The sequence below is a fragment of the Mastigoproctus giganteus genome, chromosome 3 (assembly GCF_048544385.1).
Source record: "Mastigoproctus giganteus isolate SK-2022 chromosome 3, ASM4854438v1, whole genome shotgun sequence".
Lineage (NCBI taxonomy): Eukaryota > Metazoa > Arthropoda > Arachnida > Uropygi > Thelyphonidae > Mastigoproctus > Mastigoproctus giganteus.
Genome location: NC_143577.1, coordinates 172751729 through 172823817, shown reverse-complemented (window position 1 = coordinate 172823817; position 72089 = coordinate 172751729). Strand labels below are relative to the sequence as shown.

The 72089-nt window shown below is 38.5% G+C and overlaps 1 protein-coding gene across 2 annotated transcripts; it reads right to left on the bottom strand.

The window, feature by feature from the left end:
- Positions 1 to 15656: 15656 nt before the first annotated feature.
- Positions 15657 to 66370, bottom strand: Ccs (Copper chaperone for superoxide dismutase). Of its 2 annotated transcripts, none has more exons than XM_090370763.1 (6): positions 66251 to 66370; positions 53957 to 54161; positions 40517 to 40700; positions 29780 to 29840; positions 17396 to 17577; positions 15657 to 15792 (listed from the first exon to the last, which is right to left on the bottom strand). In XM_090370763.1, exons 1-6 carry the CDS (start codon positions 66263 to 66265, stop codon positions 15657 to 15659), a joined length of 783 nt encoding a protein of 260 aa, XP_090226889.1. In that variant the 5' UTR covers positions 66266 to 66370. The 2 variants fall into 2 exon arrangements, with proteins under 2 accessions (XP_090226889.1, XP_090226890.1); XM_090370764.1 differs by having other exon boundaries at positions 66188 to 66274.
- Positions 66371 to 72089: the final 5719 nt, after the last annotated feature.

Below are 72089 nucleotides of genomic sequence, written 5' to 3'. Positions count from 1 at the left end.
GTAGATAGCGGGATAACGGCTAGACAGAACCACAATGCGCTCAGAGCATTTCCCTGAAAGTTTCCTCTCCTGATGGGGATTGGCATTATTATTATTATTATTATTATTATTATTATTGCTTTTATATTATTTCTCCCTGATTGGGGGATTCCCCTCCGTAACGGGTACTGCTATCAAGTACACAGGGTGGTTGTAATGTCTGCTGTTACTGTCGGTCGAGGAAATCTCTGGCTATCCTACAGGTGTTCCGGATTGCGACTTTCTGGAGTTCCTTGTAGGTGTTCTCTGGGGACCTATTTCTGCTAGGCTGCAATGTCTTTGGTACCATACCGGTTGTTGACACGATGATTGATACTTCTTGCATATGCCACGTCTCCTTGATCTCATGTCTCAAGTTCGTGTACTGTCTAATTATTATTGTTGTTGCTGCTCTTATATTATTTCTCCCTGATTGGGGGTTCCACCTCGTGACGGGAATTGCTACCAAATACACAGGGTGGTTGTTGTTGTTATGTCTGATGTTAATGTTGGTCGAAGACCTCTCTGACAATTCTACAGATGTTCAGGAGTGCGACTTTCTGGAGTTCCTTGTAGGTGTTCGTTGGGAGACCTATTGCTGCTAGAATGCTATGTAGAGTCTTTGGCACCATACCACTGGTTGACACAATGATCGGGATGGTATATACTTCTTGCATATGCCACATCTCCTTGACCTCATGTCGCAGGTTTGTGTACTTCCTAATTTTTTCCTCATGGGTTTTTTCTGGACATTGCTAGTAGGTAGTCAATCAGGCAGGTAGTCTTTTCTATCTTGTCCACAAGGGTTTTGTCCAGTTTGTTGTGTGGGATGGTCTTATACGTTATTATGGCGCGGTTCCAGTACAGTTTGTAGGTTCGGGTCTCTAGTACTGCGTGGGGTTCCTACTTGTAGTACGGTACACTTTCTTTGGTCAATTGGTATTTCCTCGCTAGATTCTGATGTTTTATCCTGACTGCGTGGTCGTAACTATGAGTGTACTCAGTCTGGGTGATGTGTTGGATCGTTTCTGAGGCCAGGTGGCATCGTCGACATGTGTCATCTGACATTCCGGGCTCCTTTCCGTTGTATTTTCTATAGATTCTGGTGTTAATTACCTGGTGTAGGATGGCCAGAATGAATCCTTCGTTCTCGGGAAGAGCGTCCCGCTTGTGAGCCATGCATTAGAGACAATATTATCGATGTGATCTTGATGGAGGGAATTGTAGTGTCTGCCATGGAGTGTCTTCTTTGCCCATCTTTCTAACTTCGTTTCTTGTGCCGTCTGGGCGGGAGGGGGTTCCTCGCTTAGGTTGAGTGGGATATACCACTTATCTATCTTCCTTATGGAAGGTAGTGGTGCTGTGTTGTTCTCGATGTAATCTTTCAGTTTAACTATCGCTGTTTTCTGTTGCTCTATCAGGTCTCCCAGGACGCTTCCTTCCTCTTTCCGAGCTATTATTTTAGTCTCTCCACTGCTGACTTCGGGTGGTGTTGGCGGCTCTTGGTCATCATTGTCCTTGTTTTTCGCATGATATCCTCTATCTCGGTCTTAGTCCAATCTATGGCGCCGAAAGTGTATGTTACTAATGGAACTGCATCGGTGTTTATGGGTTTAACTGTGTTCCCTCCATTCAGTTTTGCTTTCAGCAGGCTTCTGAGTGTCTGATAATATTTTTCGGTCAGGCACTTCTTGATTTCTTTGTGCTCTAACTGCTGAGCCTGCATCATCCCTAGGTATTTGTATGTCTCTCCTTCTCTCATAGCTTCGATCTCTTTACCAGTAAGCAGCTGGTAGTTTCGGCCAACTAAATTTCCCTGCTGCAGTGTGTGGGTCTTGCATTTGTATAGACCAAATTCCGGCCTGATATCCTTTGTGAACCAGGGTAGTTGCTGGAGTTACTTCTCGGTTGCCACGTAGAGCTTGATGTCATCCATGTACATCAGGTGGGTGAGGATGTACAGGTTCTTTCTTCCGTCTTAGAGGTTATATCCATACTTTCTGCCGTTAATCATGTTTGATAGCGGGTTGAGTGTTAGACAGAATCACAGTGGGCACAGAGCATCTCCCTGAAAGATTCCTCTTCTGATGGGGTTTGGCCTGGTTGTGATGTTCTCTACCTTAATGGTGATACTCCATTTCGCCATTGTTGCTCCTAGGAAGTTTGTCACTATCAGATTGACCTTGTAGATCGTCAGGGTCTCTATTACCCAGCTATGAGGTCCAAAGTCAAAGGCCTTGCGGTAATCGATGTAGGCCGTGTATAGATTGCGGCGCTTTTTGTAGGCTTGCTCCATAACTGTGGCATATATGGTTAATTGTTCCTTGCATCCTTTCTGCTGTTCGGCCATTCTTTCTGACTCTGTGACATCTTTCTGACTCTGTGAGTGTTCTCATATCTTTTTGGTTATGCAGCTGGTCAGGATTTTGAACATCGTTGGGAGTAGTAGCACTAGCATGTCATGCAAGATGTTTGTTGTTGTTTGGTTTTTTAGGAGCATTAGCAACTAAGGCCATACTGCTCCGGGATATGCGGTGGTCATTCCCTGACCTTTCCGCATCCTCCATATTTGGTGGTGACGGGCTCGAACCCCGGTCTAATCAAGAAGCGTGTGCTATGCACTGCTGCTCCTTCCCACCTGGCTACGGAGGCGCCGTCATGCAAGAAAGCAGTGTATGAGCTTATGTAGCATCAGCCAAAACAAAAAAAAAAAAAAAATTAACACAACCATTCCCTCTAAATGTTTGTCCAGTTCCTCAAATTTATTTATCCTCTCAACTTCCACAAGGACAGATGGAAGTTCGTTCCAGCAGTTAACCACCCGCTGGCTAAAGGCAAATTTCTGCACGTCTATTCTACATCTGTCTTTTCTTAATTTGAATTTATGCCCCATTAGTGTCGTAATCTGAACAAGTGGAAGAATCCCATCAGAATTCAGTGTGCTCGACCCATTCAAGGCCTAATATGTATACCTCAATCAGATCACCGCGCAGGTGCATAGTCTCCAGCCATTGCAATTTGCAGAACTTAAGGCTCTCTTGGTAAGAGGATCCCTACATTCCCCTCACCAATCTTGTTGCCCTTCTCTGTACACGCTCAAGCAAATCTACATTCTTTCTAAAATTAGGCCTCCAGACCTGTTCGGAGTACTCAAGGCGCGGCCTGACCATTGCCTTATACAGAGGGACAATCACCTCCTTTTCCCTGCTAGCAAAATTCCCATATATCAGTGACAAAAACCCATGACCTGCCCTGGCCGCCTGTCTGCACTGCTCAGAAAACTTCATATCTGACTGCACAATTACTCCCAAGTCTTTTTCATTTTCTACCACCTTAAATACATTTGGTACGTTTCTCTGGGGTTACTTCTACCCACATGCAGTACTTTGCATTTGTCAAGTTGAAACTTCAGTTGCCACTTCTCAGCCCATCTGCCCAAATCTTGTAGATTCTGTTGCAGTAGCGCACTGCCATTACTGTCATTAACAACCCTGCCAACCTTTGTATCATCTGCAAACTTCGACACTAAGACCGATATACGTTCATCAATATCATTGATAAATATACAAAACAACAGTGGACCCAACACCGAACCCTGTGGGAATCCACTAATAACATTAGTCCACGAAGAGCAGCACCCATTGATTACCACCCTCTCTCTTCTCGCACTCAACCATCATTTTATCCATTGTAGCAATTTACTGTTAATACCATTCTGCTCCAATTTGTACAATAGTCTTCATGCGCAACAGTGTCAAAATCTTTCCTGAAATCCAAGTATATGATATCAAAATTATTTTTTGCATCCAGTTCCTTTGTAACCATATCATAATATCCTATCATATTTGCCAGACAAGACTTTCCCTTAACAAACCCATCTGAATTATTTCCGCAGTCTTATCTCGATGATCCTGCAATGCATCTTTAACCAGTGACTCCATTATTTTACCCGGAACAGAAAAGTTAAGCTAACTGGTCTGTAATTACTCGTGTCAATCTTTGATCCCCCTTTATGAATTTCCTTTAATATAACTGAATAGATCCCACCCACCCCAGGTGCGCCTTTCTTAGGTTTAACTTTAATAATTTCTCCTCCACTTTTCTCCCAGTTATTACAGTCATTAAGCACCCTGATAACCTACAATTTGATAACCTTCTGGCATTTTCAAACCTTAATAACTCCTCGTGTGAATGTAGATGCAAAATACTCATTCAGTTTGTTTGCTATCTGAGGAGGATCATCAACATTCGAACCATCGATATTAAGTAGATCAACCAGATTCATCCTCTTCCAGGTGATGAAGGTGGTCCAGGGAGGCAAGTGATTAGCCTGTATTTCACTGGGTTTCTTGTATCTTCGTCTTTAGGCTTCAGATATGTGACTACATCCGTGAGAAACTTCGGGAATTTTCTCCGGGTGCCTTATCATTCCAGTGAACTGCTCTGCTAGGTGCTTGTGTGCAGGTGAGCTTTTGTACCGGTAGTTGTGGATTTTATCAATTCCTGGGGTTCGCCAGTTGTCGGTGTTCCTGATCGACTGTATTACTTCTCGAATCTCCCACCTCTTGTATTCCCTTGGGTTTCTTCCGTTATACTTCTATCCAGGGTGCTCTGCTTACTTTACTGCTCCAGATATTTCCCCAGAACTCCTTGATCGTCTTCTTCTTGGGTGGTCCGTTTCCTGCTTTCTCATCACCCAGTTTCCTGTAGAAGGCTCTTCGATCCTCATCGAAGATTTGGTTGTTTATTTTCTTCTGGGAGCTCTCTTTGTATCGGTGTAGTCTCTTGCTGAGTACGAGGAGTTTCTGCTTCAGTGTATCCAAGTATTCTCGTATTCTCCTATTCTCTGATTTCTGGTCTCGTGTTTGCTAGGGACGCTGTCTGTCTCTCTCTCTCTCTCTCTCTCGAGGATGCTCTTCTCCTTTCCAATCAATTTCTTACTTCTATTACCCTGTTAGTACTGGGTCAACTGATCTATCTTATCCCTTAATTCTTTTATCTTCTGCTGAAGTCTTCTTTCCCAAGCTGGCGGTTCCTTCTGTTTTCGGTTATTCTGCTGCTGGTCTCTCGTTTCTTTTCCATTAATCCAGCGCAGTATATGACTTCTTTAGTATTATTATTATAACTTGCCATATGGTGCTCCAGACAAAAAAAAACAGTTCTGAATTACACCGAGAGAGAGAGAGAGAGACGTAGAAGGGAATCACCAAGAAAGATGATATCCAGCTCAGGACCCTTGGTGTGCCAAGCCCATACTCACCAAATTTGAGCCCCTGGGGTTAGAATCCACAGTATAAGTTACTAACTTACTGTCTTCCCTAAAGATTAATCAAATAATCTTGCATGTGTTTATAAATTTCAACATCTATAGATGTATTATTATAACTAAGTTTTGTAAAGTAATTCAATTAAAGCAATTTTGCAGTGTATAAGATTTTTAATGTTTTGAGCAGGCTCAATGCTAACTGGATACTTCCGCTTGCTCAGATTAAGAACCAGAAGGGACATAAATTCAAATTGAGGAAAAACAGTTGTAGATCCCAGGGGCTCACATCTGGTCAGCATGGGCTTGGCACACCCAGGGTCCTGAGCTGGATATCATCATTCTTATCTTTCTTGGTGATTCCTTTCTACTTCTGACTCTCTCTCTCTCTCTCTCTCTCTCTCTCTATCTTTCTGTCTGAGGGTAACTCGGGAATATTTTTTTTTTTTTTTTTTGGCTGATACCTCACAAGCCTCAGGCTTCCTTGCACCATATGGCTAATAATAATAAATATGCAGAAGTTTGGCTTTAGCCAGCAGGTAGTTGATTGCTGGAAGACTTCCATCATTGTTGTGGAAGTTGATAGCTTAACTAAATTTAAAGCTGAACTAGACAAACATTTGTAGTTACCAGATGGGTGAAATTGGAAGGTTTTTTTTTTTTTTTTTTCGCTTCTCATTTTTGATTCTTCTGTTTTTGGGCCCAGACCTTTTCGCCTGGACACTGATTACCTATTGTACTCAACAGATAAACCTGCCCTCATGAAGGTTCTCTTACATTTAGTTACCACTCTATCGTACACAACCCATTACAAATTTCATTTTATTTTAGATATCCGATGTTTTTTTATATATACACATTTCTAACTTTACTGACATTTCTACGTACCAACGAATTGCAGGTTTGGGAAAAAAAAAAGTTTTATTACTCAACTAAAACCATAGGTCCTTGAGGTTGTCACAGACGTTCTTTCAGATATGCCAGACAAGCTGTAATTGATACCTGAGAGTCTAAAATGCTGATGGAACTGATATTCGGGTGACACTCAAGTCAAGTGGACCCAATTTCGGCGAAGTCCGGGCGGTCTGTGACAGCCAAATCCTCTGCTTGCACCTTCATGATGGTGGGACTGTTAGTAATCCTGGGTATAATCTCCATGCACAAGTACATGGTGGGTGACCACCCAGGTGTGAACCAGCGTAAGCAGGGGTCGAGGTGTGGCGCCCACACCACATGGAGAAATGCTACCCCTCTATGTTACCAGGCAGTACTAGGTGGTAGATGACTCTCATCAACCGGTGCAATACCACCACTTTGCTTATTGGAGGCTTGAAGTGGTGGAACCCATGTTTAGTCTCTAGAGCTAAGTTCCAGTCAACCCTTACCTATCTCCTCCATCATGCAGTATGATTGATGACTTTTGAGGTTATCATGAACATCGTGGCGAGATCCAATATTCCTTACATTTCGAGGGTACAGCTCTAAAACGGTGTTCGCAGGCCGGCCGCTAGTTAGTACACCGGACCGAACCTGTTGGTAACTCTCTAGGAGGCTTCCGGATCAGCTAGTGTATAATCTTGCTACCTCTACTCTGCCAGATAGTGACTGGAGGGAGTCCAAGTAGTGTGTATGCAGGGAGCATTGTCGAGGCCACGTTATGTCAAGGATCTGGATATATGCTTACCATATGTACCCCCTATCCAAAGATTTCATTACTTCATACAGCATGTCCCACTCACTTTTTCTTACTATTGAATACAACAGGAATTGTCAAACTAATAGAGCAAGCTTATCTGCGAAAAGATCTAAACCTCCCAAACACTTCCTAATTCATTTCACAAATATACGTGGTCTCAATTCTATTCTCAACGATGTCCACTTGCAGTCTGTCAAACCCCATGTACTTTTTCTGACAGAATCTCAGTTATCTGTTGATCTGACTACTGCTCATCTCAGATGCCCAAATTATTCGCTTTATGATTCCTTTTGCCTCGAACGTGGTACTTGTGCATATGTCCGTTCTGATATTCGCTGTCAGAGACTTGGAAATTTGGAATCTCCTCTCTTTGATCTTCTCTGGCTTAAAATCTCTCTAACTCGTGTCAAATTTATCTTTTGTCTCTACCGTTCTCCCAACTCATCACTTGGAGCTCTTTGAATTCCTCTCTTTGCAACTTGATTTTCTCCAGTCCAACTTTCCCAACAGTGAGGTAATTTTGCTTGGTGATTTTCATGTTCAGAACTCCAGCTGGCTTCTGTTTTCTAGTCATACTGACCCAGCTGGTCGAGATGCTGAGGCTTTTGCAATTACTAATGACCTTGCACAGATTGTTCATTTACCTACAATAATACCGGATAATCCTAATCATACAGCCAATACGCTTGATCTTTTTCTCACAAACAACCCTTCTTCTAAGTACAAGGTCGAAGTGAGAAGTCCTTTAGGCACTTCAGATCACAACTTGGAGACTGTCTCTTCTCCAATGGAACCTTTATCTCATGGCTATTCCCAACCTCGTGTTGTTTGGCATTACAAGAATGCAAAATGGGATGACCTGCAAGACTTCTTTTCTTCTTTTCCTTGGTCGGATTACTGTTTCAAAACTTCTGATGTCAATGTTTGCTCAGATCGTATCAATGAAATTATTCTTGCAGGAATGGAATCCTTTATCCCACACTCCACTTTAAAATCTCGTCCTTTGTCTAAACCTTGGTTTTCCAATAAATGTGCTAAGGCTGTTCAAGAGAAGAATGTTGCATATCGTAATTGGCTTGTTTCTAAGTGTCTAGTTTCATTTTCTGCCTACACCAAAGCTCGCAACAATTGTTAAGCAGTTATTAACCAGTCCAAACTAAAGTTTGAACATGCTAAGAGTAGGAAACTTGCTCTTTGCCCTCATGGTAGCCGAGCATTCTGGTCTCTTGCCAAAGCTATTGGCTACAACTTTTGCCCATCTTTGCTCCCATCTCTGTCCAAACCAGATGGTTCTGTTGTCACTTCAGCCAAGGATAAAGCTGACCTGCTAGCATCCCATTTTTCTTCCAACTCGTGTCTTAATGATGTTGGTAAAACACCTCCCACCATTCTCAACACGCTCCCTTCAATGCCTCCTGTGGTCTTTCGTCAAAAGGATTTTGAGGAATCTTGATGCTAAGAAAGCTCCAGGTTCCGATGATATTTCTCCACTTGTTCTGAAACCTGTGCTCCTGACCTTACTCCTATTCTTTGCCTCCGTTTTTCACTTTCTTATTCCAAAGGTGTTTTTCCTTCTGCTTGGAAAAATTTGCTCATATCCAGCCAGTTCCTAAAAAGGGTGACAAATCCCTCCCATCCAATTATCATCCCATTGCAATTACATCTACTCTTTCTAAAGTAATGGAGAAATCAATTAACCCCCAACTCTTAAACAACCTAGAAACCGTCCATCTGATCAACGATAGCCAGTATGGATTCCGTCAGTGTCGACCCACTGGTGATATTCTGCTTATGTTACCCATTTATAGACTAGTTCAATGGAAAGGTTCGGTGAAACACAAGTAGTTGCTCTTGACATCTCAAAGGCAGATATGAAGTTCTCTGAGCAGTGCAGACGGGCTGCAAGAGTAGCTCATGGAGTATTGTCAATGATATACAGGAATTTTTCCAGCAGGGATAAGGTGATTATTCCCTTGTATAAGTCAATGGTCAGGCCACACCTAGAGTACTGTATACAGGTCTGGAGGCCTCATTTCAAGAAGGATGTAGAGCTGCTGGAACGAGTACAGAGAAGGGCAACAAGATTAGTGAATGGAACAAAGGGGTGCTCTTACGAAGAAAGGCTTAAGTTTTGCAAATTACAGTGTCTGGAGACTAGGCACCAGCGAGGTGATCTGATAGAGGTGTATAAAGCCTTGAATGGTTTGAGCGTGCTCAATGCTGATGGGATTCTTCCTCTAGCTCAGAATAATCACCTGAGAGGGCATAAATTCAAATTGAGGAAAGACAGATGTAGGATAGACGTGCGGAAATTTGCCTTTAGCCAGCGGGTGGTTGGTTGGTGGAACAGACTTCCATCCCTTGTCGTGGAGGTTGATAGCCTAAACAAGTTTAAGGCTCAGTTGGACAGGTATTTTGAACGAACAGAGGGGTGAAGTGGAAGTGGGTTTTTTTTTTTTTTTTTTTGGCTGATGCTGCATAAGCTTGCTTTCTTGCATCAAATGCCTCTACTAATACTAATGCTTTTGATCGTGTTTGGCTTAAAGGTCTTCTAAACGAGCTTCCATCTTATGGTTTGCCAACTGTTTATAGTGATTGGTTATCCATGGGAACTGTTCTGAATTGGCTTCTATAATTCCCACTCTCTTTCAAAACAGTCTGAACACGTGCCGCCACCAGCCAACATCCATTGACCGTCCAACTTCAAACTCACAGAACCAACTTCTCATGTTCATCGTTTATTCATTCAACTGCCATTTTCTGGAACAACTTTCCTTCATACATATTTCCTGAAAATTAGTCTACAGAAGTTCAATTCCAATGTCAACCAATATCTTCTTTCGTCTTCTCAACCTCCAACCCAAGCATGGTACTAAGTACTATAGGTTCTAATACCTCTCGTGTTTGGGGTTTACATATAAAAAAAAAAAAAAAAAATAGCCTTTTGCCAAATATCCAAGAAACGTTTAACAGCTTTTGGCACAATTTTTAATGCACACTGATTGCTTTCTCCATACTATGGTTTATTCATTAAACCATTTTAATTGATCTCCCAAGTTTCTACAGAGTTCCTCTTCAATAGGTGATATCTGCTAGATGGCTAGAAGACATTGTTGATAACAGTATTTAACTCTAAGGTGCCTCTAATTTGTCTATCAAGTCTTTTCGTTAAATCGAATCTTCAGTGGAAAAGACATACATGATCGAAATCGAACACTGTGCGTTTTTTTTTTGGCTGATGCAGAAAAAGTCTGCTTCCTTGCATCATTTGATCTCATTAACACGAATTTTCTTCAATTTGAACCACCGAGAATATCCCCTACAATATTATACACCCAGTTGGCTTTGTATTAGAAACACTTCCTATGCCACCTAGAGCCAACTTTTTCACCTAATAGATCACACATGCAGGCCCTAGGGAATAAATCTTGATACAGAGTCCCTCCAATACTTTTATTATTGGTAAACCACTAAAAATCCTTTATTTTGAAATTTTACTTGTGAGGAACCAGGGAAAAACTTCCCCAATGAACCACTTTTGCACGGCCCTGTGCAAAAGTCTTAGTACCCCAGGGTTCTGAGCTGGATATCATCATTCTTCTCTTTCTTGGTGATTCTCTCTCTCAGGGTAACTCAGATTTTTTTTTTTTTTTTTTTGGCTGGTGCAGCATAAGCCTCAGGCTTCCTTGCACCGCTTACTTGCCCATTCCATTTGCATGTAGAGGCTTTTGTCATAATCTTCACAATCACCTGGTCTGTAGATTACTCCTACTCGCATTATACTTTTGTTTCCAACTATCTCACGCTGTACAGATTCTATACTAGCATGTGAAATGTCTGAATCCTGGAAAGCTATCGCACTCAGGCTGCTTCTGATAAGAAGCATTACCCCACCACCCCTTCTATCTACCCTATCCTTCCTAAATACATTATACAAGCCGTACTTAAACTCATCATCCCCAATTTCCGGGTGGCACCACGTCTCTGTAAGCCCTATTATGTCCGCGTTACTTGTTTTAACCAGCAGTTCGAATTCGCTCATTTTATTGACGACACTTCTAACGTTACTGTATAAACAATTAAGATTTACTGTTCTTGTATATTTAACAACCCTAACACAACCCTTGAAGTTTTTTAGGCTCTCTTCCCTGATATTAGCTACCCGCTCACGTGAAACGTTTCTGCCCCTAGAACATCTAGATAATACGTCCAGTTGGGGTAACAGATAAGGGGGGGGGGTACACTAGAATTTGGCCGAAAGAGATTTACATCAAAGCGGTAGAATTTAGACCATTAGATTTGGCAGCATTGTTAAGGGGTGTACTCAGTCAGTTTGGTGAGAGGGGGAGACTGAAGACTGTGGGGAAAACAGAATAGGAATGAAAGAGTAGGCATCCCCAAAGAGGTCAGTGGAGACGAGCTCCACCAGGCGAAGTATGGAGACAGGTCTGTCTCTTCCCCTTCCTGCCTGGGGATGGGGTTTTAAAGGGAACCGGGTTAGAGTACCCAGTTGAGATCGCCAAATGGCGTGTCGGCAGCTCCCTCCTTTAAATTACAGTCGATCTGGTTAATGGGGAACATTGGGACTAGTGCATTTTGGCCTGATTAAGCAGCTGCCCCAATTATCCAAAGTTTCAAGTAAAAAAAGTTAAAAATACAATGGACTCCCCATAGTTCCGTTCACTATACAATGTGTAGTAAGCACTGGTCATTATGATCACATTTGTGAATTGAATTTTAATTCTATTAAGCAGCGATTCTAATTAACGAAAATAGGAGGAATATTATTCACAGGCTATAAAAGTAAAGATATATTAAGCACAAATTTACCCTTTATTACTTTACCAATTAAAAAAATTAAATGATACGTGAAAATTGGAAGAATACACATGATAATTGGAATAATTAATATGTACTGTAATATGTACATACTAACTAGTTGACATTTCTGTTCACTGACATTTTTGGATGGAGGTTAAAATTTAAAACAGTAAAAAGATAAGCAATCAATAACAAAAAACACGGCACACACAAATTGCAAGTAACAGGATACGCACAAGTGAGAATGGAGTAACAAGTTACGAAGCTTTAAAAATAGGAATGAAGAGAAGATTCTGAAAATTAACTTTTTTATATGACTGAAGATTCCACGGAAGTGTAAACACACTTGTTTGGGATTGTAATGAAAATCTCGAACAAGAAAAGTATTAGAACCTATAGCACTTAATATTGTGTTTGGGTTTTAGGTTGTGATGACTGATGATAACTGTTGACATCAGACTTAAATTTCTATAGGTTGCAATTTTCAGAAAATACCTGTGAATGACAGTAGTTCCAGAAAATAGAATTAAAGCAATAAAGAAAGAGTTGATTCTCTTTGAGTTTGGCGTTGAATTGGAATCACAGAATGGATGCTGACTAGTTGCAGTTAGATTCAGAAGAGTGAGTGAATTAACAGTTACCAATCAGAAGTGCCCACAGAAGTATCTATAGAAAAGGCCTGCAGAAGGAATGGAATGTCTGAGACAAGAGTTCAGACTTTGTAAGAGACAGGTCACTCCCACTAGTTGGCCCTCAAACATGTCGCTGTAGAAAACAACCCTTCAACAAATCCACAAGTCTTGCTAGTGTGCGAGTGACCAACCCACAAGTTCCAGTCAATATCTAGAAGGTTAAAATCCCCCATTACAAGACATTCTGATTTACTGGGCCACTATTTCTCTGCACAACTGTTCGTTGTACTCATCAGAGTCATTAGGCCAATAACACACTCCTACTTATTTTCCTTTTCCCAGTGTTTATGTCACACCAAACAGATTCAACATTGCACTGTCCACCAATGTCAACTGGATGCACTTCCTTAGATTTTAGGTTTTCCGACGCACCTAACACTGCCTCGATAACATCATCAAATATTTCTGTACCCTTTCTATTTAAGTGTATCCCATCCCTGTAGAAGCAGTCTCTCCTGTTAGCAAGCACAGACCACGCTAAAAAATTCTACCCCATGAGGCTCACACAATCTCTCCAGGGCCAAATTGATTGACAAGGCTCTCATCATATACTCCCTCCTATCATGTCTGGGCAGAAGTGTAGACACTTTCAAATTTAACCCTAACTCACGACTTTTTTTTCAGCATTAACCTGTACTTAAGTAAATCTGCAGATCTCTTATTCTTAAGGTGATTGTGCCCACATGTACAACAATATCACCTTTTGTGCCCTTAAAAGATATCTTCCCTACAACGTCATCAACTTTTGCCCCTAACAGACATACCCTGGTCCTGTTCCACCTATCCTTTTAGAACAATATATTCCTTGTCTCCCTGACAATAGAGTCGCCAACAATAACTACTTCCTGTGGAACTGGCACATTCTGCCTTGGAGATTGCTGCTGTGTTACCTGATCCACAGGAGTGAGCTCTGGCATTGAGTTGGGCAGATGAGAGCTTGATGAGCCGCTCATATTAATTTCTTCGAGGTGTATACCCTACATCTCAAACTCTCGTAGATGCCCATCAGAATGCTGAGTTGGCGCCTAATTTCTTTACAGTTTCTGCACCTAGCACACACAAAGACATCCTTCTTGGCTAGATCATGTCCTGTTCTAGCAAGTCTGCAAACATTTCACATTTCGCATATTTTTTTAGACTGATGCGTTGGAGAAGCGCCCCCTTCGGTTCTCTCGTGAGGCACGGTACTACCGCTATTTTGTGCTTGCTGCTTTGCTGCTCTAGACTGGGTCATGATACCGTTTAAGTATAATTTAATTAGAAAAATAAATTTTACTGATTAATTGATAATACTATACTAATCTAACGGATTTCTAATACAGTGCTACATATTTCGCTATTTAGTTTTACGTTAAACCTTATGCTATGAAGTTCGGGATCACATCTGGTGAGTATGGGCCCCGAGCTGGATATCATCATTCTTTTCTTTCTTGGTGATTTCCTTCTACTTTCTCTCTCTCTCTCTCTCTCTCTCTCTCTCTCTCTCTCTCTCTCTCTCTCTCTCTCTCTCTCTCTCTCTCTCTCTCTCTCTGGGTCCTAGGGTAAATCTTCTTTTTTTTTTTTTTTTGGCTGGTGCAGCATAAGCCTCAGGCTTCCTTGCACCATATGGCTAATAATAATAATAATAATAATAATAATAATAACAATGGCGGCAAGTTACAAATGGTAAGATCTACAGACACTAAGTATTAACTTTCAAAATCGTTATATAAATTCAAATAAACCGAGGAGTGTGACTAGGACTATAAAGCTACTTATAGAAAATAATTTTGTCAATAAAACGACTAAATATATATATATAAAAACTTAGCATTCGGCGGAGTTGCAAAATCTTGGTCAACAGGATAATAACCTTGTACTCAGCCTCGTACAACAATTCATATTCAATCATCTGTGTCCCTATCTTTTAGCCAGCTTGCAATCCTCAGTGGGTTCTCACCAATAACTTCAACTTTCGGTTTATATATTAGCCTTCTGCAAGGGACAGTATCAAAAGCTTTGCTACATTCTAGCACTGTACATGAACTACTATTTCATCTTCAAATGGGGATCCATTCTACACATCCATACCATGCACAAACAAAATATCATTGCTTACTTCACATACCTTTGAGTGGATATTTTTGTATATTTGCATGATATTGTATATGAGTATAACTTAAAGTAAATTAATATATTGAAAGTATGTCAATATAATTTATGTTACTTTCAAAAAGCCTACATTCTGTTGAGTTTCTGAAGTTAAACAGGACTGATTCTTAAATGTTTTCACTTGAAGTGTTAAGAATTTGTTCATAAATTGGGCGATTACTCTAAGCATTGTGTACTGAGGGCAAAAGGCTTTAGTAGCTGTTTATACTGATGGCAATGAGAACCAACATGTAATCAAACCTTAATCCCCCAAACATTTCTATATCAATAATTATATAATTTAAAAGAACTATTTTGTCTGTTAGAAGAAAAGGTTGCACGAAGCAAGAAATGTTGATGGAGTCTTGCTCACAGGTCCTACACATCCCCATTTTACATTACTCAAAGACAATTGTATGTGCACAATCATGCAATGAGTGCTAATAAACATTCTTTTACTGTCACGTGTTGGACAACGTTTCTGACAAAGTAAAATTCCACCTTTTCAGCTAATCAGTACTATGTGCATAGAGGGAAAAAATCCGCTTTTTGACATACTAGGTCAATAAGCAGGCAGAAATTGCTTATTTTTTTGATTCTTCTGATTGTCTGCTATTCTTATATAAATATATAGAGTTAAGTTTAAATTTACTTTACATATTATCATTCTTCATTTATATGCCTTTGCTCTATTTCTTGAATTGTTTGTTCAAAATTTGTTTCAATTACACAAAAATACGAAGTACTAATTATGTTACCTATTTTGTGACTAACTGTACATGAACTATTTTTACTAACAATCATAAAAGTTCAAGAAATACTTAAGCACTGAAGTTTCAGGGGGGCATTTTTTTTTTTTATACAAACCTAATACTCATCTACATAATATACATCACTGCATAAAAATTACCAATTTTTTCCTTTTTTCTTCTTCTTCTTTTTTTTTCTAATATATGATGCACTGTATATCAAAGGAGATATGCATAAGCAAGTTTGAGAGTCCAATATTAAAAAAAAAAAAAAAAAAAAAAAAAAATTACAACTTGGGACTTCGGGTTTCTCCAGCAATAGGATGATCTCTTTCATCCCACACATTAATTCCATCACACTGACAGACTCGTTTGGGATTCTGGAACAATCCTGCTGAGCGAGCAATGATTCCACATCCTAATCTATAAAGCACAAACAAAGTAAGCATAAGATACTTGTAACACACAATAGTAACATATTTTATGATAAATTTTTATCTTTAACAATTGTCTATAGAGTTCAAATTACTAATTAGAAAGAAAATACATATATTTTTACAGAGACTATTGCTTGAAAGCATATTTTATTTATAAGTACAGAACGGTTATAAAATGACAGCGACATTATAAACATGAATGATTTTTACTACACTACCACTTTCAATGCATAGTGATTCGAATCAGGAGTTACCATTAAAAACCATCCTTCTATAATCTGTTATAAGCAAAACACTCAGTTTTCAACTTTAATTAAACACACACAAAAGATAATTTCTAAGCAAGATTTCCTATCTTTAATCAAAGGAATTTAACTAATTATTTTTTAATAAATTATAATGACAAAATACCATAAATATGAAATAATAAGTACCCAACTAGTACATTTACAATATTTACTTAAAAAAAAAAAAAAAAAAAACCCTCCAAAGTCTCATGCTTCAATTAGTGCTTAAACCATTGTTGCAAATTATAATTAAAAATATGTAGCATATACCACAGGTTTTCAAACTGGTTTCCACAAAACCTTATGGTTTCATAAGAGCATGTTGGGGGGGAAAAAATTCTTTGTGCTATAGCTTATTCAGTAAACTTTAAAAAAAGAGAGGCAGAATGAATGATTTTATCTTTGTCATGTTTGTGTTTTTGCATGCTAACTGCAGTGAGACCTGGAAGTTATCTCACCCTCTGCAGTTCAACATGCCTTTGAGACCCATGGGCTGGTTCACACACTATTTAATTTGAGCTCAGCAAGAAGGCCTTTGCTTCCTACTGTGCATTATACTGTATAAATGTTACATCATTTATCCTGAAGTTATGTTTGCAATCAATAATTTATAATCATTCCATGAATCAATTTGTCTGTCATCCATTTAGGTCCAAATCTTGAACGGCATCTCTTAGTTCATATCAAAAGCTTGGCATCTACAATTACTTCCCTGAATGCTTCCCATTTAGAATTTACATTTGGTAACATTATAATTGACCCAACTGAAAAGAATTTAAACTTTCTAAAACCACTGTAGTCACTTTCACAAAAGCAAAATCCCTTCCTTTTGCCCTCAACAGTAATTTACATCTTTAAGTAAATACCACTTCAGTATACTGCAACCACTACCATACATAGTTCTGTCGTCTGCAGTTCTTTAATTTGTGAAGAGTTGCTGCTAATAATCGATCAGGAGTATTGCTTTCTCTCATTGCCCATCTAATATGCAGATGCAGAAAACTACATCTGCATATTGACTCAATCCCATGATTTTCAATCCAGGGTCAAAAAGGTCATCGGTGAAGCCAACAGTTAAGTGTTAAAGGGATAAATAACACAGTTCTGTTGTGTTTACAGTTTTAGTTCAGTTGTATATTATCTCCATTTTTGGATTTCACAATACCTCTTTATATTCGGAGTATAATGTGCTTATGAATGAGTGCCCAAGTACATTTAAACCTTAAACGTACCTAAACACAAAGACAGTCAACATAATTTGTTTTAATAGGATTAAGATTACACGCCCTCTACAGAACTTACTTGGCTCCAGAATTCCCATTGATAGTAGATGAGATGCTATTTCCTTTACCTAAATCATCTTTTTCTGCTGTAACTACAAGAGAGCGGCCAATTACATCCCACACCTTCACAATAGAATCTTCTTTTCTGAAGATGGACCTTCCATTTTCATCTGCTGTTATGTTACCTAAATCACCATAGTGCTTTAAAAAGAAAAGAATTATCATGCAGTAACACAATTGCAAGTAATAATACATTATATACAGTAAATGACCATTGTTTAAATTTATAACAACCCATTAACACATTCACTGTATCATGATGCAAATATGCAGCATGGGTTTTTAATCCACTTGGAAGGAAAACCACATTATTTTAAGTTTTCTTCTGATATGACAGAAGAAACACTGGATATGTCTGTCAAGCAACCTTTTCCAGCAGCTGACTAATTCAGCCACAGTGAGAAGAAAGTCCAAAAATGTCTCTGCCCTCCCTAATCCAGATTGACTCATTCCATAATTTTCAATCCAGGGTCAAAAAGGACATCGGTGAAGCCAAGTTAACGGATAAAGAACCAAATATTAATTTGTTTCATAGAGGCAATTCTGAAAACACTAAATACGTTTGTGCACTATGTTACCAAAAGTATTGGGACAAATTGTTGTTGTTGTTATTTGGTTTTTAGGAGCATTAGCAACTAAGGCCATATTGCTCCGGGGATATGCGGTGGTCGTTCCCTGACCTTTCCGCATCCTCCGTATTTGGTTGTCACGGGCTCGAACCCCGGTCTAATCAAGAAGCATGTGCTACACACTGCCGCTACTGTCCACCTGGCTACAGAGGCGCCTAGGGACAAATTGTGAACTTCAACATAAACTTTTCATTGTAAAAAGGTCGCCTTTAACAAGAATCGTGCAAAGGGATGACATACCCCATGTGTCATCCTTTTGTTAAGATTTGAGCAGCTTTTGCCAGTTGCTTATAGAATAACCAAATGTAAAAATTCTCATTCAATGGGAGAAAATGGAGCGTATCTGCCATTACTAACATTGCTGAAACTACGTTTGGAGAATTGCATGCCAAAGAATTCTGGAAGATTCTACTACAAACTACATGTTTTGCATTGCAAGTACATGAGGCAATGGATATAAAGATGCACATGTAGTACTCATTAGTATTGGCAAAATAATGCGAGGAAGCAAGCTTATACAACATTAGCAAAAAAATTCTCAAAAGATGAAATAGCAGAGCTCCATCACACCAAAGGATGCTGAACTGTTGGTTGCAGTTAAACTCATATCATGATCAATAGTGATAAAATTCAAGATTCTTACATTCGTCCTGTAATCAAAGTGAAAATATATTTGTAAATTTCCACCATATATATTTATTCACAGACATAATCATATTTCGGGTTAGTGGATGCAAACCTGTGCAACACAATCATTCAGGGATGTGAGAACCTGAAGTCTGCACATCATATGATATTGAAAATACAAAGCTACTTCTCTAGGGAACAGATGTATACCATCTGTTCCCTAGAATCTAAAACTTGAATATACTATAAAAATTTCTGATAATGCACCTTGAAAGCAATCATCATCCTATTATTTACTGTACAACCAATGATACCTCTGTGACCAGTTCAATGACAATTTTCATGAATCAGTTGTTTCACTGTCATTCACCTCAATCTCAACAGAAGTATCCATGGAGATACATTATAGGATGTTTTTTTTTTTTCTTTTTAAGCTCCAAACATAAGCATATTAGAACCTACAGCCTTAGTATAATGTTTCAGCCTGTATGCAGGCTGAAATTTGAAGCATAGAAAGTACTTGTTGAAATCAGACTTAAACATCTGTAAATTGTAATTATCAGAAAGCGTATAAGAAGGAACAGAGGACAAGAATAGAAAAGAAATGAAGAGGAGCAAAACTGTGATCTGTGAGTATGAAGTGCAGTGAATGGATGTTAACTGGTTGTGGCATACGTTCAGACTGATTTGGAAGAGAGTGGAAGAATTATAATTCAGGGGAATATTACCCATGGAAGTATCTGCAAAAAATATAAGCAGCAGCAAGTGAATGTCTAAGAGATTGAGTGGAGAGACTTCGTAAAGGACAGGTCATTAATTAAGATGGCCGCCCTGTTTTGAATAGATCCTAAAAGTTTGAAAAGTTTTGGGGCCTGACACCACCCACAAACATAGAAAAAATATTTCATGGCAGGGCAGATTTTAGATTTGTACAGAATAAGTAGTTGTTCAGATGAAATACCAAGGACTAAAAGAGAAAACCCACTTTTTTTTTATGCAAAAGAAGCAACATCTGCTGTATTGCTCATACTAAGAGATTGGGTCTCATCTAGAAATCTGATAGTCAAAGATGAGCATAGGAGCAGGCTTTTTTTTTTTTTTTTTTTGTAATTTTAAATTAACCAAATATTCTGTTCCCCATTGGACAATTAACTGAAAATTGGACTTTAAGGAATTGGAATTCAGGAGCAAGATTGCAATAGCACATGCTCTTTGAGTAGACCGGGGTTCAAGTCCCTGACTGCTAAATATGGTCGATCTGCCAACCCACACAGGACCAGCGTGGCAGATTATGGTCCATTAACCTCAACATGAACCATTGAGGAGGCTTTCATCCTGCAGGAGATTGATCATGGCTGCAGTTTTACCTTTTTTTTCTTTTTTTTATCTGAAAAACTGATGCTATTCATTCAAGGGAAAGGTTTCCCAAAATAGAAGGTGGAATGGAATCTGCAAAAATTATGAATAGTATTTACAGCCAGCAGAAGAAGGTAATTAATATATCAGACAAAAATGGAAGAAAATACTAAACCTTTGGGAACACCAGCATTAGTAGAGAAATTAGAAGACAGTAAACCACTGACTATCACCTGCATCAAGAAATCAGAAAAAAAAACTAGATATCTAATTGCAAAAAAAAGCAGTCCACAATCTATAAGATGGAGGCTTGTTTAGAAGACCTTCATGCCAAACATGATCAAAATCCTCTAGGTTTATTAGGCATGGTAGGAGGTGAACAAGACCATCAATGCAAAAGTTAGAAGAAAAGTAGGGTGCTATTTTTTTTATTTGTATGAGTCTAAGGTAGTGCTACACCTAAACATCAATTCCACCTTCCATTGAAGAAACAGAAACCTGTATGCTCAACTACCAGAAGAAACCAGAATGCTCAACTACCACTTGGACAAGAAGCATATTTTCTATCCTTACACCTCTTCAAAGTAATTTTTGACTGATTAATAACTGTTTTATAATTGTTGCAAGCTTTTAGCATAGGCAGAAAATTAAGCAACATGCTACATACTGCTTTTTTTGAGTCTTTTTTCACCAACCTTGCGTAGAATTAAAACACCAGGGAAACTAAACTTTTGATAACTGATTTATAATAAGTCAAAATACCCGCATCTACAACAAATTTAACTTTATAATAAACTCTACATATAAATTATTAAAATCTGCTACATTACAATCAATAAAATGCATAAAATATACTGATTAAAACGATAAAAACCGTAGCTTTCAAAGGCTCAGCCTTCTTCTTCAGCGGTAAACCTTGCTATCGTTTTAATCAGTATATTTTATGCATTTTATTGATTGTAATGTAGCAGATTTTAATAATTTATATGTAGAGTTTATTATAAAGTTAAATTTGTTGTAGATGCGGGTATTTTGACTTATTATAAATCAGTTATCAAAAGTTTAGTTTCCCTGGTGTTTTAATTCTACGCAAGGTTGGTGAAAAAAGACTCAAAAAAACAGTATGGATATACCCAACCGCAGAGGCCTGTTTGGAGAACATGCTACATACTTATCTTGAACAGTCTAGGTTCATTTATTGGAAAATCAAGGATTAGATCAGATAATATAAGGTATGACAAGCTGAACTTGCTACCTGAGAGTCTAAAACGCTGATGGAACTGATATTCAAGTGACATGTGTCGAGGTGGGCACAAATTTGGCAAAGTCCATTCATTCAGCAACAATTACATCCTCTGCTTGCACCTCCGCAATGGTGGGCCAATTATGTTAGTAACTCTGGGTATAAACCCCACATGCAAGTCCTGGAATATGGGACCTAGTACATGGAGATGATCACACAGGTGTGAAACAACATAAGCAGGGGGGAGGTCAATGTGTCGCATCCACACCATGAAGAAAGCCACCCCTATGTTATCAGGCAATACTAGGTGTAGTTGACTCATCAACAGGATAGGTGCAATACAACCATCCCTTCCATCAAGCAGTATGATTGATGGCTTTTGAGGTTATGATGAGTATCATGGAGAGATCCTTAAATTCCAGGTGTACACCTCTAAAACGGTGTCCACAAGCCAGCCACTAGACAGTCCACCGAACCAAACCTAGTGATAACTCTCTAAGAGGTTTCCAGATCAGCTTGTGTGTAATCTTGCTGCTTCTACTCTGCCAGATAGTGGCCAGAAAGGGTTAAAGTAGTGTGTATGGAAGGAGGGGAGGTATTGTCGAGATCATGTTATGCAAAGGAGCTGTGTATATTCTTGTCGTGTGTATGCCATATCCAAAAATTTTATTATTTCATCTGCAAAAAGATCTAAACTCCCAAACATTTCCTTGTTCATTTAACAAATATATGTGGTATTGGTTCAAATCTCAATGATGTCCATTTCCACTTTCAGTCTTCCAACCACCATGGACTTTTTCTGACAAAACACAATTATCGGTTGATTCAACCATTGCACATCTCAGGTGATCTAATTATTTGATGTGAGGTTCCTTTCAATTTAAAAGGTGGTACTTTTGCATATATCTGCTCTGATATTCACTGTCAGACACAGTAATTTATAATCTCCTCTTTTCGATCTTCTCAGGCTTAAAATTTCCACCCCATCTGTTAAATTTATCTGTTGCCCCTATTGTTCTCCAAACTCCACTAATAACTTGGAACTCTTTGACATCCTCTTTTTGAAATCCCCTTTATTCTAATAAATGTACTTGCCTTGTTCATTTACCTACCAGAATACCAGACAATTGCCAACCGGGCTAGCCAGGTGAGTAAAGTGCCTGCCTGGCTACCCAAAGGTTGCGGGTTCGAACCCCCCCCCCTCGGGCTTGGATCAGAGTAAAATGCAAAAACTTTGGGAGGTGCATTATGGCCACAGAAGCCAATGCGCCAACAACTAACAAAAAAAAAAAAAAAAAACCCAACCAGACAATTGAAATCACAAGTCAACACACATGATCATTTTCTCACAAACAACCCTTCGAAGTACATGGTCGAGGCAAGTTCCACTAGGCACCTCAGATCACAACTTGGTGATGGTCTCTTCTCTAATGGAGCCTTTCTCTCAAGGGCCAGTCTCAACCTAGTGTTGTCTGGAATTACAAGAATGAAAAATGGGATGATCTGAGAGATTTCTTTTCCTTAGCTGGATTAATGTTTTAAATCTTCTGATACCAATGTTTGCTCAGATTGTGTCAGTGAAATCATTCTTGTAGGGATGAAACCCTTTATTCCACAATCCACCTTAAAATCCCATTCTTCATCTAAACCTCATGTTTCTAATAAATATGCTAAGGCTGTGATTATGATTTGTGATTTATGATTTGGTAGTTGTTGGCGCATCGGCTTCACTAAGGCTGTGAAAGAAAAGAACGATAGCATTGTACTTGCCTTGTACCCATATCTCCAGGTTCATTTTCTGTCTACACTAAAGCTTGCAACAATTGTAAAGCAATTATTAATCAATCCAAACTATATTTCGAACAAGGTTAAGAGTAAAAAACTTGCTTGTTAAGAGTAAAAAACTTGCTTCTTGTCCAAATGGCAGGAGCATTCTGGGCTCTTTCCAAAGCTACTGGCTGCAATTTTGCCTATCTCTTCTACCACCTCTGTTAAAACCTGATGGTTTTACTGCTACTTTGGCTAAAGCTAAAGCCAACCTGTTAACATCTGACTTTTCTTCTAACCCTTGTATTGATGATCTTGGTAAACCACCTGCTACAATTCCCAGTATACTCCATTCAGTGCCTCCTGCGGTCTTCCATAAAAAGAATTTTGAATGGTCTTGTTGCGAAGAAAACACCAAGTCCTGATTATATTTTTTCCCTTCTTCTCAAAAGCTTTTCCTGAGCATACTGCTGTTCTGTGTTGCCTTTTTACAATTTCTCATCCCACTGGTGTTTTTCCTTCTGCTTGGAAATTTGCTCATTTCCAGCCAGTTCCTAAAAAGGGTGACAAATACTTCCTACTAATTATCATCCCACTGCACTTACTTCCACTCTTTCTAAAGTGATGGAAAAATTGATTAACTGAAAACTCCTGAACTAACTAGAAATTTTCATACAATGAATGATTGCCCGTATGGATTCCATCAGTGTTGATCCACTGGTGATATACTGGCTTATGTTACCAATCTATGAAAAATTCAGTGGGAAAGTATAGTGAAACTCAAGCAGTTGCTCTTGACATTTTAAAGGCTTTTATTGTGTTTGGCATAAATGTCTTCTAAATAAGCTTCCATCTTATGGTTTGCCAACTGTTTTCTGTAATTGGGTATCCAGTTTTCTCTCTGACTGATCACTGCATGTGATGGCAAATGGCTGTCTTCTAACTTCACTAATGCCAGTGTTCCCCTAGGTTCCGTTCTTTCTCATACTCTTTTCCTAATGTACAGTAATGACCTTCCACTGACCAGAAATCCTATCATAGTTTTGCTGATGATAGCAGATTGCATTCCACTTTCCAGTTTGAGAAACTTTGTGCCTTGCTGAATCAGCTTCAACTTCTCGAATTAAAAAAAAAAAAAAAAGGTTAAACTTCAGCCATTATCAACCCACTGCAGGATGGAAGCTTCCTCAACAATTCATGCCGAGAGAAATGGACCATAATCTGCCACGTTGATCCACTGCAGGTTGGCAGATCAACTGTATTTAGCAATCAGGGGCTTGACTCCCAGTCTACTCAAATGGCGTGTGCTACTACACTCCCGCTCCTGACCACTCGGCCACAGAGGCTGTTTTTCTCTACCAATTCCTTACCAATTCCTTGATCTCCAAGGAATTCTTAGTTAATTTCAATCCTCTTAAAACTCAATCCTGCCTTATATCATGAAAAAAAAAAAATAAATAAATAAATAAAAGATTCTTCTGCTCCTGTGCTCATCTTTGACAATGGTCTGATTTCTACAATTCCTCTGCATCTTGATTCCTCTGCATCTAAAAAACTGTTTTCTCTTTTGTTCTTGACATTACTTTTCTGCCAAATAGCCACTCACTCTATAGAAATCTCAAATCTGCCCCAGCATTGAATATTACTCCCACATCTGGTGTAGTGCCTCCAAAACCTCATTCAAGTTTCTCAACTCCCTTCAAAAGAGGACAATTAGGTTAATTAATGACCACCTGTAAAAAAAGTCTCGCCACCCTCTATCTCACAGATGTTGTTTCTGCTGCACACCTTTTCTATAGATACTTCCGTGGCACTGTTCTTCTGGATTGGCTTCTATAATTCCTGCTCTCTCTTCCAAGTGAATCCGAACATGTGCCGCAACCAGTCAGCATCCTTTTACTTTCCAACGTCATACTCGCAGAACTAACTTTTCTTCTTCCCCATTTATTCCTTCAAATTATAATTTCTGTAACAACATCCCCTCACATATTTTCTGAAAATTACAATCCACAGAAATTTAAGTGTAATGTCAACAAGTATCTACTGTCATCTTTTCAACCTTCAACCCACTTCAACCCATGCACGGTATTAAGTACTATAGGTTTTGATACCTTTCGTGTTTGGGGTTTTCATAAAACATACGGTACAAGCACCATAGGTTCTAATACTTTTTGTGCTTGGAGTTTTTATAAAAAAGAAAGAGAGAATTTTGGATGCAATGCAGAATAACATTATCTTACAAGAATAATATGATATGATTTGCTTAAATCATATCAATGATATGATTTAAGCAAATGTTGGGATCAAAAAATGTAAAACTCCAATCAAGGAAAATGAAAATGGAAGCCAGCTAGAGATGTGAACATTTGACTCCTAGGAATATTACCATGTTGTTGGGAGAGTTAGACTGGAGAAAGTCAAGCTTCAAAGAGAAGCCAAGAGTTCTGAGTAATTACTGAGTAATTAGTCAGGTTGGGCAAATGCCAGAGGCCACAAATGAATTTGACAAAATGCTGTAGGGAGTGTATACATGCAGAAGTACTATCTTTTGAAGAGAAGGGATCAACAGAATGAATAAATAGGGCTAATGAGTAATGGTTGAGACAACTGTTAATTGAGATTCAGAAAAAAATGAGTGAGACCTGGCAGGTTTGTAGGAGGAAATGGGACATCGCTGAAGTCACATATTTAGTATTAGTATAATTGAGATTCAGAAAAAAATGAGTGAGACCAGGCAGGTTTGCAGGAGGAAATGGGACATCGCTGAAGTCACATATTCAGTATTAGTAGAGTATAATTATTAGTAGTGGCAAATAATGTAAAAAACAAGCTTAGACAGCATAAACCAAAAAAAAAAAAAAAACCCTCCCATATTTGAATAAACTCAAGGCAGAACTGCCTTGAGTTTTTTCAAACTACCCACTTCTACAATAACAGACAAAAATTTGTTCCGACAACCTGCTGGTTGAATGCAAATTTCTGCATATCTATCTTCCAACCATCATTCCTCAATTTGAATTTATGCTCCCCCACATGTAGTCTGAGCAAGAGGAAAGATGGCATTAGCACTGATACTTACTCAATCCATTCAGAACCTCAAAACACCCTATTCAAATCTCCTTGCAGATGTCTAGTCTCCAGGCTGCAATTTGCAGAACAGAAACCTTTCATAGTAAAAGCATCCTGTTTGTCTTGCCAATCTCATTGTCCCTCTCTCTGCACCCGTTCCAAGCAGACCTATATAATTCCTAAAATGAAGCCTCCAAGACCTGTATGCAGTATTTAAGATGTGGCCTGATTATTTCCTTATGAAAAAAAAGGTAAACTGCAGCCATTATCAACCCACTACAGGATGGAAGCCTCCTCAACAATTCATGCCGCGGGAAATGGACCATAATCTGCCACACTGGTCCACTGCATGTTGGCAGATCGACCGTATTTAGCAGTCAGGGGCTTGAACCCCGGTCTACTCAGAGCACTTGCTACTGCACTCCCACTCCTGACCACTCAGCTATGGAGACACAAAGGGACAATTAACCTCCTTATTCCTGCTAGCAAAATTCCTTATATCGTTGACAAAACTCCACGAGCTATCCTAGCCTTTTTCTTTTCCCACTAATCTGATGTAGTAGCAGACAGCAATCTACGATTACTGGGACTATTGCTACCATATGCAGTACCCTGCATTCATCAATGTTAAACTTCAACTGCCATTTCTCAGCCCATCTGCTTAGTTTTTCTATATCTTGTTGCAATAACATACCTTGATTACTTTCATTAACTACCCGGCCAATCTTTGTATCATCTTCAAACTTAGACAGTGAGCCCAATATGCCTTCATCAATATCACTGATGTGTTTGTTCTATTAGGTTGACTATTCATAATGCATTCAGTAGATAAAGTGGGGGGTGGGCATATTTTATAAATTTATTAAATTTTTTGGATATGGCGTACATGTGACAAGAACACACCTGGCTCCTTGATATAACACAGCCTCAACAGTGCCTCCCACATACACACTACTTACTCTTTACTGTCACTAGATGGCAGAATAGAAGCAGCAAGATTATACACTAGCTGAATGGATGCTTCCTAGAGTTACAGCACATTTGGTCCAGTGGACTGTCTAGTGACTGGTCTGAAAACTTTTAGAGCTATATGCTTGAAGTGTAAGAAATATTGTATCTTGCTGTGATGTCCATCGCAACCTCAAAAGACGTCACTCATTACTGCATGAGAAGAAATGGAAGTTGACAGAGCTTTGCTCTGATGACTACACAGGTTTTATCACTTCAAGCCACCAATAATACAATGAAAGTGGTGTTGCAACAAATAAGTCATCTAATACCTAGTATTGCCTCTGGGGACACAGAGGGTCAGTCATTTCTCTGTGTGATGTTCACTCCTCATCTCTTGCTTACGTTGGTTCACACCTGGACAACCATCTCCAGTATATCTGATGCAGCATTCCAAACCTTGCACATGAGTGATATACCTAGGTTTACTAAGTCCCAGTTTCATCAGCATTGTGAAGGTGCAAACTGAAGTGTGAAAGTGCAGAACAGCTGGACTATGAGAGACATTTGAAAAGTTCGTGGCCTGAGTATGAAGGGTTTATTTGAAGAGTCTGATAATATGTTACTTTTTGACATGACATTGTCCCCTTCAGAGTCAATACACTTTTACCAGTGATGCAGAAATGCATTGATTCCAAGAATGCACCTACTGCAGCAATAATATTACTGTTGGTGGGGAAAATTGATGCCACCTAGGAATTGTTCCAAATTAGGAAACAGGCAAAAGTCTGACGGTGCTAGATTTGGTGAATAGAGGGGATGTGGCCTGAGATTTCATAGCTGCACTCATTCAGTGCAGCTATGACAGTGACCTAGCACACTGTTGTAGTGGAACAAGACTCCTTTGCCAAGTTTTTTCTCAGTGTTTGTTCTTTGACGTTTCTGACTGTCCAGCCGTTTGAAGGCAATCCACTAGCAACACTCCATCAGCATCCCAAAAAACCGATGTCATCACCTTGCCCACAGAAAGAAATTGTTTTCTTTGGAGGGGAAGAAGAGCTGTGTTTCCACTGCTTGGCCTGCTTCTTTGTTTCTGGCTGAAGGTGATGGACCCATGTCTCACAAACTTTAGCATTAGCATTAGTAGAGGCATTTGATGCAAGAAAGCAAGCTTATGCAGCATCAGCCAAAAAAAAAAAAAAAAACCACTTCCACTTCACCCCTCTGTTCGTTCAAAATACCTGTCCAGCTGAGCCTTAAACTTATTTAGGCTATCAACCTCCACTACAAGGGATGGAAGTCTGTTCCACCAACCAACCACCCGCTGGCTAAAGGAAAATTTCCGCACGTCTATCCTACATCTGTCTTTCCTCAATTTGAATTTATGCCCTCTCAGGTGATTCTTCTGAGCTAGAGGAAGAATCCCATCAGCATTGAGCATGCTCAAACCATTCAAGGCTTTATACACCTCTATCAGATCACCTCGCTGGTGCCTAGTCTCCAGACACTGTAATTTGCAAAACTTAAGCCTTTCTTCGTAAGAGCACCCCTTTGTTCCATTCACTAATCTTGTTGCCCTTCTCTGTACTCGTTCCAGCAGCTCTACATCCTTCTTGAAATGAGGCCTCCAGACCTGTATACAGTACTCTAGGTGTGGAAGGAAATTTCAAGGATCTGCTTGAAAATGATGTAAAACTTTGCAAGGAAATTTGCTGGATCTGCTTGAAAATGATGTAAATGTTCACGACAACTGTTGCGCATTTTTGATCTGCTGTCAAAAACTTTTGAACCCATCGTGGTGACACCTTTTTCATAACAAGACCCTCTATTATTATATGGTATGCAGATTCTGATGATATTCCCAAGATGCTGGCAATGTACTGAACTGTCACTTGTTGATCACTCATCATCAGATCGTGTGATCAACTTCTGGAATGATGGACATTGCAGGTTTTCCACAGCATAGGTCATCTTCCAGGCTCTCCCTTCCTTGTTTAAATTCTGCTGCCCACTTCTAACCACTGAATAGGAAGAGGTATCTCCCCAATGTCGAAACCATATCCTCAAGTATTGTCTTTGACTTTATCCCCCCCCCCCCGCATTGTTTGAATGCACAGTGAATGATTTTGTCCATCTTTCCTCATTCAAACAACTTTGTTGACTTCAGGACTTGTAATTAAAAAAAGTTTTATTGAAGCTGCATGAAACTTTAAGTGTTATACATTAAGTACAGAAATTTTTTTAACACTACCACCATCCTTTCACAATCAGGTAATGAACTTTTCAATTGCCCCTCGTGTAAAGAAATTCAGTCTCCAAGGTAACAAGCAGTAACCGTCAATACCTAAAACAATGTCTGTGACAAAGCCTGCATGAGGGATCAAATGTGACAAGCCTGAGGGACCAAGTCATTTATGTTCAACAGCCAAATAATCACAACAATTTAAAGACAAAAATATTAAATTAACATCTGGAGAAATAACACTTCAAATACTGCACTGTACACAAAGAATTCTAATGAAAACTAATGATTAAAAGAAGAAATAATGCCTCATAACTTAACAATTTTGAATTAATGCAAACAGTGGTTCACATTCTGTTAATTTTTTTTTTATGCTATTTGAACAAATTTTCAATTCCAGTGATTAAATCTGAAGCTCCTGTGTATAAAAAATGTGATACTTATTTAAGGAAGCAAACCTACCCTATCAGTATCATGCGGTCCACCATGCTTGCTAAATGTTGGGTTATAATGATCTCCAACTCTGTAATGCAAAATTGATTACACATCAAAAGTAATAATTTCATTTTAAAATAAGTGAATTTTTTAGAATATTCAATTCAAATAGATAAATGCATATGATTAAAATAAACTATAACAAAACTACATGTTTAAAACTACAAAATACATTTCATTCTTCCTCAGTGACTTCTTTACTGAAAAAAAGAAGTCTCTTAGAACAAATGAAGCAGAAGGTAAAATTATTTACATGTCATCAGTTTATTAAAGAAATTATGCAACTATCACAACATAAGGAAGCGGAATTACTTAACAAGTACAGGTCACTGATGAAAAAAAGCCGTGAATTAGGGTTGAATTTGAAAGTGTCTGCAATTCTGCCCAGACACGATAGGAGGGAGTATATGATGAGAGCCCTGTCGATCAATTCGGCCCTGGATAGATTGTGCAGGGCTCAAGGGGTAGAATTTTTTTCAGCCTGGTCTGTACTTGTTAACAGGAGAGACTGCTTCTACAGGGATGGGATACACTTAAATAGAAAGGGTGCAAGAATGTTTGCTGATGCTATCAAGGCAGTGTTAGGAGGGTCAGAAAACTGCTAGATTGGGGGGGATACAAGGACTAATAGATTAACAGTAGCCACTGGCAGAGGAGAAAGTGATTCTTGCACTGCTTCTATTGGAATGAGCAGCAGCCTGGAAAATAAGATGCAGGAAATTTCAGAGACTGCTGGGAATCATTGGGGTACAAGTAAACACATGGGTTGTGTTAGGGTGGCTAAGAGGAAGAGCAGGTGCATGTATACTTGCGTGTACACCAATGCTAGGAGTCTAGTAAATAAATTTGATGAATTTGAGGTATTGCTCAAAACATCAAAGGCAGATATTGTTGGGATTTCAGAGACATGGTGTCACACAGATATAAGGAATGCAGAACTGGAATTTGGGGAGTACAATGTCTACAGAAAGGACAGACAGGATAGGAAGGGAGGAGGGGTTATGCTATTAGTTAAGAAACACATAAAATCCAAGGAAGTGAAGCCAGTCGACATCGCTGGACAGTGCAGTGTCGAGTCAGTTTGGTGTGACGTAAGCATTGGGAGATCAAAATTGAGTAGGAGTGTGCTATAGGCCTAATGACTCTGATGAGTATAATAAGAAACTGTACAGAGAAATAGAGTGGGGCAGTAAATCAGAGAGTCTTATTATGTGGGATTTTAATTTCCCAGATATTGACTGGAATTTGGGGGCTGGTCACTCACACACTAGCAAGGCTTTTGTGGATTTATTGGATGATTTTTTTCTAAATCAGCATGTTCGGGAGGCAACTAGAGGGAGTAATACTCTTGATTTGATCATCAGTAGTGATTCTTCATGCATTAAGAATCTGCAGATAAATGAACCACTAGGTGGCAGCGATCACAGTGTTCTGAAGTGGGATTTACTCAAAGAGGTAACTACCATTAGGGGTAAAGGGAAGGGGTATTGCTTTCGTAAAGGCAACTACGGTGGACTGAGACAGTATTTAAATTCTATACAGTGGGATCAACTGATGATGTTACCAACAGCAAATTCAAAATGGGAAGCATTCAAAGAACTTATCTTGGAAGCTACTAGGCTTTACATACCAACTAAGAAATACTGTTCAAGGTTTAGGCCTAAATGGATGTCAGATGAACTAATGAGGCATATGGCAGAGAAGAAAAATGCATGGGATACATACAAATTAACATGTGACACAGAAGCCTATGATAGATACAAGTTGATCTGTAACCAAGTTACAAAGGAGGTTAGGCAGGCGAAGGCAGATTACGAGAAATCCTTGGCAAAGGATGCGAAGAAAAACAGCAAAGAGTTCTTTACTTATGTAAACTCTAGAAGGAAGGGGATGAATCAGATTGGTCCACTTGATATCGATGGGTCAACTGTTGATGATCCTGCTCAGGTAGCTAACAAACTAAATGAATATTTTGCATCGACATTCACACATGAGGAGTTATTCAGCGAGGGGAATGCCAGAGGTGTATTCAACCCTGGCAGTAAGCTAGAGAATCTTGTAATAACTGAGAGTAAAGTGGAGGAGAAATTGTTGAAGATAAACACAAGAAAGGCACCTGGGGTGGATGGAATCTATCCAGTTATATTAAAGGAGGCAGCAATGGAATAATAATTATTAGAGCTTCCTTGGACTCAGGGGAGGTACCCATAGACTGGAAAAATTGCAAATGTGACCCCAATTCACAAAGGAGGATCAAAGGCTGACACAAGTAATTATAGACCTGTGAGCTTAACTTCTGTTCCAGGAAAATTAATGGAGGCACTGGTTAAAGAAGCACTGCAGGATCATTTAGAGAAGACTTCAGTTATAGCTCAGACACAGCATGGTTTTGTTAAGGGGAAGTCTTGCCTGACCAACTTGATTGGATACTATGATGCAGTCACAAAAGAACTGGATGCAGGGAATAACTTTGATATTATATACTTGGATCTTAGAAAGGCTTTTGATACTGTTGCACATGGAAGACTGCTACACAAATTGGAGCAGTGTGACATTGGAGGCAAATTGCTGCTATGGATAAAGGGGTGGTTGAGGGGGAGAAGACAGAGAGTGGTAATCAATGGACACTGCTCATCGTGGACTAATGTTATTAGTGGAGTCCCTCAGGGCTCAGTGTTGGGTCCATTATTGTTTTCTGTATTTATAAATGATATTGATGATGGTATATCAAGCTTAATGTCCAAGTTTGCAGATGATACAAAGGTTGGCAGGGTTGTCAAGGACACTACTGACACTATGCTGCTGCAACAGGATCTGGAAAGGTTGAGCAGATGGGCTGAGAGGTGGCAAATGCAGTTTAACATTGACAAATGTAAAGTACTACACATGGGAAACAGCAACCCCAGAGCAATGTATCAACTCTGTGGTACTACACTGACAGTGGTAGAGAATGAAAGGGACTTGGGGGTGATTGTGCAGGCAGATATGAAGTTCTCTGAGCAGTGCAGACGGGCTGCAAGAGTAGCTCATGGAGTATTGTCAATGATGTACAGGAAGTTTTCCAGCAGGGATAAGGAGGTGATTATTCCATTGTATAAGGCAATGGTCAGGCCAACCTAGAGTACTGTATACAGGCCTGGAGACCTCATTTCAAGAAGGATGTAGAGCTGCTGGAAAGAGTACAGAGAAGGGCAACAAGATTAGTGAATGGAACAAAGGGGTGCTCTTACGAAGAAAGGTTTAAGTTTTGCAAATTACAGTGTCTGGAGACTAGGCACCAGCGAGGTGATCTGATAGAGGTGTATAAAGCCTTGAATGGGTTAAGCATGCTCAATGCTGATGGGATTCTTCCTCTAGCTCAGAAAAATCACCTGAGAGGGCATAAATTCAAATTGAGGAAAGACAGATGTAGGATAGACGTGCGGAAATTTGCCTTTAGCCAGCGGGTGGTTGGTTGGTGGAACAGACTGCCATCCCTTGTGGTGGAGGTTGATAGCCTAAATAAGTTTAAGGCTCAGCTGGACAGGTATTTTGAACGAACAGAGGGGTGAAGTGGAAGTGGGTTTTTTTTTTTTTTTTTTTGGCTGATGCTGCATAAGCTTGCTTTCTTGCATCAAATGCCTCTACTAATGCTAATGCTAAGCACATGGCTCACAATGTGGTGTGGTTTCATCTGGCTTATCCTTAAAAAAAAAAAATTCAATTTTTTTCTTACAGCCTTACAAAGTACTGGAACCTTTCAAGCTAGTATATTATATTCAAATGCAGTTTGACATCTTATTCACAAATATCACACTAAACAGGATTTTAACAACTTTGGTTGCCATTAAATACTATAATTGACTTGAAGATAACCTCCCTCCTCTTCCTATAGTAGATTCAACTAGGTGCACCATTCCTCACCAGTTTTCACTTAAATTGAATAGAAGTTTGCAGTGTTTAGTGTTTCACACCATCAACTGCCACAGTGTCCTTAAAACATAGTTGAGGAAATTTAGATGTTGTGTTGAAGAGTGCTCCAATTCAAATCTTTCCCCAAGAAATCATACAACAAACATTATGCAGCATAGTTATGAATTAATAAATTAATAAGAGGAGTTTACCTCAATATAGTACGTGGAACACTTCCGTATGATACTCTCCAGAAATTAAAACGGAAAAAACGAAAAAACGACATTTGTGTGAATTTTCATTCCTGTGATCACGACAGTCGGTCGAAAAGCATTGTCAGCTTCAGGAAGGAAAATCGTTTTGAATATTTTCGTTAGATTCTTTTAATTGCGTTAATTTGAATTTTAATTGTTTTGAATTGATTTTGAATTGTGTTAAATTGATTATTTAATTATTTATATTTTACTTTAATTATTTATATTTTACTTTAATGTACCGGTAAGTTGTCGATTTTTTCGTTTTTTCCGTTTTAATTTCTGGAGGGTATCATACGGAAGTGTTCCACGTACTATATTGAGGTAAACTCCTCTTATTAATTTACTAATATTATTATCAACGTAGAACATATTGAGTATTACAGCTCTGATTCATACTATCTAGTTATGAATTAAGAATCAGTAAGAGATATTTTTATGCCAACCGTAAATTTAGTAAGAAAATCTGTACCAAACTTATCAATTCCATGATTTTTATTGGAATTAAAGCAGAGAGTACAAAAATGTGCTGTACTACAGTGAAGTCAAGTGATTGTGAAGAGAAGCTTTGGAGTTTCAAAGAAACTCCAAAGCTTCTTTGAAATCCACAAAATTCAGGATTTCATCATCATTATGAACTTGGTCCGGCTTAGGTCTTTTAAGACCTGTTCTGCTGTAGCTCTTGGAGGTAGTCTTGATCTCGCCATCGTTGTCTTAGTCAACCAACATCTCTCTTACCTGTAGGTTTATAATTAAAGGCTAATTTTGGGATCTGGTCTGGGTTCATTCTTTCTATGTGGCTGATCCATTTTTCCTGATACCGTTTTATGTCATTTACTACGTTATCTACTTTTAATTATTCACAGATATCTAAATTTCTTTGGTGATCTAGTCTTGTAAAGCCTAATAATGGTCTTAAAAATCTCATTTGTGCTGCTTCTAGTTTGTGTGCATCTTTCTTATTTATGACCCAAGTCTCACAGCTGTAGAAAAGAGCTGGTTTTGAAGTGATGTTGTGCAGTAGTAATTTTGTTCCAGTTGTCATTTGTTTTCCAAAGTGGCGTTTAATCGTTCCATTCATTTTATTATATTTTCATAGTTTAGTGCAGATGTCTTTCCCTTCATTTGATATTAAATTTCCCAAATAGGTGAAGTCAGATATTTGTTTTATTATTTTATCATCAATAACAATTTTGACTCTTTGTATGTTTTTTCCACATAATCCCATTGATTTTGTTTTTTAGGTGGATATTTTCATCTCGTACATTTTACCTATTTTATTAAGTTAATTTGCTGCTATCTGTAGTTCATCTTTGGATTTTTCAATTATTACTTGATCATCAACATATAATATAGTTTGGATTTTATTCCTGTTGTTCAACTGTATTCCTTTGTTAATTGTATGTTTCCATTCTTAAGAATTTTATTGATGTAGATATTAAATAAATTTGGTGATAGTCCACCTCCTTGTTTGACTCCTTTATTGGCGTTAATTGGGTCTGATAGTTGGCCATTAGAATATTTTATACAGACTTGAGTTTTTATATAGGTTTTGGATCGCTTTCTGGAGTTGGGTTGGGATATTTTCTTCACATAGAATCTGCCAAAGTTTTTCTCGGTTTACATTGTCATATGCTTTTTCATAATCAATAAACAGCAGAAATGTTGGTAGACTGAATTCTCTTTTCTGCAAAATTTATTGTAGTGAGAAAATGGCATCTATTGTGCTTCTCCCTTTTCTGAATCTACATTGTTCTTCTTCTAAGTATTTCTTAGTTTCTTAGTTCACTGTATTTATTAAGTTTATTCTTTGGTATATTAGAGTATAGCTTTGCAGCAGTTGACACAGTGTTATCCCTCTGTAGTTGTTAGGGTTATTTCTGGAGCCTTTTTTGTGTAAATTGATTACTATTCCTGTTTCCCAATCTTTGGATATCTGTTGCTTATGCCATATGATGTTAAATAATTTTAGTAGTGCATTTTTTAGTAAGGTGCCCCCATATTTAAATAGTTCTACATTCAAATTGTCTATGCCTGGGCTGTTTCGGTTATTTGATTTTTGTAATATTAACTCTAGTTCTTCCATTGTTATATTTTCTTCATCTTTGGTTACCACAGATTCATCTTCCAATTCCCTAGTGCCTGGGTTAAACCACAGTTTGGAATAGTGTTGCTTCCATTCTGCTTGGGAGATGGAGTTGGTTTTTATTTGATCATTTGTGTCTAGTTGTAATTTCTTAAAATTTTAAAACCTCTTCTCTGTGAGCCCGTGATATCACGTTCTAAAGATTTAACAAATTTATCCCAGTCAACTCGTCGGATTCTTCTGGTTAGTTTTCTGACTTCTGCTCTAAGCTTTTTATATTTTATGTGTACATGTAGGTTTTTAGTTTGTAGGAACAGTTTATAGGTATTTTTTTTCTCATTAATTATTTGTTTCAATTCTTCATTCCAAGTTCAAAATTCAGGATTTTCTTCATAGAAAAAGGAAAGTTTAACTACAGGTTATAAGATCTAGACATGGGATTTAGCCTTTTTAGCCAATATTACCCAACACCTATATCAGGAGTGGCCAACTTAATTTGTGATGCGATCTACTTTTTTCCTTCAAAATGTGCCACGATCTGCCATCTCAAAAATTTCATTGCACAAGGTGCACAGCCGACCGGGCTAGCCGGGTGGGTAAAGTGCCTGCCTGGCTACCCAAAGGTCGCGAGTTCGATTCCTGCCTCAGGCTTGGTTCAAAGTACTGCAAAAACCTTGGGAGGTGCATTATGGCCACAGAAGCCTATGCGCGAACAACTACAAAAAAAAAAAAAAAAAACAAGGTGCACAAATCGAGGGATGACTGTATATTTGAAATTCGTTGTGATCGACTGAAATTAAATCCGCGATCGACTCGTTGGCCACCCGACCTATATGATCAAATTATCACACTGTTTATAGCATGTTTTCAGATGTAAAATCGTTCCAAATGAAACTCACTGCTAAACCTTTTGGGTGAAGGAAACCTGTTCCATGTTCCCTAGTTCCCCCTAGCATAGTTATGTAACATTGTAGAATGTTAGGATTCTTGGAGAAGGAATTTCAGGATTCTGAACATTCCAATGATCTTTGCTTGTTTCAGAATCCTTTCATCCTTGAAATAGATACAGTCCATTCCGGTTATTTGGGACACATCGGGGCTAGTGCATTTTGGCCAGATTAAGCGGCTGCCCCGATTATCCAAAGTTTCACGTAAATAATTAAAAATACGATGTACCCCTCTTTACAATTGGTTCACTGTACAATCAAATCACGTTACGACAAACTCACCATAGTAAAGTACCGTTCACTATACGATGTGCAGTAAACGCCGATCATTGCGATCACGTTTGTGAATTGAATTTTAATTCTATTAAACAGCGATTCTAATTAGCAAAAATAGGAGGAATATTATCCACAGGCTATAAAAGCACAAAAATTAAATGATACGTGAAAATCGAAAGAATATACATGATAATCGGAATAATTAATACATACTGTAACATGTACATATGAACTAGTTGACATTTCTGTTCACTGACATTTGTGTGCGGGGGAGTAAAATTTAAAACAGTAAAAAGATAAGCAATCAATAACAAAGAACACGGCATACGCAAATTGAAAGTAACACGATACATGCAAGTGAGAACGGAGTAACGAGTTACAAAGCTTTAAAAAATAGGAATGAAGAGAAGATCTGAAAATTAATTTTTTTATATGATTGAAGATTTCGTGGAAGTGTAAACACATTTCATCATAATAACCCACAGAATTTCAGCTGTCGGTATTATCACAAATTCAGTAAGATCGAGTTTACTGTCCGTTTATGATAGATTTCACTAACAGAAAAGCCCAATAAACAGGTGACTGCTAATTGTTTTTATCGTTTTATGGTTGTGCCCTGCAGAATTTTGACTGAACCACGTGGTACCATCAGAGACAATCGTAGGATAATCTCCAGTGCTGCGGTCTCCTGTCCCGAATAAACGGCATGCTGTCCCAATTAAGTGAAGTAAACCCTGGCTATTTTCTCAATTGGTTTCTGTTTTTTAAGATTTGACCCAAATAAACGGCTGCCCCAATTAACCGGTGGCCCAAATAACCGGACTCCACTGTATATCTGAAATTTATCAGCTTGAACTCATTGATATGCAGACTAATGATGAAATGAAAGATGTCTTCCATTCAAGCACTCCGGAGCAATTTTACAAATATTTCTCAGATTCAAAATTTCCTAATATCAAAAGACATGAAACAAGGTTGTTTTTATAAGTACTTATATACTTGAGCAAATTTCCAAGAATAAAGTATGTAAAATCAAAATAATAATTTGCATCGCTCTTTACCAGTCACCAACTTTCCAACAGATATCTACTTTCTTGCAGTTGAAATTAATCACATTCTCCCATTAAAATTAAAATGGAATGTCAGGGTTTAATTTGTTCAAGTGTATGCTGTTATGAATTTAGCTTATAAGCTGTATTATTTTAGCATTGTTAAACTGTAACACAAAAACCCATAGCAGTGGTGTGCTGGAGCCAACTCGCATGAGCCGATTGTCAAATTTTCAAGAATTTTGCAAGCCAGTTGTTAAACTGACAATGGCTATAAACTGTAGAGCAGCACACACTTCAATCCACAATGGTGCTCATACAATGTTGGGAAGAAAGGCTGGAGTAACTACTAAGTTGTTAGAAAATTTTTCTAAAATCGTCATTTGGCACTGTTAAACTCATCGATTGCAATTATCAATCACTCGACAATGCACTATTTGAAATAAAACAAGTTAATAATTTAAAAATATTTTTAAATAAAATTATTCCCAATTCATCGCCAATGTAATAAAAATCAAACCGATCTAGAAACTGTAGCTAAAGAACTTGAAATTATTAAAATTGGTCGAGTACTGGGACCACAATGGGTGCATGTAGTTTACAAGCTGCTACTGCTGTATGGAGCACACATCCTGCATTATATATGCATTTTTTAAGTTCTTCTTATTCTAGTCTAGCAAAGAAATTAGCTAATACTACTTTTTGCAAGACCTTGCTTTAATGATAGACATTCTTGAATTTTCATTACTTTCAACCGCACTTCAGTCAAGATCAACTAACATTCACAAAGTGCAAAAATTAAACAAACGCACAATAAGACTGGAAAATTTAAAGATTGGTACTGGAAAACATGAATCTCATGTTGAAGAATTGATTAAATCAGATAAATTTAAAGATATTCCATTTAATAAAAATAATAAATTCAATTCTCTTTCTAGGAATATATTATTAGACAATATAATTCAACACATGAATTTACGTCTTTTATCAGACAGAAATAATGATGAATACATTTTAAATTATTTTAATTTATTAGAACTATCTACTTGGCTTATGAAGAACTAACTTCGCCATGGATAGCCAATGAAAAAAAAAAAAAAAATTGTACCATTAAAGTGAAATTTTAAAATATGAAACTGATTTGAATGATTTTCAGGATTTTGTAGATAATGGTGTAGAATCAAAAAATGTTCCAATCCATGCAAGAATTCAAAAAAACTAAAAAGATAGCACTATTGTAATCAGTAGTGCTGAAGCTGAAAGAGGTTTCAGTTAACATAATTTGTAAGAGATTGAGAAATAGTTTAACAATAGATCACATTGAATTTAATGCATATAAATATATTAAATATTAATAAATATTTATAATAAAGATAATTTGGGAAAAGAGTTAGCAGATTGGGTTGAAACTCAATTTGTCAAATCATCATTGAATTGAGATCATAGATTGGCTATGGATACAAAAGTCAACAAAAAAATTTTGTGAGAATCAATTGTCTATATGGAAATTACAATAAAAAAATGAATATTTTATTATTGTTTGAAATTTTTGTATTCCTAATTGTTGTAAATCAGTAAAACTTACAATAAATATATACACACATATTCTTGGTCTTGGTTTTTTTTTTTAGTGAGCCAGTTGTTAAAAATATACCAGCACACCACTGGTTATATGTATTTATGCTATTTTTATTGTTGTGCAGTTAGATAAAACCCTGTATTTAACAACTTCATCTTACATTATGAAGTTACTGTTTTGGTTGTTTATAGCAGCTAGTAGTTTATTTTTTTAAAAAGTTCTTGTAAAATTCTTAATTAATGTTTAATAAAAAACAAACAAAGGAATCATAATATGTTTGATCAATTTTTTTTGTTGCTTTCAGTTAACTGTAAAACCTAGATGGCCAAGGCTGGATTTAATGAGGCACAGTGACACAGGAGCTGCAGAGCCCCAAGGTCAAGAGGGAGTCCCAGACAATGCAATGCAATTAGGATTTCTAAAATATGTGTACCAGGGATCAAGACTATCTAAATCTGGCAGCCCATGATTACAAAATGGTTCCTGACTGCTACATTATACAATTTTAGTAAAATAATAAGAGGAGTTCTGATTCATACTATCTAATTATACAATTTTATCTGTTTCTTCCCCCTCCAAATAAACTCTAACAAATCCAGTTTTATATTATTTACTTACTTACTGTTCACATCCTTTTGAAATATCTCCTAATTCATGGATATGTAGTCCATGCTCTCCTTTGGACAACCCATCAATGGTTCCGTCAATGATGCAGCAATTCTGATCAACTTGCAAAAATCTAACAACACCAATAATACCTGAAATGCCTGACATTTCTACAACTGCAGCTCCTAAGTGCTTTCCACCTAAAAACAAATATAAAGCAAGAGAGGAATTTTTTTAAACACTAAAAAGAAAAGGTACGAGTATCTTTTATGCTTAATAACGATAAACTTTATTAAGCGGAGAACTCTTCAATGAATTTATTCTCTAAAACTTGTGAAATTTTTTTTTTTACCTGCTCTTCTTATTATTATTCAAAGACTTCATATAACAGCAACCACTTATTGAATAAGCTTGTAATTAACCTCTAGTTACTTGTAAAGGTGCATTTACACCTTGAATACTGTTCTGGACAGAAGTGAATATATTGTTTATACATGTACAGATGGAGCCATTCATGATTGGTTCTTGATGAAATGAGCGGGGTGCATCATTAACACACAGCCAACAATGCCTCAAGGACAGGAATATTTACTTCCATAGAGTTGCTGGGGACACTTGTTTTTGCTCAGAGGGCAAAGACAGTGGTGTGCATCTTTGGATTTTGACATGCACACAATTTAGGTTTCTGTTAAGGGCTTTAGCTGACTGATGTAATCAATTGTGAGACACTGTGCACAACATAAATTAACAGAGTATTAATTTAAGCAGAATGTCAAAGTGAAGTCTATACATTAAACCTGTTTATTAAATTTGAGGTTACTATAATTTAAATTAGAATCCACAAAGAATGTTAGCATATTCAGCAAAATTCAATATTACAAATATACACTAATAATGAATTTGGATTACTAATACTAATACCATTACTAATATTAATTACCAAATCTTTTAATCAATGTGCCACCTATACCTTTAAATTGATTAAAACTTAAAACTGGTGCATACTGTCAATGTCATTTAAAAGAAAAGGACTGTTTAACCTGTAATTTCAAAAATAATTCCCAAGTCATCTAAATGCTATAGTGAGTTTTATTTTCAGCCTTCGGCCACTGGATCAAAATGATGCTGAAATACAAAATCTAATCCAAGCCAAGGCTGGCGGTTTTATGCATTCAAAAATGTGTTTGGTCGCAAATCCTAAAATCACCTATGTGATGAATTATTTTCGAATTATAGTAAAAATAACATGTGCCATTTGACCATCCATTCGGGACTAAACTCCTTGTTATTGAACTGACAGACAGTACACAAACTTTACACACTTTTCCTGATCAAATTTCAATGTGACACCACTACATTACACTTCAATGCCAAAGTATGAACCAAACAAATTTCAAGAACAGAACTGACCACATGGAATTGTCATCTAGGAAATATGCAATATAATGATTATTACTTTCCATTGAATTTTTGTAATCTGCTCAATAATTCAAAGGTCCAAATTTAATAATGAAGTCACTGGTCTAAAACAGCTGTCAAATCTAAAAAGTTGTTGTGTAATTACTGAGAAATATACTAAATATTTTCACATATTTAATCTTGTGCAAAAATTCACAATCTCGTGACATTTATGAAGGTTTGTATAAGCTTTTCTATTTTTATAGTAGTATATCTCCTTTAAATATCACCATTCATATTTTTTAATCATTTTAACCTATTAAAAATTGACAACACTTTGTGGGGGGAACCAATTTTACATGCCTGGCCTATATATAATGAATAATTTTTTGTTTACATTCTAGAATGACTATATTGAGTTAGAGGCATTTAAAAACTCTACCATATTTCCAGATAGGTGGAATTGGATGATTTTGAATTTGATAGGTGGCATAGGACTAGGGTATGTCTGAAAGGGACAAAAGTTGATGATATTGTAGAGCAGATATCATCTTTTAGGGGTACAAAAGGTGATATTGTTGTACACGTTGGCACTAATGACATTAAGTGTAGGAGATCTGTGTATTTACTAAGCAAGTTGTTGTTATTTGGTTTTTAGGAGCATTAGCAACTAAGGCCATATTGCTCCGGGAATATGCGGTGGTCATTCCCTGACCTTTCCGCATCCTCCGTATTTGGTGGTGACGGGCTCGAACCCCAGTCTAATCAAGAAGCATGTGCTACGCACTGCTGCTCCTTCCCACCTGGCTACAGAGGCACCTACTAAGCAAGTACAGGTCAATGCAGAAAAAATGACAGGAGGGAGTATATGATGAGAGCCTTGTCAATCATTTTGGCCATGGAGAGATTGTGCAGGGCTCATGGGATAGAATTTTTCTCAGCATGGTCTGTGCTTGTTAACAGGAGAGATTGCTTCTACAGGGATGGGATACACTTAAATAGAAGGGGTGCAAGAATATTTGCTGATGCTATCAAGGCATTATAAGGTGGGTCGAAAAACTGTTAGCTTGGGGGAATTCACAGACTAATAGATAACAGTAGCCGCAGGCAGAGGTGGAAATGATTATTGCACTGCTTCTATTGGAATGAGCAGCAGCCTGGAAATCCAGTTGCTGGGGATTTCAGGAACTGCTGGTGGTTGTGAAACAAGTAAATATATGGGCTGTGTTAGAGTAACTAAGAGTACGAACATGTGCATGTATACTTGAATGTATATCAATGCTAGGAGTATAGTAAATAATTTTGATGATTTCTGAGGTGCTGGTTAAGACACACAAGGCAGATATTGTGCCCTCTCAGAGAAGTGGTGCCACTCAGATATAAGGGATGCAGAATTGGAATTTGAGGAGTACAATGTGTACAGAAAGGATAGCAAAGGAGGAAAGGTTATGCTATTAGTTAAGAGACACAAAATCTAAGGAAGTGCATCCAGTTGATATAGATGGACAGTGCAATGTGGAGTCAGTTTGGTGTTACATAAGCACTGGGAAAACAAAAATGAGGGTAGGAGTTTGTTATAGGCCTAATGACTATGAGTACGATGAACTATTATTAATATTAGCATTAATAGAAGCATACAATGAAAGAAAGCAAGCTTATGCAGCATCAGCCAAGAAAAAAAAAAAAACGCTCCGATTTCACCCCTCCGTTCATTCCAAATACCTATCCAGCTCAACCTTAAATTTATTTAGGCTATCAACTTCCACAACAAAAGATGGAAGTCTGTTCCACCAATCAACTACCAACTGGCTAAAGGCAAACTTCCGCACATCTATTCTACAACCGTCTTTCCCCAATTTGAATTTATGCCCTCTCAGATGATTATTCTGAGGAAGAGGAAGAATCCCATCAGCATGCTCAAACCATTCAAAGCTTTATACACTTCAGTCAGATCACCTTGCAGGCACCTAGTCTCCAAACACTGTAATCTGCAAAACTTAAGCCTTTCTTTGTAAGAGCAACCCTTTGTTCCATTTCTGTGTACTTGTTCCAATAGTGCTACATCCTTCTTAAAATAAGGCCTCCATACCTTTATACAGTATTCAAGGAATGGCCTGACCATTGCCTTATACAAGGGGATAATCACCTCCTTATCCCGGCTAGAAAAATTCCTGTAATTCATTGACAAGACACCATGAGCTACTCTTGCAGCCCGTCTGCACTACTTAGAGAACTTCATATCTGCCTGCACAATTACCTTTTCAGAACCAGATCCTTTCCATTCTCTATCACTGTCAATGTAGTACCACAGAGTTGATACATTACTCTGGGGTTACTGCTTCCCATATGTAGTACTTTACATTTGTCAAGGTTAAACTTCATTTGCCAACTCTCAACCAATCTCCTCAACTTTTCTAGATAGTGTTGCTGCAGCGTACTGTCATTAACAACCCTGCCAACCTTCATATCGTTTGCAAACTTGGACAATAAGCCTGATATACCATCATCAATAACATTCATAAATACAGAAAACAACAATGGACCCAACACTGAATCCTGGGGGACTCCAATAATAACATTAGTCCATGAAGAGCAGGGTCCATTGATTACCACTCTGTTTTCTCCCACTCAATCATCCCTTTATCCATACCAGCAATTTGCCTACAATGCTACACTGCTCCAATTTGTGCAGCAGTCTTCCATGTGCAACAGTATCAAAACTATTTCTAAGATTCAAATATATGATATCAAAGTTATTTCCTGCATCCAGTTGCTTTGTGACCACATCATAGTATCCAATCAAATTGGTCAGACAAGACTTCCCCTTAACAAAACCATGCCGTGTCCAAGCTATAACTGAAGTCTTGTCTAGATAATCTTGCAGTGCCTCCATTAATTTCCCTGGAACAGAAGTTAAATTAACAGGTCTATAATTACTTGTGTCGCCCTTTGATCCTCCTTTGTGAATTGGGGTCACATTTGCACATCCAGTCTATGGGTACCTCCCCTGAGTCCAAGGAAACTCCCATAATTATGGCTAAGGGTTTGCTTACTTCCTTTGCTGCTTCCTTTAATATAACTGGATAGATCCCATCCACCCCAGGTGCCTTTCTTGTTTTTATCTTCAACAATTTCTCCTCCACTTTACTCTCAGTTATTACAAAATTTTCTAGCTTACTGCCAGAGTTGAATACACCTCTGGCATTGCCCTCGCTGAATAACTCCTCATGTGTGAATGTAGAAGCAAAATACTCATTTAGTTTGTTAGCCACCTGAGCAGGAACATTAACAGTTGAACCATCAATATCCAGTGGACCAATCTAATTAATCCCCTTCCTTCTAGGGTTTACATAGGTAAAGAACTGTTTGGTGTTTTTCTTTGCATCCTTTGTCAAAGATTTCTCATAATCTGCTTTTGCCTGCCTAAACTCCTTTGTAATATATGACTAATAATTATTATTATTAGTCATATGGTGCAAGAAAGCCTGACGCTTATGCTGCACCAGCCAAAAAAAAAAAAAAAAAAATTCGCTATTACCCTGAAAGAGAGAAAGGAAAGTAGAAAGGAATCACCAAGAAAGGGAAGAATAATGATATCCAGCTCAGGACCCTGGGTTTGCCAAGCCCATACTCACCAGATGTGAACCCGTGACTTGGTTACAGACCAGCTTATATCTATCACAGGCTTCCATCTCACCCATTAATTTATATGTATCCCATGCATTTTTCTTCTCTGTCATATGTCTCATTAGTTCATCTGACATCCATTTAGGCCTAAACCTTGAACAATATTTCTTAGTTGGTATGTAAAGCCTAGTAGCAGCACCTCTCTGATATCCCCCAAGATTAATTCTTTAAATGCTTCCCACTTTGAATTTGCTGTTGGTAACATCATCAGTTGGTCCCAAAGTATAGAATTTAAATACTGTCTCAGACTTCCGTAGTCGCCTTTACGAAAGAAAGAGCCTTCAATTCACCCTTGATGGTAGTTACCTCTTTGAGTAAATCCCACTTCAGCACACTGTGATCACTGCCACCTAGTAGTTCCTTTATCTGCAGATTCTTAATGCATGAAGAATCACTATTGATAATCAGATCAAGAGTATTACTCCCTCTAGCTGCTGATGAAGAAAACAATCATCTGATAAATCCACAAAAGCCTTGCTAGTGGGTGAGTGACCAACCCACAAATTCCAGTCAATATCCGGGAAATTAAAATCTCCTATTATAAGACTGTCTGATTTACTGGCCCACTCTATATCCCTGTACAATTTTTTATTATACTCATCAGAGTCATTAGGCCTATACCACACTCTACTCTCAATTTTGATTTCCCAGTGCTTATGTCACGCCAAACTGACTCGACACTGCACTGTCCAGCGATGTTGACTGGCTGTACCCCCTTGGATTTTATGTGTTTCTTAACTAATAGCATAACCCCTCCTACCTTCCTATCCTGTCTATCCTTCCTGTCCACATTGCACTCCCCAAATTCCAGTTCTGCATTCCATATATCTGTGTGACACAACCTCTCTGATATCCTGACAATATATGCCTTTGATGTTTTGACCAACACCTCAAATTCATCAAATTTATTTACCAAACTCCTAGCATTGGTGTACACGCAATTATACAGAGAAACAGAGTGGGCCAGTAAATCAGTGTCTTATAATGGGGGATTTTAACTTCACAGATATAGACCGGAACTTGTGAGTTGGTCACTTGCACATTAGCAAAGCTTTTGTGGATTTATTGAATGATTTGTTTTCTGCAGCAGCATGTTAGAGAGGCAACAAAAGGGAGTAACACTCTTGATCTGATTATCAGCAGTGATTATTCATGCATTAAGAATTTACAGATAAAGAAACCACTAGGTGTCAGTGGTCACAGTGTACTGATGTGGGATTTACTTAATGATGTAACTACCATCAGGAGTAAAAAAGAGAAGGGTTTTTGCTTTTGTAAAGGCAACTACAGTGGACTTGGAAATTTTTTTAGTTTCTGTACAGTGGGACCACCTGATGATGTTACCAACAGCAAATTCTAAATGGGAAGCATTCAAGGAAGCAACTAGGCTTTTTGATCCAACTAAGAAATACTTAGTGACAAATGGGCCTGGAGTACTGGGGTCCATAGTTTCAAATACAGATATATACAGTTATACCCAGATATTAAATATCTGGGTATAACTGTATATATCTGTATAAGAAATACTTCTTTAGGTTCAGTCACAAATGGATATCAGATGAACTAAGGGGACTTGTGGCAGAGCAGAAAAATGCATGGAATGCACATAAATTTTTAGATGACACAGAAGCCTATGGCAGATACAAGCTAGTCTGTAATCGAGTCACAAAGGAGGTTAGGCAAGCAAAGACAAATTATGAAAAAATCCTTGGCAAAGGATGCCTGTTTGTTTGTTATTTGGCTTTTAGGAGCATTAGCATCTAAGGCCATATTGCTCCGGGATATGCGGTGGTCATTCCTTGACCTTTCTGCATCCTCCGTATCTGGTGGTGATGGGCTCGAACCCCGGTCTAATCAAGAAGTGTGTGATACGCACTGCTGCTCCTGCCCACCTGGCTACGGAGGCGCCGCAAAGGATGCAAAGAAAAATAGCAAAGACTTTTTTACTTTACTTATATAAACTCTAAAAGGAAGGGGATGAATCAAATTGGTCCACTTGATATCAATTGTTTGACTGTAGATGATCATTCTCAGATAGCTGCCAAACTAAACGAGTATTTTGCACCTACATTCGCACAAGGAGTTATCGAAGGAAGAAATGGCCAGATGTTTATCAAACTGTAACAGGGAGTTAAACGATTTTGTAATAAGTGAGAGCAAAATGGAGGAAAATTGTTGAAGTTGAACATAAGAAAAGCACCTGGAGTGGATGGGATCTATCCAGTTATATCATTTGGTTCATCTTGAGCTTTGTCGGCATTTCCTTCTTTCACTATCGCTGCCTGCAGGTCGATACGGCAAAGGAAGTAAGCAAATCCTTAGCCATAATTATGAGAGCATCCTTTGACTTGGGGAGGAAGATCCCACTGACTGGAGATGTGCAAATGTATCTCCAATTCACAAAGGGGGATCTGATATGTTTCAAGGAAAATAATGGAGTCACTAGTTAAAGAAGCATTGCAGGATCATCTAGACAAGACAACAGTAATAATTCAGACATAGCATGGATTTGTCAAGGGGAAGTCTTGTCTGACCAATTTGATTGGATACTATGATGTGGTCACAAATGAACTGGACGCAAAACATTAATTTTGATATCTTATACAGCCACCCACTCGCTGATTAACGTAAGGGTTGCGTTCTGTGGAACTCTACGTAAGTCGGATTTTATGTAAGTTGGAATTCCAAATTACATAAAAAAGAGATGTTCGATGAACATACATGTGAATAGAATTATTTATTGTTATTCAATTTTTATCCTATGCACAGGAAAAATTACAAAAGCCTGCAATTTAAAAAATTTAAAAATTATAAAATTACAAAAAAAGAGGGGAGACGGGCATAATGTCAATAAGTTTTACCTCTTGAGCATCACTGACAGAATCGACATCTTTAGCTGATAAGTACACCGCTACGGAGGTTGAGGGCTGTGGAGGTTTAGAAGGGGTTGGCCCCTCAACCTTACGAAAGAACATTAATGGATGACTGGGGGTGGCTTTTTTTTTTTTCTTTTCATCATAGATTTCTTTATAGCAAGCAAACATATCATTCACCCCCTCTGTTAACTTTTAAGAATCGTTCACTGTCAGGATTCATTATCTTCTCAAACCTAGCCATTGCCGATGCAATTTCACAAAATGCCATTCCATCTCTCTGACAAAGCACCTTGGCTCCTCATTTGGTTCATCTTGAGTTTCGTCGGCATTTCCTTCTTTCCCTATCGGTGCCTGCAGGTCAATAAGTTCTTCGTTAGATAAGTCCTTCTCTTCTTCCTCTATTAACTCCACACCTTTGGCACCAACCTACAACTGAAGTAGCTCTGCAACCTTCACAATCTTATCCGTAACCTCTTCACATGATTCTTCCTTTTCAAATCTTTCGAAATCTTCCCTTTTAAGTGCCATAGGCATATTTTCTTCCCTGAGCCATTTAAACAACTTTAATAATTTCCGCCCAGGCCTTATTAATGTTTAATGGTAAATACTGTAAGATTTCCAAAAGTCTCAACATAAAATTTTTCTCACCGTCTGCTGCAGACAATGCCTGAGCAAATGTTGAGCATAAATAATGCTTTTAAATTCGAAATAACACCCTGATCCATAGGTTTGATGAGTGAAATCTTGTTTGGCAGTAGAAATATGACTCTCACATTTGAATTGAAATAATCTAGATGCATAGGATGTCCAGGAGCATTATCTAATAGAAGCAAAATCTTGAAAGGAATGTCACTGTCTTTACAATAGTTTTCAACCTCGGGAATGAAGTAGCATTTAAACCAATCCTCAAAGAGATATTATTATTTACTGTCTCTGGTTCGATCGGAAATGCACGAGTAGGGTGGCTTGATTGATGCCCTTAAATGCACAAGGATTTCCAAAATGGTATACAAGCAGTGGTTTTAATCTGTAATCTCCCGCTGCATCAGCCCCAAGAAAGAGCGTGGTCGTATCTTTTGAAGCCTTGAAACCTGGCATTGTCTTTTCCCCTTTGACAATGTATGTTCGATCCGGCATTTTTTTCCAATACAGAGCAGTCTCGTCAACGTTAAAAATTTTCTACATTGAATAATCGCCTTCATAAATAATTTTTTCCAACACATGACAAAATTTCTCTGCAGCTGCACAATCGGCACTGGCGACTTCAACGCATACTTTAATGTTTTGGAAACCAGCACAATGCTTGAACCTATTAAACCACCTGTTGCTTGCCATGAACTTGGCTCGGGGTTTGCTGTACTTATCTTCATAAATACTTCTTGCTTCTGCTTGAATGGCCATTGGACTCGGGGGCACTTGCTCCTGAATCTGATTTTCCATCCGTATTATTAATAGCTTTTCCATCTTCGATATAGCACCTGAATGCTGTTTTGTATTGACTGTTGATCCTTTAACATGTTCTTTTATATTCGCACTATCCCTTAAAATAGTATTCACTGCTGAAGCAGCGACCTTATTCCATGCAACAATAGATGACAAACTTGGTCCTACTTTGTACTACTTCTTAATTAATCATCTTCATTTCTAAATCAATTTTGTTTTGTTTCCTAACACTGCCAGCACTTGCACTTTCCCTTCACCATTGTAATAAGTAAATAGGAATGAAGAGCCAGCACTTGCACTTTCCCTTCACCGTTGTAATAAGTACTTTGTAAATAGGAATGAAGAGAATATTCTGAAAATTTGTTTTTTTTTTTATGATTGAAGATTTCAGTGAAGGGGAACACATTTCACCATAATACCGTAATGTAATTCCCGTTATCAGTTATGGAATTCCCGTTATGGAATTCCCCCACAGAATTCCAGTTATCAGTATTATCGCAAATGCAATAAGATCAAGTTTACTACGCATTATAATAGATTGCACTAAAAGCCCAATAAACTGGAAAGTGCAAATTGCTTTTATTGTTTTTTGGTCGTGACCTTCAGAAATGTGCTTGAGAAAAATATCAAAGGTGTTCAAAAATTGATTCTTATAACAGGAACATATGATAACAATGAAAGGGTAGTACAATTTCCATTATAAATATGACCTTTTAGAGAGATAAATAGCTTAGTAATATAACGAATTTTTCATCTTCCAAGAACTTGGGAACGAATTACAAAAAAAAAAAATATGTTATAGGGTTCACATTACAATATTTTCACAATACCTTCATTTATACGTACAGATGCATTTCCATATTTTTAAATACGTTTCCATATTTTTTTTCAGTTTTCATCAGCCGGTAAAAACTTACGTCAAGTCGAATTTGCGTAAGTCAGGGAGTTCCTATACTTGGATTTCAGGAAAGCCTTTGATACTGTTGCATATGGAAGACTACTGTACAAATTGGAGCCATATGGCGTTAAGGGCAAGTTGCTACAATGGATAAAAGGATGGTTGAGTGAGAAAAGACAGAGAGTGATGATCAATGGGTACTGCTCTATGTGGACTAATGTTATTAGTGGTGTCCCTCAGGGTTTGGTCTTGGGCCCATTGCTGTTTTGTATATTTATCAATGAAGATTTATATCTTATTGAAGGTATATCAAGCTTAATGTCTATTAAGGAACTGTATGCAAACAAGTCTCTATGCCAAAACAGGACTGCATTTTGAAGTGCTTATGCCTTAAAAACTGTTAAGCGTTAAGGAAGAACATACAGGAGTGGTAGCAAGTGCAGTAACAGTCAGAAGATGCCTCTTCAAAATGGACTTGTAGCCCATCATCCTAAGAAGAAACCCATCCTCACACAAAAAATGAAAAAGGCCCGATTAATTTGGTGTAAGGAGCATGTCAAATTGACCCCGAGCAGTGGAAGTCAGTTATTTTCTCGGATGAGAAGAAATTCAACTTGGATGGCTCTGATGGAAGACAAACGATTGTTACCACTCCTGTATGTTCTTGCCACCACTCCTGTATGTTCTTCCCATTCGCCATAGACATGGTGAAGAATACCATCCAGACTGTATGGTGTCTACAGTGAAATTCCCTACCAGCCAAATGATATGGGGTGCATTTCCTATCATGGAGTAAGTCACCTGCAGTTTATAAAAGGTTCCGTCTTGCTGCCAACCATTAGAGACCATTTCAACCTGCCAAGTAACTGCATCTTTCAGGACAACTCTGCTCCTTGTCATCGGGTGAAAAGTGTAAATAGGCACTTCTGTAGTTACTTTAACTTCATTTCTGCATTAGAGTTTCGGCAGTAATGTGTTTACATTTGTTACAGGTGAAAATATGGTTGGAAGAACAGTCTATTACAACTCTCTTAGCTGGCCAGGAAACAGCCCGGACCTGAATCCTATAGAGAACTGTTGGCATTGTGTGGAATCTGCAGTTTCCAAAAAGAAACCAAAGACACTTCTTGAACTTCAGGAAGCCATAATTTGTTTGGAACCACAAACTATCAATCAGTTGATTATCTTCAGAAATTGATCTTGTCAATGCCTCGACAGTGTGCTGTTGTCATTAGAGCCAAAGGATGTTCAACTAAATATTAGTTTGCACCTGGTGAACTTTTCAATTTGTTTTCCATTTAAAATGATAAAATGAAGCAAGTTGAGGGCTTCTGATAACATTTCAGCCATAATTGTCGTGTTTACCAAAACTGTTGTATAAAGGTTGCAAATGCTCATTTTGGAATATTTTGAGAGCACCTGTCAAATATTACTTAGCTTTGCCTGAACTATTAATAAATATCTTTTGTTTATATTTCTATTTGTGATGCTAATCATTAATGTAACATACCATCGCAAAAAAGGGTTAGAAATGTGAAACTCCTAGGTGATGCACTTTCTTTGAACACCAGTGTATATTCTCTGTATCCCATTCCCATATATTCAAAGTCTTTCCTCATCTGGATTTAGCTGATCTTTGGACTCTTTCAAGAAGCAGGATATCTTTTTCTAGATGAAGTCTACATACCTCAACACAGTATTCCAAGTGGCTTACTGCCCCCTTGGATTATGACCTCCCTACTTCTGTAAGCAGATGTGATAAATCATTGATAGGCTACCACAAGCCTTCCTTGCCACCTATCTGCACTGCACTCTTAGAACTTCATATCCAACCATACTGAAACTCCCAAATACCTTTCTTCCTCTATTGTTTTTAGTTCAACCCCACCAAGCATAGAAGTTATTCTGGAATTGCTATTCTCCACGTGTACGACCTTACATTTTGCTGCAAGGGTTTATTATCAATGTACTGTAATCTTGAATTTGGTTTAATAACAGGCCCAAATTTAATAATAAAATTTAAAATAAGTCTAATTTACAGACATTCCTTTGGTTATAAATTCACTTGTGGCATTCTGCTTTAATAAATACTTCATAAGTTTATATTATATACAAAGTACCCAGTTGTAGAATTTCTTATGCATGAAATATGTAATATGGGGGTGGCCATGAAACCCCCAGATTTAGTAAATCAAACATAGCTTTGATCAAACAAATAAAAAATATTTTGAATTGGATCTGTCTGATTTACTACAACTTTTAATTCTACTATAAAAATTTTTAATTCTACTAAAAATTAACTCCATAATAATAATCCTTAGTTACTGTCTTTGCATTCACTGAAGAAATGGTAAGAAAACACCACAAAACATTTGTACATACATACAAATTCCCAATAATTCTCCATTATGTACATATTTACAATTCATAAATAAACATAATTATACCAACATAGCTTTGAGTGCTTTATTATCTTCAAGCACAGTTTACCTATGCACCATGCATAGGTATACTGTAGTGAAATACCCTAAAAAATGCACCGTGAGCAAATCCTCAAAACAATACTTCTTACCTGTTCACAACAATCAGATATGAACATCATACCTTTCAAGACAAATACAGCAGTGGTACCAAGAGAATTTGTCAGCTTTTATTAAAGCTGAAAAATAGTTTCCATGCTCGACAAATCTGAATGCACTCAAACGTTTTATGCGAAGCATACTGAAGAGTAAAGCTAACACTACCCCTCAGGAAAATTGGTAGCTTTGAACCTATCATGGCTGCCTGTGACTCCAAACAATGAAATTATTTGTCAAGGTATTGACAAGTTCTGAGGACATCTCTGAAGGCTGTAATCATTAAAAAGTAAAATGCTGTTACGCTTATTTCTGATTGGTATGCATGTTTGTGATATGCTAAAGTTTGTGCAAAGTTTCATTTGAATTGTTTTAATCATTGCTGATTAATGGCAAAAATATCGGCAGTATATCATCATACATGAGGATGGTATCATTATCAGGAAAGTTTTGTAACAAAATTAATTGCATTTGAACATACAGCAATGGACAACATAAAAGCAGAATACAAAATAAAATTTACCATATCAAATGAGTAGTATACAAATTCACCAATAAAAATTTTACACACCTCTTACCTACTGATCCATAGCCCTTAAGAACAGCTCGTCGTCCAGTTTCTTCTATTGCTTGCAATATCGGTGCATGTGGCAAAGTTGTTTCTATTACAACCTGCTGCTTCTCCACATCAATATCAATATGTTTTATGCCATCCATTTTTGCCAGTGCATTCTGAATTGAATGGGCACATTCTTTACACGTCATCTGAACATCAAATTCAAGCTGTTATGAAAGATACAAATCTATCAACCTCTGCAAAAGACACAATCAATTCAAAATGTAATAAGAATATCTTAACTTATAGTTAATGCCTGATAAGACAGACAATTATTAACAAAATTAGACAATTATTATTCAAATTTTAAATATCCTTCTGAGACGTTCATGATATTTGAAACATTTGCAAATTTCATTACCCCACAAGTTTTAAAATCATTTATATTACTATAGAGATATATTTTTGAACCTACAAAATATTTGAAGTTTTTAATATACGATGTAATAGTAAGTAGCACCTCTAGCCCACAGAGCAGATTCAAAGTTGTCAGCGTACAGACTTCTCAGGGTGCTGAAAGCATTCAATGAGGATGCTAGTCCATGTAGATGTGCCATTGCAGTTTCTGCCGATTGTTACTCTCATTTGCAGATGCTCAATCAGGCTCAGATCCAATGACTGACATGCCAATGAAGCATAGTTAAGCCACCCTCATGCTACTGGAACTATTCTTAATCTGTGCATTCTCGAACTATTTTGTGCTTTGTTAAATGGCACAGCTAGTCAGCTACAACATTCAAACTGTGGCATTAAATTAATCCAACAGTAGCAGGGGGGCCTAATGTGCCACAAAAAGACTCCAAGCACCATCATATTTGCACCACTAGCCCGCAGTGTCTACACTTTGCATGATGGATCCACTGATTTATAAATAAATATCAGTTTATTATAAACGGTACAAAATGTACTTCTGATCCCACATGCCCTGGTTGGCACAAGGCCAGACAGGGCTTCCACTATAAAAATGAAACATAAGAACAATTTACATGTGGCTCACTCATACATTAGAAGGGAGGGAAAAAAAAAAAAAAAAAATATATATATATATATATATATATATATATATATATATATATTAGAAAGGCTACAATACTAAATAACATTTATGTTAAAACAAATGAGAAAAAATACATATCAGCAGAGAAAATGTATAAAAGTAGAGTAGTTACATAACCAGTGTGGTACACATTAGAAGCCCCAAAGTGGGGGGACGGTTTAGGAACCACAAAAATTAACTTTAATTCCTTTCTAATAGGCAGATACATTTAGCAAAAAGGAATTTACGTCTAAAAAGGAAAAGGGTCTTTAGTGTCTCTTGAGAGGTTAGCATTGCAGAACAAACAAGAAAACAATAACAGATAATGAGATCAAGAAATAATATATATTAATATTATTAATATATATTAATATTATTAATATATATATTATTACTTAATCTTATTATCTACTATGCCATAAACTCAGAGCAGGGCTAGCATTAAGGCTTGATGAACCAGGCATCTGTTTGGGAATGCAATGTATCAGGGCACCAGTAGAACTATTTAGGCAGTGTAGTATCTTCATTCAGAGCTTTAGAAATGAGAATGAAAGGCAAGCCTTTGGTTTCAGATGAGGCACTTTTAATCAAAATACTGTTTGAGATAGAGATAGTGCTGATTTTCTTCATCCCTGAAAACTAATGTATTATTATTATTATTTTTTTTTTGTTAATTTCAAGCCTAAACTAAGTGCAAATAACCCTGGAACATGAAGTAGTTGAGTTCTGCATTGAAAAGTTTGTATAAATTGTTCATGAGCTGATTTTCATTGTGCGAATTAACAAGTCTAAGAATGGCTCACTAGGAGAGACCTTACTCAATGGGAATTTGTAGCACATCAACTGTTAAGGAACCAGTTCTTATGATAGACACTTTATATAGTTTCTGAAAGTGTATTATGTCTATACAAGTTGAGCAGGATGAAAACATATATCCCTATGCCTGAGATTGGATAACTATAGCTCCAAGATTGAAGAGGCTTTCAAAATTTTCCCTCGTCTCCAACAGGATGTCCCCTAACTGAGTAACAGTGGCAAATCTCCTAAACATTATGAAGGATATCACTGTAAACACCTACTTATTGTTAGGTTACATTTCTGGAGCTTCTCTGGGATCCAGAAAATTCACGGTAGCAAAAATGACCCAAAAGCCCTATTTTCAGTTTAGGGAACAGACAGAAGTCAGAGAGCACAAGGTCAGAGTAGGAAGGCTACTGCACGATTGATTTCCCCCCCCCCCACACACCCAAGAACTGCTGAACTACCATCACTGTGTGACTGGGCACATTGTTGCGGTGCAGGATCCTTCCATTTTTGAGGTAGTCTTTGCTCCACATGCTCACATAAATGAAAAACCTCAAAGTAGTAAGCAGCAGAAATGCTTCACCTCCCAGTCATAAATTTCTGGTGCACCATGCCTGCTTCACACACACAAAGCATTACTGATGTTGGATTTTGTTGTGAGACTTCTTTGGGTGGTGGGAACATTTGTGTGCCATTCAGACAATTCCAACTTGGTCTTAGGATTGTAGGCAAACACCCAACTCTCATCCCCTCCCCAGAGACCACTTTTCTTAGGAAGCTCGGATCCTGTGTAGATTTTTCAAACAAATCACTTGTGATGGCTTTCCTGCAGTCCATCTGATCATTCAACAAGTAGGGAACAACGAACTTTGCACATACGCAATTGCAACACATCCCAAAATCTGGATTATGCATACTGAGCCTACAGACTGTCTAACTTCATGAGCAATCCCAAGTCATTCACCTATCATTTCACACAAATTCCTTCTCTTCCGTGATATTTTTGTTATTTCTTGATGTCAAAGGGCATCTGCTGCAAGGTTTATTCTGAATTGAGACAGCGAGATTTGAAAGTTAATTAATACTTAAGTGTACGTAGATTTACCGTTCGTAACTTTCCCGCCTTTGTGATACGATAGTTATATACTGTACTAGATAGCGTTAGTTGAACTTCGTTAGCAGTTAAATTGTACTTTTAAATAAATACATATAACGACTTAGATTACAAACGTAATATAATTAATTATTTTTAACATAATTAATAACATAACATAATTAATTATAATTAATTAATAAATTAATAGAATCATGACTCAGACCAGAGCAGCAAAGCAAAAGGCTCAAGCTAATGGAAGTGCTGTGGCTCACAGCAGAACTGAGGGCGGCAGTTGTCCTCTGACTCACAGCCTTATAAAATGCACTGTTTGCTTGATGTTTGCAGAGCAATCGGGTACGGGACATGATACTGCCATGGGGGATGTCTTTGTGTGTGCGCGATGCAAGGAGTGTATCGATATCAGGCAACAACTCAGTGTTCTTGTGGGCCTATATGAGAGCTTGAAGGACAGAGTGGATGCCCTCGAAGAAACTAAATTGAGGGGCCCATCAGGCTCTCAGCTGCCCACATCAATGCCAGAGCTTGCAATTGGGCATCACGTGACACAGAGGCAACCCCCAAGACAGAATGCACTGGTACAGAAGGAACTAGTAGTTGTTGGTGACTCTATTGTCAGGGAAACGGGGAACATGCTTTGTAAAAAGGATAGGTGCAACAGGACCAGGGTATGTCTGCCAGGGGCAAAGGTTGATGACGTTGTAGAGCGAATATCATCTTTTAAGGGCACAAAAGGTGATATAGTTGTACACGTTGGCACTAATGATATTAAGAGTAGGAGACCGGCAGAATTACTTAACAAGTACAGGTCACTGTTGAACAAAAGCCGAGAATTAGGGTTGAATTTAAAAGTGTCTGCAATTCTGCCCAGACACGATAGGAGGGAGTATATGATGAGAGCCTTGTCGATCAATTCGGCCCTGGAAAGACTGTGCAAGGCTCAAGGGGTAGAATTTTTTTCAGCCTGGACTGTACTTGTTAACAGGAGAGATTGCTTCTACAGGGATGGGATACACTTAAATAGAAAGGGTGCAAGAATATTTGCTGATGCTATCGAGGCAGTGTTAAGTGGGTCGGAAAACTGCTAGCTTGGGGGGAGACAAAGACCAATAGATTGACAGTAGCCACTGGCAGAGGTGAAAGAGATTCTTGCACTGCTTCTATTAGAATGAGCAGAAGCCTGAAAAATAAGATGCTTGATATTTCAGAGACTGCTGGGAGCCATTGCGGTACAAGTGAACACATGGGTTGTGTTAGGGTAGCTAAGAATAGAAACAGGTGCAGGTATACTTGCGTGTACACCAATGCTAGGAGTTTAGTAAACAAATTTGATGAATTTGAGGTATTGCTCAAAACATCAAAGGCAGATATTGTTGGGATATCAGAGACGTGGTGTCACATAGATATAAGGGATGCAGAACTGGAATTTGGGGAGTACAACGTCTACAGAAAGGATAGACAGGATAGGAAGGGAGAAGGAGTTATGCTATTAGTTAAGAAACACATAAAAACCAAGGAAGTGAAGCCAGTCGACATCGCTGGACAGTGCAGTGTTGAGTCAGTTTGGTGTGACATAAGCATTGGGAGATCAAAATTGAGAGTAGGAGTGTGCTATAGGCCTAATGACTCTGATGAGTATGATAAGAAACTGTACAGGGAAATAGAGTGGGCCAGTAAATCAGAGAGTCTTATAATGGGAGATTTTAAATTCCCAGATATTAACTGGAATTTGGGGGCTGGTCACTAGCAGGGCTTTTGTGGATTTATTGGATGATTGTTTTCTGCATCAGCATGTTCGGGAGGCAACTAGAGGGAGTAATACTCTTGATTTGATTATCAGCAGTGATTCTTCATGCATTAAGAATCTGCAGATAAATGAACCACTAGGTGGCAGTGATCACAGTGTGCTGAAGTGGGATTTACTCAAAGAGGTAACTACCATTAGGGGTAAAGGGAAGGGTTATTGCTTCCGTAAAGGCGACTGCGATGGACTGAGACAGTATTTAAATTCTATACAGTGGGACCAACTGATGATGTTACCAACAGCAAATTCAAAATGGGAAGCATTCAAAGAACTTATCTTGGAAGCTACTAGGCTTTACATACCAACTAAGAAATATTGTTCAAGGTTTAGGCCAAAATGGATGTCAGATGAACTAATGAGGCATATGGCAGAGAAGAAAAATGCATGGGATACATACAAATTAACACATGACACAGAAGCCTATGATAGATACAAGTTGATATGCAACCAAGTTACAAAGGAGGTTAGGCAGGCGAAGGCAGATTACGAGAAATCCTTGGCAAGGGATGCAAAGAAAAACAGCAAAGAGTTCTTTACTTATGTAAACTCTAGAAGGAAGGGGATGAATCAGATTGGCCCACTTAATATTGATGGGTCAACTGTTGATGATCCTGCTCAGGTAGCTAACAAACTAAATGAATATTTTGCATCGACATTCATACATGAGGAGTTATGCAGCGAGGGGAATGCCAGAGGTGTATTCAACTCTAGCAGTAAGCTACAGAATCTTGAAATAACTGAGAGTAAAGTGGAGGAGAAACTGTTGAAGATAAACACAAGAAAGGCACCCGGGGTGGATGGGATCTATCCAGTTATATTAAAGGAGGCAGCAAAGGAAGTAAGCAAACCCTTAGCCATAATTATGAGAGCTTCCTTGGACTCAGGGGAGGTACCCATAGACTGGAAAAATTGCAAATGTGACCCCAATTCACAAAGGAGGATCAAAGGCTGACACAATAATTATAGACCTGTGAGCTTAACTTCTGTTCCAGGAAAATTAATGGAGGCACTGGTTAAAGAAGCACTGCAGGATCATTTAGACAAGACTTCAGTTATAGCTCGGATACAGCATGGCTTTGTTAAGGGGAAGTCTTGCCTGACCAATTTGATTGGATACTATGATGCAGTCACAAAAGAACTGGATGCAGGGAATAGCTTTGATATTATATACTTGGATCTTAGAAAGGCTTTTGATACTGTTGCACATGGAAGACTGCTACACAAATTGGAGCAGTGTGACATTGGAGGCAAATTGCTGCTATGGATAAAGGGGTGTTTGAGGGGAAGAAGACAGAGAGTGGTAATCAATGGGCACTGCTCATCGTGGACTAATGTTATTAGTGGAGTCCCTCAGGGCTCAAGTGTTGGGTCCATTATTGTTTTCTGTATTTATAAATGATATTGATGATGGTATATCAAGCTTAATGTCCAAGTTTGCAGACGATATACAAATGTTGGCAGGGTTGTCAAGGACACTACTGACACTATGCTGCTGCAACAGGATCTGGAAAGGTTGAGCAGATGGGCTGAGAGGTTGCAAATGAAATTTAACATTGACAAATGTAAAGTACTACACATGGGAAACAGCAACCCCAGAGCAACGTATCAACTCTGTGGTACTACACTGAGAGTGGTAGAGAATGAAAGGGACTTGGGGGTGGTTGTGCAGGCAGATATGAAGTTCTCTGAGCAGTGCAGACGGGCTGCAAGAGTAGCTCATGGAGTATTGTCAATGATATACAGGAATTTTTCCAGCAGGGATAAGGAGGTGATTATTCCATTGTATAAGGCAATGGTCAGGCCACACCTAGAGTACTGTATACAGGTCTGGAGGTATCATTTCAAGAAGGATGTAGAGCTGCTGGAACGAGTACAGAGAAGGGCAACAAGATTAGTGAATGGAACAAAGGGGTGCTCTTACGAAGAAAGGCTTAAGTGTTGCAAATTACAGTGTCTGGAGACTAGGCACCAGCGAGTTGATCTGATAGAGGTGTATAAAGCCTTGAATGGTTTGAGCATGCTCAATGCTGATGGGATTCTTCCTCTAGCTCAGAATAATCACCTGAGAGGGCATAAATTCAAATTGAGGAAAGACGTGCGGAAATTTGCCTTTAGCCAGCGGGTGGTTGGTTGGTGGAACAGACTTCCATCCCTTGTAGTGGAGGTTGATAGCCTAAATAAGTTTAAGGCTCAGCTCGACAGGTATTTTGAACGAACAGAGGGGTGAAGTGGGTTTTTTTTTTTTTTTTTTTGGCTGATGCTGCATAAGCTTGCTTTCTTGCATCAAATGCCTCTACTAATGCTAAGGTTCATCTTCCAGTGTATCCTGTCCTTTTTTTAAACTGGTTAAACTACTCAAACTGCTGTTTTCTTCAAAGAATCATCTCCATAAGCTTTCTGTAATGCTTGCCACATCTCTGTAGCACTTTTCCCCAGATTAAAGAAAAACTTTATGTTAGCATGCTGTTCAAACTGCAACAATCAACTGTAACAGGAGTTAAGTGTGTGGAGTCAGTTACCAGTTGGCATGCATGTGCATCAAGATCAAAGTCGATGCCCCATGAAACTTTACAGCTGTAAAGCAAAATGTTTCATTCATTTGACTGGAATATGTCAATCATTTCATATATCAAAGCTGTGTTGTCACATAGTGCGTGCACTTCTAAACTTTTTTATGAGGACTTGACAATGGGGATCTTATTGCCTTATTTTTGTCTATCAGTTCTTCCTTTAGTTTGATAAACTCTTCAAATAGTCACACATTCCTAAGAAATGTATGGAAAAAATTTAATATTTCCATAGCAAAATTCACATCTGTAAGTTTCACTGGACAGGATACACCGGAAGATGAACCTTGCAGTGGATGCCCTTTGACATCAAGAAGTGTGTTCAGATATATTTTTTGAATATATGAACAACCTAACAAATTTACAATTTGTGACATTAGCATTAGTAGAGGCATATGATGCAAGAAAGCAAGCTTATGCAGCATCAGCCAGGAAAAAAAAAAAAATGCTCCGATTTCACCCCACCATTCAATTCCAAATACCTGTCCAGCTGAGCCTTAAATTTATTTAGGCTATCAACTTTCACAACAAGGGATGGAAGTCTGTTCCACCAACCAACTACCCGCTGGCTAAAGGCAAAATTTCTACACATCTATCCTACATGTGTCTTTCCTCAATCTGAATTAAGCCCTCTCAGGTGATTATTCTGAGCAAGAGGAAGAATCCCATCAACATTGAGCATGCTCAAACTATTCAAGGCTTTATACACATCTATCAGATCACCTCGCCGGTGCCTAGTCTCCAGACACTGTAATTTGCAAAACTTAAGCCTTTCTTCGTAAGAGCAAACCTTTGTTCCATTCACTAATCTTGTTGCCCTTCTCTGTACTCGTTCCAGCAGCTCTACATCCTTCTTGAAATGAGGCCTCCAGACCTATAGGTGTGGCCTGACCATTGCCTTATACAAGGGAATAATCACCTCCTTATCATTGCTAGAAAAATTCCTGTATATCATTGACAAGACACCATGAGCTACTCTTGCAGCCCGTCTGCACTGCTCAGAGAACTTCATATCTGCCTGCACAATTATCCCCAGGTACTTTTCATTCTCTACCATTGTCAGTGTAGTACCACAGAGTTGATACGTTGCTGTTTTTCATATGTAGTACTTTACATTTGTCAATGTTAAACTTCATTTGCCAACTCTCAGCCCATCTGCTCAACCTTTCCAGATCCTGTTGCAGCAGCATAGCATCAGTAGTGTCCTTAATAACCCTGCCAACCTTTGTATCGCCTGCAAACTTGGACATTAAGCTTGATATAACATCATCAATATCATTTATAAATACAGAAAACAATAATGGACCCAACACTGAACCCTGAGGGACTCCACTAATAACATAAGGCCACTAATAACATAAGGCCACTAATAACATAATTTGACTGAGCAGTGTCCATAGCAGCCATTTGCCTCCAATGCCACACTGCTCCAATTTGTGCAGCAGTCTTCCATGTGCAACAGTATCAAAAGCCTTTCTAAGATCCAAATATATAATATCAAAGTTATTCTCTGCATCCAGTTCTTTTGTGACTGCATCATAGTATCCAATCAAATTGGTCAGGCAAGACTTTCCCTTAACAGAACCATGCTGTGTCCAAGCTATAACTTGGAACATAATTTCTTGGAACATAGTTTGGAAGGCCTTCACCTTATAGCATCCCAGTTGTCAATTTCATCAAATCAATTGTTCAAGAGCATCAATGGCAAAAATGTAATTATTGAACGTGGAACAATGATTCTGCTATCTAGTGACTAATGTTAAAGGAAACTGGACCTAAATGTTCTCTAACAAAGGTTTTTCTTTTTTGCTATTTACTAATTGTCATGTCTTCAAAAAATTTTCACTTTTGAAATTGACAACATGCATTGCCTGCTAAACGCAACTTGTAGGTTTAAAAATTAAGAAATTTAGCAAGAGGAATATGTCCACAAACCTGTACTGTACATAAGACAGTAACCCACTCATAACCAAATAAGTGTCATAAATGCCTAATTTGTTTGCCACAACTTAATATCAAAGAATTACAATTATTTCTGATGCTATAGTTTTTGAAAATATGTCTTTGCTGATATCAAAATCACCTATACATATCTTTTAACCACATCATCCGTCCTGAACATAACCAAAAACTGTCATTTAGGATTTTATATAAACATTAGTGGTCTTGTCAGCTGGTATGCATATGACTACTTCAGTTATTTTGTATGCCTTGAATGACAACATTTATAGCATTAATTATGAGGTATGGTCAAAAAGGTTGAGGACTGATTTGTACCTTAAAACAAGATACAAATCAGTCCTCAACTGATTTGTATCAGTTGAGGACTGATCAAATCAACCATTTACCAGCAGTCAGTCTAAATATGGGCAAATTGAACAGAAGGCATTTCATATGTATCATTGCATTTTAAAATGAATAATTTTACTGTCCCACAAATTTGAATCAAATTTTGTTTCAAATTACAAAAAAGTGAAACAGAACTCCATGAAATGGGTTTCTCTTGCTGTTGTTATTGTGGTATTTTTCTGGCACAATTGCCAGAAAGTAGCCTATATTGCACCTCCTGAATTAATTTAGTTCACTTATGAGTTGTTGTTGTTTGGTTTTTAGGAGAATTAGCAACTAAAGCCATATTACTCCGGGATATACAGTGGTCATTCCCTGACCTTTCCGCATCCTCCGTATTTGGTGGTGTCACTTATGAGAACTGCATGGGGAGCAGTTAGATTTCTCTTGCACCTTTTGAGAAGATGCAACACTCCATTCAAAAACTTTTCGGTGATTTGCAAAATTTAAAAAGACAGCCAATTGTCAATCGAAAATTAACTTTGCTATGTCCATACTACAACTTCAAAAAGCAAGCGATTGACATTTAACTACCTGTAATGTCCTTATGAAATTGGTATTGGTTAGTCTTTACAATATTGTACTCCTTCTTGTTGATCGTTGCAAGTAGGAGCATCGTTGTGGTTTTGTAATAGGGCTTTAGGAGCATCAGCAACCAAGGCTATATTGCTGTGTATACTGTTTGTAAATTGCGTGTTCTGAAGTCGATTTTCTGTTTTGCTGACGAAAACCCCCGAGTTTCCGGGAGAAAACCATACTACCGCCCACTGCGACCGACTACTTCAGCCATGGTGGAGTAGGAGTGATTGACATACCTAACTAAGTATTGTTAGTCTTAGGTAGGGTGTTCATCCCCTCCTGCTGCTGTTTTAAAATCGGAAACTCATTTTCAGCAGCAGGGAGGGGGATACTAAGTCTAACCATACCGGGCTAGACATGTCAATCACTCCTACTCAATCAATTGGAAGGGGTACCAGATTGCAAAGATTAACCTTGGTATTTCTCATGGGATATATAAATCCATTTCAACATAGGATTTGGAAATTAGCAACAGCATTAGCAGAGGCATATAATGCAAGTAAACAAGCTTGTACAGCATCAAAAAAAAAAAAAAAAAAAAAAAAAATTCACATTTCACCCATCCATTCACTTCGAAAGTTAGTTCACTTCTTCCTTGAATTTATTTTAGCCATCAACTTCCACAACAACAGATGGAAGTTTTTTGCAGCAATCAACCAAACTACCTGCTGGCTAAAAGTAAATTTCCACACATCTATTTTACAAGTGTCTTTCCTCAATTTGAATTTGTACCCCTCGGGTGCGTAATCAGAGCAACAGGAAGAATCCCATCAGTATTGAGCTTTCTCAAACCATTCAAGGCCTTATACACCTCAATCAGATCACCTGATGTAGATTTACTTGAGCGTGTACAGAGAAGGGCAACAAGATTGGTGAGGGGAATGAAGGGATCCTCTTACCAAGAGAGGCTTAAGTTCTGCAAATTGCAGTGGCTGGAGACTTGGCACCTGCACGGTGATCTGATTGAGGTATATAAGGCCTTGAATGGGTTGAGCATGCTGAATTCTGATGGGATCCTTCCACTTGTTCAGATTACGAACCTAAGGGGGCATACATTCAAATTAAGAAAAGACAGATGTAGAATAGATGTGCGGAAATTTGCCTTTAGCCAGCGGGTGGTTAATTGCTGGAACAAACTTCCATCCGTTGTTGTTCCACAACGGAGTTGATAGGTTGAATAAATTTAAGGAGGAACTGGACAGGCATTTGGAGGGAATGGTGTGATTTTTTTTTTTTTTTTTTGGCTGATGCTGCATAAGCTCATTTGCTTTCTTGCATCACATGCCACTACTACTACCCCGCATGTGCCTAGTCTCCAGCCTTTCTTGGTAAGAGCAACCCTTTGTTCCCCTCACCAATCTTATTTCCCTTCTATGGACTCGTTACAGCAGCTCTGCATCCTTTTTTTTTTTGGTAGTTGTTGGCGCATAAGCTTCTGTGGCCATAATGCACCTCCCAAGGTTTTTGCAGTACTTTGATCCAAGCCCGAGGCGGGAATCGAACCCGCGACCTTTGGGTTGCCAGGCAGGCACTTTACCCACCCGGCTTGCCCGATCGGCTACACCCTTCCTAAAATGAGACCTCCAGACATGTGTGCAGTGCTCAAGTTGTCGCCTGACCATTGCCTGATACAAAGGGATAATCACATCTTTATCCTGCTGGCAAAGCAGGGGATAAGGAGGATTGCCATTTAAACAAATACCTGCAATTTAACACACCACATTCTGATTCCTCAAGACCAGCTGCCACGGCGAGAATTCAGAAACTTCACACCGACCTGAACGTTACCGCAAGACCACGAGTACTGCTAAGAGAACAAGTTCTATCCTAGAAGGTAATTTTACTGGGTGTTCATATGATCTCACAGTTCATATCAATTAAGCAAAATATGTATTAAAACACTGTCGAGAATTAAGGTATGATTATGCATGTATACATACGTATATAAGTTGTTACACATTCCAAATTTATTTCAGACCAACAACTTAAAAATAATAGCTTGCCTTTGCCGTTGTCATAATTCACCAACTCCGGCAGCATAAAAAGAACACAATCGATTGATACAAATTACGAAAAAATACTAAACGAAGTAATTTCTTTATACAGCTGTACACCACCGAGTACTTTAAGACCAAACGCAAATTTGGTCGAAATTTACTTAAACGCAAACTACTGTCATGCGCGAAGACTTCCAATGTTAGCTCCCTGCAGAATATTACTCTTGAAAGCAGATTTCCCCAGTAAAGGAGCCTTTCCCTAAATGCTATAGAACATCAGTAAAAATAAAAATAACACTGGTCTCCGTACATTTTGTTTTTTCCAAAATTCGTTGTATTTCGGAGTACTTTTGTGCAAGTTCTAAAAATCGAAATTTTATGCGCAAACGGCGAACTATTTCCTTTAAGATTCACTTAATTTTAATAGACGTAGTAGTAGTAATACTAGTGGCTGTGATGCAAGAAAGCATGTGTATGAGCTTATGCAGCATCAGCCTAAAAAAAAAAAATCACACCATTCCCTTCAAATGCCTGTCCAGTTTCTCCTTAAATTTATTCAATCTATCAACTTCCACAACGACAGATGGAAATTTGGTCCAGCAATTAACCACCCGCTGGCTAAAGGCAAATTTCCGCACATCTGTTCTACATCTGTCTTTCTTAATTTGAATTTATGCCCCCTTAGGTCTGTAATCTGAACAAGTGGAAGGATCCCATCAGAATTCAGCGTGCTTAACCCATTCAAGGCCTTCCAGAAGTGTTCACACATGTCGAGATCGTCAAGTCGGTTATCCATATAAACCTGCGAAGGGTTTCTTCCGCATTCAGTTGTTTTTCTGTTGCTCTCAAGCTAAATAGTGCACCAGTCTACATTTTAGTATTTAGTATTAGTAGGGGAAAAGGATGCTATAAAGCATCAATCAAAACAACCTTCCCGCTTATCGTTCATTCAATACAATAAACTGTACATTCCTCCTTAAATTTTTTCTAACTACCCACTTCCACAACAAGAGATGGACGTTTGATCCAACAATCAACCACTCGGCTGGCTAAAGGCCAACTTCCGCACATCTATTCTGCAACTGTATTTCCTCAATTTGAAATAATTCCCTCTCAAGCACATAATCTGAGCAAGAGGAAGGATCCCATTAGCATTGAGCTTGCTCAAAACATTCAAAGCCTCAACTAGATCTCCTTGCAGGTCCCTAGACTCCAGACGCTGCAGTTTACAAAACTGAAGCCTTTCTTGGAAAGACTACGCTTTTGTTCACTCAACAACTCTTTGCACTTCTCTGCATCAGTTCCAGCTGATCTACATCCTTCCTAAAAGGAGGCACTCCCAGATTTGTATGAAATACTCAAGATGCTGCCTGACCTGCTACTTTGTACAATGAGATAATCACCACCTGCTAGCAAAGTTTCTGTACATCATTGACCCAAGTGTTTTTTCATAACCTGCGTGTAGTACCACACAGTTGGTAGATTAATCTAGGTATACTGCTACGCATAGGCGGCACTTTGCATTTGTCGATGATAAACTTCAACTTCCATTTCTCAGCCAATCTGCCTAATATTCTTTTAGATCCTATTGCAATAACTTACTACTATAATTAAAAATAACAAGAGCTTAAAATGCCGAAAGTTAATTTGCACGAATTGATAAAAAAGGGAGGGGGATATGAGAAGGTCTCAGATTAAAAACTAAAATTATAAATAAAAAATCTTTGGTTAAAAATTAAAATTAAGCTCAGAGAAGGAAGAGGTGCACCACGTCATCGTCTAGTTGTCAGTTTTAAAACGTAAAACTGTAAAGTTATGTTTAAATGAGAATACAGCCAATAGTTGTGAACGATGGACTTTCGTTAAAAACATCGTCAGTTGGCATTAAGGAATGAAGTATAGAAAATCGTCGTGAACTTTAAGTACTCGAAATGTTTGCTGAACACGTGATATTTTAATGTGCGCGAGATTCCAAATTGGGAAAAGGGAAGCCGGGAGTTTGGTGTTAGGACGTCAAGGTTGGTTTTATGCCGGCACCATTCTATTATGGGAGTTTCGTATTGAAGGAGCTTTTACCTTGAATTTAATTTAATAATGGTAATTGCAGCATCGATTGAGGGGCTATGGTTGTGAGTATGCATTTGTTGAGCGAGCTCAGTGTTTCCTTGACATGTTCGGAAACTATTAACGTGGTAGTATGCGCGTGTATTTGCGGTAGTGGATGATCCAAATTTGTTGATAGTGGTCCCGATGTAACACGCGTTGCAATCTGACTGGAAATTGACTAGATAAAACTATATTATTAATATCTCCCGTGTCGTATATGTGGGTTTCTTTTATTTGTATTTGGTAAAGGGAGTTCCCAATTTGTTATAAGAGGAGAAAATTAAGAAGATATCAGTATTAGCATTAGTAGAGGCATACGATTCAAGAAAGCAAATTATGCAGCATCAGCCAAAAAAAAAAAAAAAAAACTTCCCATTTTACTGATCCGTTCATTCCAAATATTTTAATTTGTCTAGTCCTGCCTTGAATTTAATTAAGCTATCAACTTCCACAACAACAGATCGAAGTTTGGTCCAGCAATCAACACCCACTGGCTAAAGGCAAACATCCGCACCTCTTTTCTACAACTGACTTTCCTCAGTTTGACTCTATTTCCCCCTCAGGTTTGTAATCTGATTATGATATTGATGAAGGTATATCAGGCCCAGTGTCGAAGTTTGCAGACGATACAAAAGCTGGCAGGGCCGTCAACGACAGCAATGGCAGCGGGCTACCGAAACAGGATCTAGAAATTTTGGTCGGGTGGGCCAAGAAATGGCAATTGAAGTTCAACACCAACAAATACAAAGCGCTGCACATGGGCAGAAGCAACCCCAGAGGAACGCACCAACCGCGCGGTACCACACACCCAGGGCGGTAGAAAATGAAAAAGACCCGGGAGCAATTGTGCAGTCAGACACGAAGCCCTCTGAGCAATGCAAGACAGACTGCAAGAGCAGGTCATGGGGCTTTGTCAATAATATATAGGAACTTTGCTAGCAGGGAAAAGGAGGCAACTATCCCCTTGTTCAAGGCAATGGGCTTGTACAAGGCAAATATCTGTATTAGCGAAGACTTGACGTAAACGTCTGGCGATTTGACAATGGTAAGAGAGGACAAAACGAGTATTTGAAATGTTAGGCTTTTTTTTTTTATAACAGGATTGTTAGGGTTATGAATTTTATCGTAAACTGTAGAATAGTTTGTTGAATTAATTTGACTGGTATTTCCTAGCTGTAAACTTTTCCGTGAGGTATTTTAACTCAAAAGCCAAATCATCTTGCGAATGGCAATATTTTAAGGCATTAAAGACTTGATTATCAAGAACGATTTTTTTTTTTATATAAAGGGGGTAAAGCGAATGAAAGTATAGGTATTTGCCTTTGTTTGTTTTTCTCTCTGTAGATTTTTTTTACCTAGTCTATTGCCCATTTTACAAATGTATATATAGTTAAGTTGAGGAAATTAATTGTGTTATTCGTTTCTAGTTCCAGGGTATATTTTAATCTGAGATGTATTGAATTAAACTTAATAAAGAGATTGTTGATGGTAATAGAACTAATAGAACGTCATCAGCATAACGGATGTAGAGTTTAATATCTGCTGGAAATGGTTGGAGAGTTTGATGTTCTACAGTGGCAAGATATATTTCAGATAGGGAGCTGAATTCCGAGACCCATAGGGAGTCCGAATATTTGTTCATACACCCTCTTGTCGGCTCGAATGAACTGGAAATAGGAATCATCTCTAATCTTTCAAAGTCCAGTGCCGATGTTCTTTCACCGTTGAGGCGTAGAGTCCTGTATCGTGGTGTTAGCAATGGGACACTGGTGGGTCGGCGGCTCCAATAACCTATTGCAGCTAATGATCGCCTGATGGTCTTGGTGGAGACGTTTTTGACACCTCTCTCGTTGAAGTCGGCTGTGATTTGTGCCACTGTCGCTCTCAAGACTGTTCGAGAGCCTCCTACACATGAGAATTACTCGCCAGTATAACTCAGCAAATCTCGGCTCTAGCAGAAAATATGGTTCAAACCAGGCTCGTCAAAACCTTATCAAACCAGGCTCGTGCACTCCAAAACCTTATCAAACCAGGCTCATGCACTCCAAAACCTTTTCCAAGCAGCAAAACAGTGTTCCAATAAATACTTCCTGGTGCTTTCAATGGACTTTGCCGGGGCTTTCGACTCCCTTTGGTGGCCGAGCGTCCTCAGCAGACTCCGGGAGGCAGGCCTACTGATGAATCTAAACAACACCATATGATCATACCTACATGACAGAAAAGTGGAAATTATAACATCGTATCAGAAAATAACAAGACCCGTACACCGAGGCTGCCCACAGGGTTCAGTGCTGGGTCCGCTCCTGCGGAATGTAGTTCTAGATAATTTTATTTCTATGGACCTGGGAGAAGTAAACAGTGAAGCACTTGCAGATTACCGCATCCTCACTGTGGCGGCGAACTCAAGGGCCTCTTGGAAATCCAGGCAAACAGGGTGCTGGAAAAGCTACTGGAACGGACGAAGCTGCACTCATTGACAATTTCGCCGACAAAGACGGGCTCAAACCTATCAAAAGGGACACTAGTCTCTCGTGCGCCCCCACAACAGATTAAAATTGAGGGCGCAACCATCAAGCTCAGGACATAACTAAAATATCTTGAAATCATTTTAGACGAACTTATCCTGAAAGCAACACCTTCTCTACCAGAAGAAGAAGCGCGGAAAATACATGGCCATAATTTCAAGAATCACTAGAAAAGATTGAAGACTAAAACGAAGAACTCTGGCACTCTACTACAAAGCGATTTTTATCCCGGCAATAACCTATGGCTCGCCGGCCTGGTTTACCAAGGCAGTTACAGCCGTTAACAAAAGAATTCTTGACACCATGAAGAGAAATATTCTACTAACTATAAGTCGTGCCTGCTATACAGGGAGCACCCATGCCTTACACACCCTGGCGGGCATGCTTCCCCTGATCTAGAGGTGGGGTGTTGTGGGCTAATGTACATGCTTTCTAGCGGAATCCAATCGACGTTCATACAGTATAGAATGATGAGAGCACTGTTGATCGGTTCGCCCCTGGAGGGATTGTGCGGGGATCGAGGGGTGGAGTTTTTTTCGGCCTGGTCTGTGCTTTTTGGCAGGAGAGGCTGCTTCTGCAGGGATGGGATGCACTTGGGTGGAAGGGGTGCGGGAGTATTTGCTGGTGCTGTCAAGGCAGTGTTGGGTGGGTCGGAGGCCTGCTGGTTTGGGGGGATGCAGGGACTGATGGATTGACAGTGGCCACTGGCGGAGGTGAAGCTGATTCTTGCACTGCTTCTGTTGGAGTGGGCCGCGGCCTGGGGGGTGGGCACATGGGTTGTGTTGGGATGGCTGGGGGGGGGAACAGGTGCATGTGTACTTGCATGTGCACCAATGCTAGGAGTTTGGTGGGTGGATTTGGTGAATTTGAGGTATTGCTCGTGGCATCAGGGGCGGATGTTGTGGGGATTTCGGAGACGTGGTGTCGCGCAGATGTGAGGAGTGAGGAGCTGGAGTTTGGGAAGTGCAATGTCTACAGAAAGGATAGACAGGATAGGAAGGGAGGAGGGGTTATGCTATTAGTTAAGAAATACATAAAATCCAAGGAAGTGAAGCCAGTCGACATTGCTGGACAGTGCAGTGTCGAGTCAGTTTGACATAAGCATTGGGAGATCAAAAATGAGAGTAGGAGTGTGCTATAGGCCTAATGACTCTGATGAGTATAATAAGAAACTGTACAGGGAAATAGAGTGGGCCAGTAAATCAGAGAGTCTT

What these genes read in the sequence shown, in the direction of transcription:
- Ccs (XM_090370763.1), bottom strand. An exon ending in ATTTCAAAAGGATGTGAACA is followed by an intron (nt 29,841 to 40,516) that starts GTAAGTAAGTAA and finishes TTTGCATTACAG; the next exon opens with AGTTGGAGATCATTATAACC. An exon ending in AATGGGAATTCTGGAGCCAA is followed by an intron (nt 15,793 to 17,395) that starts GTAAGTTCTGTA and finishes TGTGCTTTATAG; the next exon opens with ATTAGGATGTGGAATCATTG.